Below are 68285 nucleotides of genomic sequence, written 5' to 3'. Positions count from 1 at the left end.
CCCCTTCAGCGTACTCTCCATTACATTTAACACATTTGTCAAATCTGTGATTCCATTCTTGGAAACATGTTTCAAACTTAACTGTTTGGATGGCTAACAGCACCTCCCTTGTTTTTTTCTTCACCTCTTCCATGTCATCAAACCACTGTCCTTTTATATCACTCTTCATTCGCAGAACAAATAGAAGTCCATGGAGCTAAGTCAGGTGAATAAGGTGCATGAGGCAATAAAGACAAGCTAGGTTTTATTTGTGTGTGTGTTTTTTTTTTACCCAAAACTGGTACGCTGAGATGGCTGCATGAGCAAGTGCATTGTCATGGTGGCAAAACCAGTCCCCTGTCTGCCACAAATCAGGACTTTTGTGTTGCGCACTGTTAACACAATCTTTTTCAGAACTTCTAAATGGAAAGCTTCATTAACAGTCTGATCTGGTGGAATGAACTCCAAATGCACCATACATCAACATTTTCATCCATTTGATAACTTGACAGATGTCTGATTTTTCGTCCATTTAGGATTTGACAGACTTCCAGAACCTTTTTTTGAAATGAGAAAATCACTCATACACTTGAGTTTTTCCCATAGCACTGTCCTTGTAAGCTGTGTTCAACATCATAACAGTTTTCTGCAGCTTTTTTTAAAGCAGGAAACAAATTTAACAGCCACATGTTCTTCCCTTAAATTGGCCACCACAGAAAAATGAGGTTCAAGTGAAACTGCTTTTATGAAAAAGTTCACTGTGACCAGAGAGAACCTTTCCAGGTGATGCCAGTGGGTGCATTTACTCAGAGTGAGTTGCTCAATGCTTGCCAAGGAGAGTTTTTTTTCTTGTTTTTCATGTGTGTGTACCCCTTGTAAATTAGACATTTCATTAACCATTTATGTTTATTACAAAATATGAATGAAGAGATATATAGAAAGCCTAAACACTCCCCTTCAGATGAATATATATTTGTAGATAATATCATTAGCAAAATTTAACTCTAGACCCTATGTCATCACTTGTGAATTCCAAAATTATTAAAGAAATGCCAACTCTACCCAAAATCTTTTGAAAATAGGATATATGTGTATATATATAAACTGAATTTATAATACATAAAAATATTTATATTTATTAATCCCAAACCTAGAAAACCTATTTTTAAATGTTCAAAGAATTTGATCAGAAATCAGAATAAATAATATAAAAATACAAAAAAGAACAAGAAAAAATGCTTGGAAGCATTAGTCATGAGGAAAAAAGAAATTAAAACCAAAATAATTTATCACTGCATACTTCTGTAGGCACCTTGGTGTCATAGAGGTTATGGTTGGTTTGCTAACCCCAAAGTCAGAAGTTTGAAATCACTAGTCAGATCCTTGGGGGAAAAGATGAGGCTTTCTACTTCTGTCAAGTGTCACCATCTCAAAAACTTATAGGGGAAATTCTACCCTTTTATATAGGGTCACTTTGAGTCAGAATTGAATTGATGACAGTGAATTGAGTTAGACATACTTCCATCCCCACGCCCCCCTCAAAAGAAGAGCTCTTGTAGTCTTACAGTGATCTACTCAGATGCTAAAAAATTGTTGGTGGTCTGAAACTCAACAAACATTCCTTGGAAAAACGTTCTGGTTATGATATCTTGTACAGATCAGAGAAAATTCAATGTCTTTGAGTAAATTCTGACTTCTAGAAACCCTAAGTTTTTATAGGGGTTTTTGCTTTGTTTTGTTTTCACTTTTGGAATCCCATGGCAATTTGAATAGTCATTGCCAGCACCATAATATAAATGCATCGATTATTTTCTCTTCCTTACTCAATGTCCAGCGTCCACATGCATATGAAACAATTGAGAAAGCCAGGGCTTGGGTGAGGTACAACTTAGTCCTCAAAGTGACATTCTCACTTTGTGACACTTTAAAGCAGAACAGATGTAGGCTTTAAATAACTGTCTTTTTGGTTAGCAGAAGAGTGCTAAGCAAAGAGTTCACCATATCTCCTCTTATAAAGATTATAGTTTATAAAAACCTTCTACGTAGGGAAGTTCTGCTTTGTCACCCAGTGTCCCTATGACTTAGAATTGACTTTATAATATCCGATAACACCCACTACCCATTAGAAAAAGTAGAAGAGTAGTTCCAGCAACCAATTAACACACACCAGAGGATTCTTCAGAAATCACTGTAGGAGAGCCACTAAGAGGGAAACTATACTCTTATAGGTCACAGGAGGAGCATCATAAAGTAAGTCGACTGAGATACACTAGGTTTTGAAGAGCTGTGGGCTTTTGGCTTGCCACTGTGGAGGCTGGCTGGGACTTAGCTTTAGTGCCCCCACAGTCATAGTTGCTTCCAGGCTACTTTGGTGGACCCAAGGGCTTTACTGCAACACAGGCCCAGGTGCCACTGCCTTTCGCCATCCTTTGAACCACTCTAGCCCCACAGTCAGGTGATTGCGGCTCATCTATTTCTTTAGTTTTTTTCTCCCTTCTCCCTTTCCTGCAATAGTTTTCTCCCCTCTCTTTCCTTTCAGATGCCACTACCTGCCTCCAACTCACTCCACTCTGCCTATGGCAACTCTGCTCGCTCTCCACCCAGTTGGGGGAACTCCTGCAAGCCATCCATGGCTCTCCAAGTAGCTGGGGAAATCCTGCTGCATTCCACCACCTCACAAACAGCTGGAGGAACTCCAATATCTTCTAGCTTACAATAAGAAAAACAAACAAACAAAAAACCCAAACAAACACAACTGCCCACTGAGGACGTGGGCAAAGGACCTAAACAGACTGTTCACAAGGGCAGAAATCTGAATGGTGAATAAACATACGAGAAAATGTTCCCAATCATTAGCTATAAGAGAAATGCAAATTATAAATAAGAGATACTACCTAACACCCTTAAAGATAGGCCTAGTCAAATATCAAAGGTAACAGGTTTTAGAGGGGCTGTGGTGAGATAGGAACTGTCATTCATTGCTGGTGGACCTGTAGGTATGTACAACCATTAGAGAAATCGACTTGGTGGTATCTAAAACAGATGGAAAACTATCTGCCTTATGAACGAGCAATCCTCCTACTGGGCATATACTCAGAAGAGGCAAGGAACAAATCATGGCCAGGTATCTGTGCTCCAAAGTTTATCACGGCACACTTCACAATTGCAAGGAATCAACCCAAATTTCCGTCACTGGTGAATAGATTAAAGCCATGGACATACATACAATGGAGTACCGCGCATCCCTAAAATGCAGTGAAGCACATTGCTGCATGAAACAATTGGAGGAAATTAAGCTAAGTAAGTCAAGCACAAAACGACAAGTAAAACACGAGTCCACTGAGATAAGCTTTAAAAGGGGGGGGCATGGTGGAAAAGCTATTATATGCAAACATTCCTGGTGAGCTCCAGGTATACTGGAAAGGGCTAGACCCAATCCAGAGATACATATGGCAGCCGACTAAAAAGGAAGGGAAAAAAAAGAAAGGAAAAAAAAATAACAGAGACATGGATAGTGGGGGATAGGTCACAAATTCATTCAAGGGGAGGATATTGTTTCTATCTTCACAGGAGAGGGAGGGAGGGACCAGACTTCAACTGGTGTGCCATGACAGGAATATAAGATACCAGCACGAATCATTAGAGAGGTCTGCATAGGCGGCTTCAATCCCAGCTACATGAATAATCCCCTCTCCCTACCCACACCGCACCAAAAGAATTCACTACGGAGGACAGCACTGAAGCTAAAGCTCTGGGAGAGGGGCCCTTCTTATGAAAGCACACAGGAGCAAACAAAGGGAAGGAAAGATTTTGGAAGACATCCTGGCCCACCAAGCCCCAAGGATGGTATTCCTGCTAGGAGCAGCCAATGCACAGTAAAGACCCATAGTGCTACGGGAGACAACATTGGAGACACAGTGCAGGAATTGTGCACAATCTGACTCCACCACATGGGCTGAATAACTGAGGGCCTAAAACAGAGCTGCAAGCAGAGCAAAGCAGTAAAGTCCCTGACTCGATGGGCAAATACTCATATAGGTCTACAAACAGACCTGGAACTATTTATAGGCTTTTCTTTCTTGTTGCCGTTTTTTTGTAATTTTTTTGTTTAGTAATGTTTTTGCTTGTCTATCTAGATAAGATAGGTGGCATAACAGTCTGAATAGAAAACAACTGGATCAATGGTTCCGGGGGTGCATAGGAGAGGGGGAGGTGAGGGAAAGGAAAAGAGGTGTCAACAAACCCAGGGACAAGAGAACAACAAGTGATCTAAACTCGATGAGGAGGAGGAGGGAGTAGAATGCCTGGTGGGGCTTCATCAAGTGCAATATACCTGAGAAGAATTGGTGAAACCCGAATGTAGGTCAAACGTGATAGTGGGACAAGAGGAAAGTAAAAGGAAATAGAGGAAAGAAATAAGAGGCAAAGGAGATTTATAGAGGTTTAAATACAGGCATGTACACATGTAACTATACTTATATATGTAAAATGATAGAGAAATGGATCTATGTACATATATTTATATGTTAAGTATGAAGGTAACAGACAGGATTTGGGCCTCTACTCAAGTACTTACTCAACACAAGAACATTTTGTTGTAATAACCCAGCATTCTGTGATGCTCACTTTTTTGACACAACCTCTGAAGACAAAATGGATGCATAGCAAAGGTGGTGCATGTAGCATCTGGGGTATTAAAGGCTTGAAGCTATAAAGAGGCTATCTAGTGAAGCAACAAATCCCACATGGAAGAATCATACCAGTCTCTCCTCTATGATCATGAAGTGTCAATGGGATCAAGTATCAGGCATCAAAGACCCAGAACAGAAAATTATATTGATGTGAATGAAGGGGAGGGCAGAGTGGAGACCCAAGGCCCATCTTAGACAATGGGACAACCCCTCACAGAAAGGTCACCTAGAGGAGATGAGCCAGGCAGGTGGAAGTATAGCACTGATGAAACACACAACGGTCTTCTACTCCTTTAATGCCTTCACCCCCCCCCCCATCATGACCTCCACTCTATCCTTCAAACTGGGCTAGACCAGAGAATGTTCACAGATACAGATTGAGCTCACAACACTGGGAATCCAAGACAGCTAAACCCCTTAGGACCAATAACGAGAGTAGCCATACAAAGAGGGTAAGGAGGAAGGTGGGTTGAGAAATGGGAACTCATCACTAGGATTGACATGTAACCCCTCCTAGGGGAACAGACAAGAGAAAAGTGGGTGAACGGAGACATCGGTCAGTGTAAAAATGAAAAAATAAAAGACTTATAAATTATAAGGGTTCATGAGGGAGGGATGGTGAGGAAAGAGGGAAAATGAACTGATAATAAGGGTTCAAGTAGAAAGACTGTATTTTGAAAATGATAATGGCAACATATACACAAATGTGCTCAACACAGTGATGAATGTATGGAATTTGATAACAGCTGCAGAAGCCCCAATAAAATGATTAAAATATAATAACTAGAAGAAAAATAGGTAATCATACTAAGTGACAAAGATATGCTTCAAATGTCTGCATCTTCATATATTTCAAATTTCTGTGAACATTTTTAATGCTGTCTAGTTTTCGAACCGAGTCGCTCCTGGTGCAGTGGTTAAAATGCTTAACTGTTACCAAAGATCATTGGTTCTAACACATCAGCTATTTAGCAGGAGAAGGAAGTGGCATTCACCTTATAAAGCTTTATACAATTGGAAGCCTCATCCAGCAGATCTACTTTATTCTACTGGGTCACAGGGTCAGAATCCAGTTAGTGGCAATAGATGCACGAGTAGATTTCTATCATGCTATCACCCCAGAGGATACAGCAATCTGGCACCTTCTGGAGCTTCTGGATATAGCCAAAGACCTCTCTGAAATGTGAAAAACAAGTTTTGAAGACCAGCACAGCTCCTCAGGGTCAAGTCCACACTGAGCCCACCCATGGTTGGTTTCGCTCCTTCTCACAGCCAGCTAGAGACTTTCAAAGCCACACTTTCAACTAAAATCCACATTCAAAGGAAACTTTTAAGTAATTAAATAAATTAATTAATATTAGTCATTAATGTTTGGTGCACTGCTCTAGTTTTCAAGCAACCAATAATGGTCTTTCAGGAAAAGTTGAATAACATATAAGAAAATAGAAGTTCCTTCTATAGTCCAAGTCAAAAGAGAAACTACATCCTAGACTCCACACAGGAATCGTGTCACCCTGCCATTGACATGACACTGTCTACTTGACAATCCAGGTTTGGGCAGAGAAAAGGAAGTCTCCTATGGTTAGGTTCCAAATGAGGGAAAGAGAAGTCTTTGTTCAAGGATAGTTTCTTAAGCTGGAGTACCTAACATGTCACATAAGGAGCTAATTTATTCCCAGGTGAGCAAGACAAAATCCCTGAACCTCAGCAGAAACATCTTTATATGTCCATGTAGTGCAAGGTGAAAATGTGTTTTTGTTGTTCATATAACTAGAGCAAGGTTTACGATGGGTGAGGTGATTCATTGAAATACGTTTCCATGTGTAAATGATCAGTTCTTTTGAGTGTTTCAAGTGGATTCTATTTAGTCCAGTTTCTAGACTAACAGGAAAGATTTAGACTTGTAGCCTCACTTGATAAATTTTTGCTTTGAACACTGAATTTTCTCAGTATTCTATTTTTAACTGTACAGTATCTTTCAAAAAGAATGTTACTTGCCTCCAGAAAATGTCAATATAAAGATGCAATTTTTAACTGACCACCACAAACATTACTAAGGTCATCTCTAAGCACTTCTAAGGTAAGTTTTTCAATTGTGTTGTCTCTTATTTAAGACCATTACTATTCATATAGTTAAATTATTATTTCCATCATTTTCCAATTACAGTAATAGAGTCCTCCCCATTCCAAATATTCAAAACATTTGAGTGCTTATTATTAACTTCATTTGACAGGTAAAATGGAAGCTCATTGAGATAAAACAATTTCTAAGAATTCACCTTACCTTTCTCATGTCAGTCTCAAGATTTCTGCCAGAACACCCCTTCCTTGAATAACATACTAATCATGAGGATGAATACATGATTCAGATACTCATTGTGCACAAAGTAATAAATATGAAGAGAAGCACAGACCCGGAGAGCCAATGTTGAAGTCAGATTTCTGTGAGTGAAATTACTGCCTCGGACTCATTTAGAGGTAATGTGGAGATGATTGTTTGTTGCCCGGTTACGTGTTGCTTTGTATTATTGCTTTAAGTGTCAAAACATTTGACGTTTGACTTCTTCAGCGCTCACATGGTTATCACACGGGATAGATAAATGCTTTTTGTACCAGACATTGTGCTGGATGTGTTCATGAGCGCTCCTTAAATCAACTTTGCAAACGACCCGTGAGCTGGACATTTTCATTCTTTTTGTAAATAAGAGAACTGGAAGGTAAGGTGCCAAGAAATGCATCCTAGATTGAGTTGCAAATGATCTTAGGCCTAGCTTTCTGCTTCTAGAGTCAATACACCACTCCACTGAACAATCATTTTCAGTATCTTTCATAATTGTTTGGGGCCATGTTTTGCAGGGAAGTTAGAGCAGGGATACCAGGGGTTGAAGGAACCCTTGGGGGCGCAATGGTTAAGTGCTTGGCTGCAAACCTAAAGGTTGGTGGTTTGAAGCCACAAGACATTCTGTGGGAAAAACGACTTGGCAATATCTTTCCGTAAAGATTTTTGCCCAGGACACCATAATGGGTGTTTCTATCCTGTCATAGAGTTGACCGTTAGGTCAAAATTTACCTGAAGGTTTACAACAACAGCAAAGACTGAGAAAAAGAGTCAAGGTGAAGGGGCTTCAAGAAAAAAATACCACATTTATTTTGAATACTTGAGATTCCAGGATGCTATCTATCTATCTATCTATCTATCTATCTATCTATCTATCTATCTATCTATCTATCGCTAGACTGTTTTTCAATGATCTTGTTTGCATGAATTTGCCTCTACTTTTTCATTAGACTATTTGTGCTAGGATTCTCAACTTCTCTGATCTTCTATTTCCTAATGGGTAAAATAAGTATTCAAATGGTTATGCTACAAATTTCATAGGTATGTCATAAAAATGATTAGCACATGTCTGCACATCACTTAGCATATACAAAAGACCCAGTAATTTCAGTTACTATGAGGGTATGTCAAAAGGTATTGTTACAAAATCATAGAAACCTTTGTTAAACCAAATGATCAAAACGTGAAAACTATCATTTCTCAAAATATCCTCTATTTAGATGTACACACTTTCTCAGGTGGCCTTTCGATCTCCCTGCCCATCTACAAAGAACGCTGTGCTCTCAGAATTACACCATGTCAAAATGGCAGTCGTGGCATTCTCAGGGGCGTGTTTTTCTTCAGAATGTCCTTTAAGCTTGGGGAACTTCAAAACGTCGGGAGGGGCAATATCAGGGCAGTAGGTTCCTTGTAGCAAAATTTCCCATTAAAATTCTCATAGGACATCACTTGCTACCCTCAAAGGATGAACAGGTGCCAGGTTCTGATCTGGAAATAAAACAAATTTTTGATGGACCCTTGTGTATCTATTGACACTGTGGGGGCATAGTGTGTATGCATTGGGTTGCAATCTACAATGTCAGGAGTTCAATGCCAAAACAGCTCTGTGGGAGAAAGACAAGGCTTTCCTACTTCTGTAAAGAGTTACCATCTTGGAAACTCACAAGGGCAGTTCTACACTATCCTATAGGGTCACTATGAGTCAGCATGGACACTATGGCAGTGAGTGTGTGTGTCTATCTTAACAACTGACTGCTTGCAATGTGCATCTGATGGAAGCGAGAACTTTGAATATGTGATTTCATTTAATATTTGTAAGAACACATGTGGCTGGTATTATTCCATACAGGTTTTAGTACAGGAGACAATCTCAGAGAATGATGATGATCCTAGAAATACTGAAAACACATGAGTAAGTAAATAAGTATTATTAGTACTATAGATTGAGTTCACACATGGACAAGATTATGGCAAATAAACAGCAACCAATTCAAAAACAGAAAAAACAACCACCGTGTTAAAACGTGTCTCTGTGATCAGTGGTTGACTGCTGACAACTTGTCATGCCGACACATTTTTCTTTATCTTCGTACTCTAACTAGATAAAGTACCTTGTGCCAACAAACAAACACAGCATACAGGTGGAGGGTTGAGGTAAGAAGTAAAACAAGATTTTAACAAAACGCCCCTTAGCTCAAGTGTGCATCTTCCCAAATTGTTGGTGCTTTGCAGCAAGTTGAAACTTTGCAGCAAGAATGCCGTGCCACACAAATCATCACTTTTCTGATGGATATACTGATTCAAGGAAAGTCAGGAGGACCTTAAAGACGACTGTAAGGTAGAAAAGTCAACTCAGAAAGGTGTGGTAATTATTGTGTGGGGATTGCCCTGGGGGTAATCTTGATAGGTTTTTCTTGAATACAGGATGATCATGAGAGTATATTAAGAAGAATTAAGAAAACAGAAAACACAGGTGAAAAAAAGGTAAGATTTTCCCCATTACTAAAATGCACCTGCCCCTCCTTTGGAGGTAGTCAGGGCTCTCCTACAAGAATTGTTCCATCTACTCCACCCCCCAGATCTTGACGCTTCAGACTTCTTTTCATTTCCCAAGTCAAAGAGCCTTTAAACTCTTTAGTTCCCTCAAGGATGCCAAAAACCGCTATTTGGATGTTGTGTAGTTCAAAGACAACAGAATTCTTCAGGGAAGGGTTGAAGAGATGACTAGAAAGTCAGCCTTCTGAACTATGTGTACCAAATGGAATAAAAGGTTGATTAAAAAAACCGCTCACATTTTGATATTTTTGTGAAAGGAGTGCTCCTATGATTTTGTAGCAGTACCTTTTGGCTTACCCTCACACACCGAGGTCAATAGAGCTCTAGGCAAAAGGCAAAGTTTGGAGGAAATTGCTTCACTGACCATCAGCAGATGAATGTACACATAAAATGTGTTATAATCTAACAATGACATTTTACTCAGCCCTGAAGGACAATTCAAGTCCTGCTAGCTGCTATAGGAAGGATAAACCTTGAAAATTTTATGCTGATAAAATGAAATCAGTTATAAAAGAATAAATCCCACTTTAGGACAGATCTAGAAAAGCTGAATGTCTAGAGACAAAAAGTTTATTAGTAGTTAGCCGGGTTGGACAGAGGAAGGAAGAAAGGAAGGCTCAATACTCAGGGGGCAGTGAGTTTCCTTTAAAGGTGCTGGAATTTGAAAATAGATAATGTAGATGTTTGAACATCAAAATGACCATAAGCAAATATCAACAAATTATGCATGAGAATTATGTTGAAATAGTAAATATTTTACACATGAATGTACTGGAATAAAGCATAAATTATCTTAGAACCTTATTTTATTCACCTTTCAAAAAAAGCCCCACAAAATTTACAACTCAACAGAATCAGTATTCTATTGAGTAGAATAGAACAGCACGTATTGTTTATTATAAATAAAAACCTTAAAAAACTTAGTATATATTAATACAATTTTTCTTTACAGGTAATGCTAGCAGTCATATGAAATACATGGAGAGTGGCCACAATGTCACTGAGTTTCTTTTATTGGGGCTCACAGAAAACCCAAAGATGCAGAAAATCGTGTTTATTGTGTTTTTTGTCATCTACACAATCACTATGACAGGAAACATGCTCATCGTGGTCACCATCACCGCGAGTCCGTTGTTGGGATCCCCCATGTACTTTTTTCTGGCCTATCTCTCCTTTATTGATGCTTGCTATTCTTCCGTCACTACCCCTAAACTGATTGTAGATTCAATCCATGAAAGGAAGACCATCCCATTCAATGGATGCATGACCCAAATCTTTGGAGAACATCTTTTTGGAGGTTCCGAGGTGATTCTTCTGACTGTGATGGCATATGACCGCTATGTGGCCATCTGCAAGCCCTTGCACTACACAACCATCATGAACCGGAGAGTGTGTGGCCTCTTAATGGGAGTCTCCTGGGTGGGAGGTCTTCTTCATGCAACTATACAGATCCTTTTCATATTTCGATTACCTTTCTGTGGTCCCAACATCATCGACCACTTTATGTGTGACCTGAACCCTTTGCTCAATCTGGCCTGCACGGATACCCACACTCTAGGGCTCTTTGTGGCCGCCAACAGTGGGTTTATCTGCTTGTTAAACTTTCTCCTTTTGCTAGTCTCCTATGTAGTGATCCTGTATTCCTTAAGGACGCATAGCTTGGAGGGGAGGCGCAAAGCCCTCTCAACTTGTGCTTCGCACGTCACAGTGGTTGTCCTATTCTTTGTGCCCTGCATATTTGTGTACATGAGACCCGCAGCTACTTTATCCATTGACAAGGCAGTGGCTGTATTTTACACCATCATAACTCCCATGTTAAATCCTTTAATCTATACCCTGAGAAATGCCCAGATGAAAGAGGCCATCATGAGACTATGCAGCAGGAAAGCTATTTCAGTTGGCAGATAAATATGTCTAGTTCCTGAGACTGGTTTACCTGAGGAAAAGTTCAAAATAGCATTTTCATTAATCTCAGATAGAAACACTGATGGCACAAATTTTTTAAATTACTTTTTTTAAAGATCATTATAATTCTTTACTTTTCCATTTAGCAAACTAAATATAAGTACAAGTAGGAGAACATTCCTTGTGCACTTGAACTTCAAAAATCAAATTTGGACTTAGCTGTACTATAAAAATCCACATATATTGATTCAAAACTTTTCATATGGCCTCTTCCCTGGGGGACGGACAACATGAAAGTGGGTGAAGGGAGACATTGTCAGTGTAAGATATGACAAAATAACAATAAATTATCAAGGGTTTAAGAGGGATGGGGAGAGGGAAGGGAGGGGGTAAAATTGAGGAGCTGATGCCAATCAGGGCTTAAGTGGAGAGCAAATGTTTTGAGAATGATGAGGGCAACGAATCTACAAATGTGCTTGACACAATTGATGCATGTATGGATTTTGATGGGTTATATGAACCCCCAATAAAATGATTAAAAAATAAAGCAGATGTTGATATTAAATTTTTCATTCAAATTCTCAAACCTTTTGATTTAATTACTTCAAAGTCTTTTCTATAGAGGAATAAACCAGGGATTGTCTGTTAAATTGATCTTGAGTTAGTATAGGGTCATATTGTTTTGAATGCAATGTTTCTACAACTGCATCCCATGAAAGCACTCCTATGAATTAAAAAAAAAAAAGAAAATGGAAAGCTATTGAAAAAATGCTTAATTCTGACCAATTATCTGTATAGTTTGCGTCTCATTTTTCTGTCAGGAATTGAGGGGAAAAGAAAGGTATCAAAGCAGATATATTGAAGAGCCACAAACCAGTTTGACTGATTTCACCGACCAAGTTCTGAATTGTATTATCATACCTAGACAAGCCATGCAGTAAAGCATTGATGAAACACACAATATTCCTCTGATTCCTTGAGGCTTCCTTAACCCCACTATCATGGTCTCAGTGCTGCTTCTCTTAGGTATATCTAAGAGATGGGAGCTCATGACACATGGAATCCAGGAACATGAAGGGGAATAGCGATACCAGCGGATAAAGGGAGGAGGAGAGAGGAAGGGAGAAAGCAGGAACCACGCACAATGATCGACACACAACCATACACCCCTCTCCAGGGAGAAGAACAATAGAACACAAGCCATGATGATAGTTGGTTCGAATATCATTTATTGAGTTATTGACTGTGTTGGTAACATTGGATATAATTAGTTCATCACCTAAAATTAGAAATCTAATAATTTTTGGTACTTTCTATGCTAATTTTCATGTAATACAGGTTATGGTAATTTGTTGCTAGCAACTTTCAGCCATCTAACTACACTGGGACTGGAAGGCAGGGGACAGTTTCATCTCTGAGTGGTAACCATTGAGGATTAGGCCATGTTTCAAATGTCCTTGTCCCCATGAGATTTTCTCATATCACCCTTCTTAGGCTGATGATGTTCATGTCACGCATTTAAGGCACTCTTTCTGCTGGTACAAATAAAATAATGTTTCATTGTTTAGCAGAAAGATCTACTTATTAATCATATTCCATAAAGCATTCATTTGTAAAGTTCATGTGTGTTGTATTCTAACAAAATAAGGATGGGGGATAGACAAAAGTTTGGAGTCAAGAAATATATAAAGATGATAGGTAGGCCAATTAAGTGAAATACTACCAGTGAGAAACGAGTGGAAGACCATGCTTGAAATATGAAGATGCTTAAAGAGATCACTAGCCATTTGCTAAATCTCAACTTATGTACCAGATGTGTAGTCCTTCGCTGTATCACTGATGGACCAGGTGTAATGATTGGTACCCACGTCCATAAAGGCAGGATTCCAATGTGAAAAAGTCTTACAAACTACAGCCCCATTAAATGTAATGTCTACCTCAAATTCTTATGCTCAATCAATGTCAACATCAGCACCAGGTCCATGGTTCCCATATCTAGAACAGTGTTGTCGCCAAATAACAAACAAATGTGTCACCTAGGTTCCAATAGGCAGACCCATATCCATGCATTAGATTTTAAACATAACTATGATGTAAAGAATTAGGTGCCAGGGAGTCCATTCTAGAACCCCAAAGGAATAGATACTTCTCAATAGGAGATATCCAAATGGCCATGAAACATGAAAATATATTAACAACCATTAGTCATTGGGGAAGTGAAAATCAAAATAGCAACCAGTTATCACTTAATGCCCATTAACCCCAAACCAAAGCCATTGCCATAAGTCACCTCTAACTCCAGTAGAAGTGGCCGAATGCATGTCCAACACTCTAAATATCAACAGGAGCATATAGGCTCATTAATGATTAGCAACTATTATTGATTATCATCCCAGTGCTATCAATGCCTCATCATAACCATGGTTTTATTTGTAAATAGGTTTATTTGTAAGTACTCTAAAATAGCTAAATATCAACTAATTCAAATTCTATCAAACTCTTCCAGACAACAGAAACCACTATGCAAATCACTGTACAAACCCAGTATTATCTTAATAAAAAATCACATTAGAAGAAAAAAATTGTGTTTTATATAAGAACAAAAGTGTCTAATAAAATAGCGCTAAATAAAATCCATAAAATTATCATAAAAATTAATCATTATATACCAGGGACCTGTAGACTGAAACCAGGAATAAAAGATTTATTTAACTTGAATGAACATAACTGCCAAAAATTAACAGTATAAAGACAATATGATATGATCATATCTGTAAATGCATGATTTCTCATAGCACGCAACCAGATTTATGATAAGGAAAAGCTTAGAAAGAGAGGATCTCCCAACCATCAGAAGAGCAGAGCCACCAGCCGAACATTTGTGAGATCTCTGTGTGACAGTGGCCATCGCAGCAGAAGCACAGGGTCCTAATTCTGAGACCATGACAGAGCAGGGGGCTTTCTGGCTTATGGAAGGGTAAAACAGAATGTTTTCAAGAGGAGCTTGACTTGTAGAATGTGATGCCTTTTGGGAATTTGCTGGGACTTGTTTCGGCTGGGGAGAAGCCAAGGGAGAGCATGGCTGAGAAGAGGCTCTGCTATGGACCAAAGAACTTCATCCTCAGAACGCTTGCTGATCCTGGCTTGTGGTGTCTTCCCTAAGGAACTCCACAATTGGGAGTATTGTGTGTGAGTTGTGAGTGGCCGTAGTGGTGGATTATCGCATCCAGCAGAGTGCAGTGGGGAGATGGTTGGTGACAGGTATGGTTGGTTAAGAAGGGTGAGTGGTGGAGGCAAGTGTTGCTTCTGCCTCTCAGAACTCAGCCTTGAGCTGGTGTGGAGTGGGATGCTCCTTCTCCCTGGAATAGCTGTGGGAAGTCAGACATGGTTCCTGTGTCCCACCCCCCAAAAAGGAAAAACAGTAAAGGAGATTATTGAACCAAAAAAAGCACACCTATGTGAAACTAACAACTAACATCATTCTTAAATTGTGAATTCTTTTCTTCTAAGACGGAATAAAATGAGTGTGCCCATTGTGATAGAGGTTCCAGTCATTCCAATAAGTCAAACAAACAAACAAAAATGCCCTAAGCCTAGTCAATAACTTCTAACTCATGACAACTCTATAGGAGAGAGTAGAAATGCTCTTAGGGTTTCTGAGATAATGAATCATTTTAAGGCACAAACAGCCTATATTTCTTCTGGGGAGCAATCGACGGGTTTAAATCTATGATTCTGCTCTTAGCAACCCAACATTTGACCCACTACCCAACCATGGTTCCTTAAAGAAAAAGAAGACATGTAAATTGGAAAAGAATAAGAAAGGTGTTAAAATATGTATTTACAAAAAGTACAATTATCTCAGTGCCATCAATTCAAAGCCAACTCACAGTGACCCCATTGAATAGAACAGAACTGGCCTCTTGGGTTTCTGAAATGGTAACTGTTATGGGAGTGGAAGTCCGGTCTCTCTCCTGTGGAGTGGCTTGTGGCTTCAAGTAGCTCAATGCATATCCACTATGCCACCCCAAAATATTAATATGTCTCAAAAGTGAATTAAACAAGTGCACAGGATACCTTGCCAATGTCTAAAATTTGGCTGTATTTGTATAATAGCAACAAAAATAATTTAAATTGGAATTAAAAAATAGTATACTATATGAAGGAGAGTCAAAACTTATTGCTACCAGACTTTTCATTCATACATACCCATGAGTTTATTCTAAATAAAATCTGTTTAAACATATGCCTGCACACGGATTTCTCTTAGCCCATTAGCCAGCCTCTTAAGAAAATGTCTGAACAAAACGGTGGATTCCAAGGGGATCAGATGGAATTAAATTCAAGCTAGAAAACTCAACTCTTCCCATTTTCCTAGATGCATATTTTGTGGGTCCCTGTTCTGCCTATTGAAACATAGATGTCTGTCACTGTCCCTTCTCTTTTGAGTCACGCCACCTCAGAAAAGGTCTTGAAGGCTGTGCACTACATGTCATTAAGGCTGACCCTGCACGGAGGGGAGCTCTTCCCCGGTTGTATTTGAGTTCGGTCCAGCCTGGGGAACTCATCTTCTGGAGTGACATTTGAAAATGCTATATTGCTGTTCATAAGGTTTTTCAGAGTCCAATTCCACATAAGTGGACTGCCTGTTTCTTCTTCTTTGTCTGTTTTTAGCCTAGAAGGTCTGCTTAAACTTGGCCACCATGGGTACTAATTTTTGCGGGTATTTGAAGTAATAGTGGCAAAGTTTCCAGCATCTACAGCAACATGCAGGCTCCCAGAAGTGACTGGTGGTATAGGGTAAAGGTGGCTATATTAAAATATATTCCTATGCCGTATGGAGGGAGTTCTGGTGGTGTAGTTGGAAGCTTATTGGAAAGTCAGCAGTTAGAAGCCACTCACTGTTCTGAGGGAGAATTATGAGGCTTTCTACTCCCATAAAGATTTACAATCTCAGAAATGCCTAAAGGAGGTTGTATTCTGTTCAATAGAGTCATTCTGAGTTGCTATCGACTTGATGGAAGTGAGGTGTTTTTGGAACTTCAAAATATTCTTGGTGAAATAAGTCCATGATAAAGCATACAAACATTATATGATACCATTTAGAATGGGAAAATGCACAGACACTGAAGATAATCAGTAGCTATAGTGTTCCTTTTGGATTACACCTCAACAAGAAACAGAAAATTCCTCAGCACTGTACCAATACGCCACATCACGATAAGTGGAGAAAAGCTTGACTTTGTCAGGGATTTGATTTTACTTAAATCAGTGATGATTGACCAATGAAGCTGCAGTCAAGAGATGAAAGCAATTTATTACTTTTGGCAAATCTGCCACACAGGAACTTTTTAATTATTAAAAAGCAAAGATATCACTTTGAGGACTACGATGTGCATGACATAAGTTATGGTATATTCAGTCACCTCACACACATGGAAAAACCAGACAATGAATGAGGTAGAAGACCAATTGGTGCCTTTGAAAGAGGATGCTAGAGAAGAATATTACATGTAGGGCTGCCTGAAAAAAAAATCCATCTTGAAAGAAGTACAGCCACGTTGTTTCTTAGAAGCGTAGATGGCAAGACTGTATCTCAGGCATTTGGGACATATTTTCAGGAGGGACCAGTCCCTGGAAAAGTATGCTTGGCAAATGAGGACAATCAGTGAAAGAGAAGACCTTTAATGAGGTGGATTGACCCAGTATCTACAACACGGGATCAAACATAATGATTCTGAGGGCGAGGCAAGGTGGGCAGTATTTCCTTCATGTACAACAGCATAGGTCACTGTGAGGTGGAACGAACTCAATGGGATCCAACAACAACAATTGGTACACAAAGTAATATTTGACAATCTTGCTAACATTTTCATTACCATTTTAGATATAGACTAAGTATAATCCAGAGTGGAATTAAAAAAAATATATATATATATATATATATATATATAAATATTTTTGAAAATAAAGTTCTATTTCAGGATTAACCCATGAATTACCAGAGGGTATAACTACTAGTTCTTTACAATTTCCCTGCAACTATGTATTGACACTGAGTATTTTTTCCTCAAAGTTATTTTAAGAGTCCCCTGCTGTTCCTCTTTGGTGTAGATTCTCCACACATTACTGACTTGGTTTGTTTGTTCTATACATAGTGGTATGTCATTAATCACCTCTATCCTAGTGATTGGTATCATTACTTATTCCAAAGTTATCTTAATGTTTTTGAGCCAATTAATGAAATTTTGATTGATATCTATGTAGCTAATTTTAAACTTTCCTCATAATACATGATTTTTTCCATGACAGCATTCTCTAGCACTGCATTTTTGATAAGCCATTCATCAAGGTATTGCTTTCCCGACCAAAGTGTGAGGATATTAAACATCACCTGTGGATGTGCCAATCACGAGGCAGTGCACTGACTGTGAGGACAAGGTGCTCCCTATATTGTTAAGAGAATTGTAACTATATCTGGCCATTGGACAGACTAACTTTGCCTTATTTGACTAAGATTTTACCATCCATAGAGAGTTACAACCGATTATCATGTTGAATCACAACCTGTTTGAGAACTTATTTTTGGAAATAAAATAATCTCATTTTCTTTAACAGAAAATAAAACTTGTATTAATAACACCCAGCAGGAGAAGTGGGAATTCTCCTTCAGGTTTGTTTACTTCTGAATGTTACACTTATGAGTAAGATACACTTTGTCTGAACTGCGTTCCATGTTGTATGTCTGCATCTACTATTTTATTTTTATTAAGAAGCTTACCCATTACATAAAGGAAACGTATCTTTTTCTTGTTTTTCTATGAAATTTCAGTAGCCTCACAGTAGTTGTTTTTTACACAGTCTGCATCTCACCACTGTTTTAAGGTATTTTCTAATCCCAACTCCTAGTGTTCATCACTGGGTGGCAGTGTTAGACCTCTGTCTAACCTCACCATCTTAACATAGGTGCTTTATAAGCTATTTGAACACTAGGACTCTGGTTATCTGACGCAAACATTAGGAACATACTGTGAACTGTTAAGTAAGGTAATAGAGTAACTTACTTTTAGTAGGATCAAGTTGAAATTGCATCTCACAACATTGTGATATTATGGTAAATAAATCCATGGGGAATAAATGAAGATGTTTCATTTCTCTCCACAAAAATAATGCCTACCATACTTCAAATTCTGAAGATTCATATGGAAATAAAATATATTCAAATTTCAGTTAAATTTTTATTTACACCATAATATAAAAATTAAATGATGTGATACGGGCTAAATACCTCTATTTATATGTATGTATATATACACATACACACTATATATATAGACATACATGCACATATACATTACTTAATTACATTTAGATTTAAGATCAAGATATTTCTGATAGAATTACAGAAAGGTCAATGAAAAACTCTCTGAACTAAAATATTTATTAATTGGCTAACATAAATATAAACTTCAATGTTATGACCAGCCTCAGAGTCAGTTGACAAAATGTATGTTTTTAAAAAAATAAATGATCCATGCAGGCATGTAAAAGTTGAGTTTGAGACAACTGAGTATGAAGTGATTAAGACACATCCTCTTGCATGGACAGATAACTCTTCATGTTAGGGAAACTCAGGAAAGTATTTAAGGTTTGAGAGGTACAGTGTATTCCAGTTGAAGTGCAGCCTGGCGACTTTGCTATGCCAAAAGTCCTCAGCTTCTGAGCCTTAAAGGTACTGGATATCATCCCCCTAACCATCAGTGTGAGGCCTTCCTTGGCTAGAAATAGGGGCAGGCAAGAGAATCTGGACCTGTTTCTCCCTTCATTTTCCATAAATATTATTTCTGAAGATTTCCTAAAATGAAACTCATAAAATGGTTCTTCCCTTTACTTTAGTATTTTTCCGTTACATTGTCCTTCACATTGAGACTTTTAATTACTTGGTTGTTTGCTAAATTTTCTTGGCAAGAATCATGTTATTTTCCTCTAGGGACTGTCTAATGGGAAAAAAAATTACCACCAAAAAACCTGTACAGGAGTAGTTATCTCATTTGAATCTGCTCCAAATACTCTAATAAATGAATGCATAATGAACTTGCATTGTTTTAAAATGATGATGATGTTAAAAATCACAACTATGTCAGCACATGAAAGTGAGAGATATATTTCTGATAGAAGAACTCAATAGGTTTGTCAAAATTCAAGTTCTTTTCCTGGCTGAAGACTGTCTTTTAGTGACATCGTAAGGTGACCAGATTTTAACATTGGTAAAGCGGGACACCTGCGGGACATCACTGATAAAACTCATATCCTGGCGAAATAGCCACATGGCAGCCGAAAACCATATACCCTAGCTTGTTGTGCATTCTTTCCAAAAATTGGGACTTTTTGTTAAAAATCAGGACTGTCCTGCCATCTGGTCACTAGTCCTATAGCTGTTTGCATTGAATGTTTGTTGTTGTTCATAAAGCCTTCATTGTCAGTGAGAATTTATTAAAGCTCCTAATTTTCTTAGCAATATTTGGAGTTGTGAAGGCATTTTTTTTAAATGAGGGTGAAATGGTCTTTGGATGCGCACTGTAAATGCCTGAAAGGCTGAAAAAATTTTACTCCTGTCTGTGAGAAACTCTGTTATTGGTTTCTCCAGGAAGTTAACTGCTAGCATTCACCTAGTTAGGTACAAAGCTTAATGTATGAGTATTATTGTAAAGGTTCAGAGTAAAGGATTTCTATGTTGCTTCATCATAAATGACTAAAAAGACATAAATTCAATTAACTAATTTCTGGATTTTGTGTGTGTGTGTGTTTGTGTTAATAAATAATAGATTTGGGCAGGGTACTTTCCAATAATTTGTTCAGTTTTTACAGTCAAATAAACTTAATTTTGCATTAAATGTGTTTTCCCCCAAACTGAGAATGTACAACTATATACTATCATTGTACAATAAATAGTGATATTATTTTGAAGTGTCTTAATAGTAGTGGCATACATTTGTTTATATACACACTTATCTGAAAATAAAACAAAAACAAAACCCCAACCCTGAGATTATAGAAAAGCTGTGTGGGTGTATGAAATGTGTAGACATTGGAATCTACTTCTAGGCTCATTCATTATGGATTATATAATTCTATGGTTGGAGTATATATAAACCCTATATTACTCTTGATGAAAGAAACACTGATTTTTCAGACTAAGACTAAGAACCAAGAAGTGAATTTTTACAACAATTGACAAAGAACACTCATTGAAAATGTGTATGATGTATTAAAATATAGCTAAAGTCTTATAGATATTTATTTAGCACAATTCCAAGTTTGTAAAACATAGCTGAACCAACTAGATGTCCAACAGGAATTACAAAATTTGGTGACCTTTAGTATTTTGCCTTATGAATGTTTCTTATCCATTTGCCAAATAACAAGATAAACATGTTGTGCATTACAAATAAATCAATAGAGCTGTAATCTTGACTCATGGGATTTGTAACTAACGTATGAATTTGAAATAGAGAATTTAGGCTATCTATAATTTATAGTGTGTCAGGTTGTAATGCATAAATGCCTCTTTGGTCTGGAAGCTTGATATATATTTGAATGGGTGAATATTTAAATTTATGACAGCCTCCATTTTAGTGTATCTATCAAACAGAAACTGATCAGGAAGTATCTTTCCTACGAAACTGTGATCAGGAAGCATCTTTCCTACTGCCATATTGAAAAGGATTATATAATTGCAGTTGTATTGAAGTAGAGAGTTGTCTTTCTGTTACTGTTATTTCAATTTCTATTTTTAAAGCCATGTTAATTTAAAATAGGCAATTTTATCTATATATAGTTAATTGTTTAAATGTCTATTAATATTATTTTTCATTTTTTATAGTATCAACTCTTTGATGACTGGAATTGTAGTGGATAGTTTGCATATGTAATTTTTATATGCATATAATTTAGTTGGCTAGTAGAAGATTTATCCGAGTGTAATCCAGCACTAATTGTTAAGAAGATTAAAGAAACTGGACTCTACATAAAGTAAGTAGTTAAATATAATTAGGTATATGCAATTATATGTCCCTAACTTTTTAACAGCTGTTCCTTTATCAATCTAGCTTAAAAAATGATGTAATGCCTGTGTCTCCCAGGCTAATAAAGTGCTCATTGCAGTTGGTTTCTAAAGGAAAGCTCAAGAATCTGCCCATGTTTCCATTCTCTTTGAAAACCCATTCAATGTAAATGAAGTCAGTTCGTCTTCTTTTGCAGTTTAGTAATTTCAATATTTTTCTTAATATGAACAATCCTAAAGTGTGTGTATATCATCTACTTGTGTATCTATCATCTATCTATCTATCTATCTATCTATCTATCTATCTATCATCTATCTATCTATCTATCTATCTATCTATCATCTATCATCATCTGTCTCTCTACCATCAGTCTTCTTATCTTCTCCCTTTCTTGAGTTTGTCTTTAACTATGGGGCTAGAAAGTCTGAGGAATTAATGCTTTTCTGGTTTTTTGGCTTTTGGATTTTAAGCTATCTTCCTGCCCCCTTTTCCTTCCTTTTTCTTCTCTCCTCTTCTCTCTTCCTTTCCTGTCCTCTTCTCCTTTTGTTTTCTTTTTATTTGTTTTACTCTTTTTTCTAGGTTGGTCTGTGTATATTTGCTATGGTTTTTAAGAAGTTTCTCGAGTAAGTCCAGGGATCCTTAGGAGTTTGAAATTATATCTCAATCTTTCTTTAAAAGAAATCTTTTAGAAAAAGTGTTCTTAAGAGTACTGTCCCTCTTTATCACCTTCTTGCTCCTAATACTTGTGCATATTCATTTCTCTGCATCTTCAGCTGATTTGTCAATTCTTTAATTTTCCACTCTTTAGGTCTGCCTTTAAGGCATGGGCATTTTATTTTTACTTTTTTTTTCAATAGACATACTGTTTTGCTTTTTTTCAACAGACATACTATGATATAACGGATAATGTTTGCAATACCCAGTTATATCATATCTGAAAATGGGTCCAATATTATTTTTATAAGTCACACGCTTATTATTAAATTGACAAAAATCCATATGGTTTGTTCTGATGCAAAGTCTGTACTGGAATATTCAACAGTAATAATGATCATTTATTGATCTTTATCAGGTGCCAGGGCAGAAAGATGTCATTTTCTACTCCCCTAAAGAGACACAGTCTCAAACCCAGAGGGGCACTTTTACCCTGCCCTATCGAGTCACAGTGAGTTGCCCTCCACTTGATGGCAATGACTTTGGGGTTTTGGTTTATCAGGGGCCAGGAAGTGTTCTAGGCATTTTACATTAAAAAAGACATGCATAAAATAAAAGAAGAAGTACGATGTAGGTACAACAACATCCTCATTTTAAAAATTAGGAACTCGAAGCACAAAGAGATCAAAATTGATTATGTTGCCCAAGGTCCCATGGACAGTAGGTGATGCAGGTGGAATTCAATTGCAGGCCGTGTTGCTGCGGAGTAGACATTCTTCTTCACTGTCCTGTGACATCTCTTTAGAGATGTTCTGGGTCTTCCACAGGCACCCATTGAGTGAGAAACTTTCATCATCGTTTGGTCAGTATAACAGCCAAATCTCACTACTAGTATTTTTAAAGTGGCAGTGATGAGCTTGAAAATGGTTGTTTAATTATATATATTAATAGAAATATTTATGTAATTTGGGGTTTCGGCGATAACATCACAGAGTTGGACTTGCAAGAATTGTGATGTGATCTAGTTGTATCCATTTACTTCCCAATGAATGAACTGAGCAAAATTTTGAGAAAATGACTATTATTCTTAACCCCTTACCTTGAGTTTGCCTTCCCCCTTGAGAATGCTCCTTTTTGTAATCTTGACTTTAAGGTTTTAACTTTGACCTCTCTCTGTGCCTACAAACCAAAAAACATCATTACTGCCATTGAGTGAATTCTGACTCACAGCAAACCGATAAGGCAGAGTAGAACTGCCCCTCAGTTTTCCATGGGTATAAATCTGTAAGGGACTAGCAAACCTTAAATCATCCACCCGTGAGTGGCTAGTGATTTTGAAAAGCTGACATTGCTGATAGCAGCCCAACACATACACCATGAAGTCATAAGGGCTCCATTCTCAGTACCTAGAAAGAATATATGAAACTATATTTCACCATCCTCTATCTCTCTTTGTAGCGTCTCCTTTCTGCCCATCTCATGACTCAGGTCATTTAAGTGTTTTGAAAATAATGAAGTCTGAAAAATACTAGTTGATTCTAAGGGGCCTGTTCAATTCAATTCAAATTGCTTAAGATTTAGATGATATTGTAAAGGTACTCATCAGAAAAACCACTGAAGTACTGACTAAATGATAATAGTGTATAGAGATGTGAGATGGGCAAGAAGAAAGTGACAGAAATTGTTCACAAATAAACTGATAGACAATCTGTGACCAAATAATTGTGACATAGACTAATATGCTAAAGACCTTGTAGTTTCCCATACATTTCAAAGGGCAAGTTCTTAAAATTTAATGAGCCAAAAAGACTTCAAATTTATGTTACATGTGAAGCAAGAAGGACTGCACATCTAATAGTGTATTATCATAATATGTAGTGAGTAATTCCTGAAGAGGACATATTTTTAGTGATACACAGATCTCATGTAAAGATACTCACCACTAATTTTATGTCAATTTACTGTCAAAGCCAAATGTTAAAGAACTGGTTATATGTAGTTTACTTACGTATAATTTGTAACTACCACCCGAATAAGTTCATTTAGAACAGAAACTCTTTCTTCTATTTGTCATCAATGACAATTTCCTAAGCACCGACTACTTTAAAAAACAATGATTACACGAATGAATGACTTTTAGGTATCTGAGAAAAATCTGAGTGGGTCTCATCAGAGAAGACTTAGAGAGCATTCAGTTAAGCCCAATCCAATTATCAGAGAAGAAATAGAAATATAAAAGGAAAAAATGCAGTTTTTCAAGAAAAACTCAATGTTCCCAAATATTTATTATGCATAAGCCCCTGCAGATGACTCAGCTGTGAGGAAGTGGTCCATGATATGACTGGCACATCCATAGTGGGCTTCATGATTCCCTGATTGCATTCCAGCTCTTCTCCTCCTGAGTTCCCATCACTGAAGCAGACCTTGTGCATGAGTAAATGAAGAACAATGTGACAGAATTTGTCCTCCTGGGACTCACTCGGGATCCTGAAGGCCAAAAGGCATTATTTGTCTTATTTCTGCTCATCTACATTGTGACAATGGTGGGGAACCTGTTGATTGTCATGACTGTTTTTGCAAGTCCCTCCTTGGACTCCCCCATGTACTTCTTCCTTGCTTATCTGTCATTCATGGATGCTGTTTATTCTACTGCCATTTCCCCCAAAATGATTGCAGACTTACTCTGTGATAAAAAGACAATTTCCTTCCCAGCCTGCATGGGCCAGCTCTTTATCGCACATTTATTTGGTGGTGCTGAAGTCTTTCTTCTGGTGGCAATGGCCTATGATCGCTATGTGGCCATCTGTAAGCCACTGCACTACATGACCATCATGAATCGACAAGTTTGCATCCTGTGGTTGATGGTGGCCTGGGTTGGAGGATTTTTGCACTCTACAGTTCAAATTCTGTTTGTGTATAGACTCCCCTTCTGTGGCCCCAATGTCATCGATCACTTCATTTGTGACATGTACCCCTTATTGGAGCTTGCTTGTACTGACACCTACTTTGTGGGCCTCACTGTGGTTTTCAACGGTGGAGCCATCTGTATGGTCATCTTTATCCTTCTACTAATCTCCTATGGGGTCATCCTAAACTCCCTGAAGACGCACAGTCAAGAAGGGAGGCGCAAAGCCCTGTCGACCTGTAGCTCCCACATCACAGTGCTTGTCCTCTTCTTTGTCCCCTGTATTTTCATGTACGTTCGACCAGTTTCCAACTTTCCCATTGATAAATCTGTGTCTGTGGTTTTTACCATGGTCACGCCTATGTTGAATCCTCTGATATACACCTTGAGAAATTCTGAGATGAAAAATGCCATAGAAAATCTCTGGAGGAAAAAGTTAATCAAAGGCAGAATAAAAATATGCACCCACAACGCAAATACCATTGCTAATGCTAATGCAACACACTTTGATAATACATTATCACAATGAAGCACTTAGTCAGGTCAGTGGATGCTCTAGGAAGGCTTCTCTTTGTACTTGTAAAGGCACTCCAAATGTAGGATAAAGGATTCTTGAGGTTAGAATGAGTACAATGGAGAAATTCTAGAGGATTAAAAAAAGAGTACAGGTAGTTTTCCTGTTATAAATTAAAATATAAAACTAAGCTTACATTGTAATCTTATTTTTACCAATATGTATAGAAATGAGACTTGAACAGTTTATTGAATTTAAAACAGTATAAAATAAGTTACTTCAGAAAGTTTGCTATTGATCAGATTGAGAAAACAGAGTAATATTCAGAAGAAATTTCTGAAATCCAAAAGTGGCTAAAAATATTTCCTGTTCATCATTCTGTTAGCACAATAAATCTCTTTAGCTTTCTTTTGAATTTCTTATTTAATATTACTTCTATTTCTCAATACAACCCAGCATGATTTATTAATATAATAATATACTGATCCTATTTCCAATACATTCTCTAATGGAATATATAAAGTAATTACCAATTTTATCTGGAAAGGAGCCTGTTGCAGTTAGGTTATTCTAACAGTGGCCTTAGATAGAGTTTCCAAGTGTTGTATTGTGTACAATGGCAGCTAGGCTCATTTTTCTCCTAAAGGGCAGCTGGGGATTTGAATGATTGACCTTGCCCTACACTTACCCAACAGAACCACCAGACATCCATATAGCTCAAGCATGACTGAGGAATAAGGACAAAGTAGGAGATTTCACACAACACAATTCTCAGAACCCAATGTATTGTTACAGCAGTCAAATGGCTACACATTTAGACCAATGGTACAGAGTTAAGAATTCAGAAATAACTCTAGGTGGTTCTGAGCAGCAGGTATTTGACAAAGAATCAAATCCATCAGATGAGGAAGAAATTATCTATTTAACAAATTGTTCTATCAAAACTGTGTATCCATTTGTAGAAAAATGAAACAAGGTCTATTTCTTATACCATTCATATAAATAAGCCAGAATGGATCAAAGACATAAATCTCAAACTAAAAACTGTAAAATCATAGATGAAAATATAGGGACCAAAAGGGGTCCCAATATATGGTACAAATAGGCTATCAAACACAACTAACTATACACAAATAGCAAAAGATAAACTAGGTAATGGGGTACTACCAAAAATTAAATATGTGTGTTTCTCAAAAGTCTTCATTAAATGGGTAGAAAGAGAACTTACATACTGGGAAAACATTTTTGGCAAACACAAATCTTACAAGGTTGTAATCTAAAAAATGATGCAAAATGACCAAATTTACAAGAGAGATATCGGAATCTAATTAAAAGGGTTATAAACAGACACTTCACCAAAAAATGCACTCTAGTAGCTAACAAACACTTGAACAGATGCTTGTGATGACTAGACATTAGCGAGATGCAATAAAAACCTCAATGAAATCCCATCCCAGCATGCACTGATTAAAAAACATAAGACAACACATGCTGGTACTATGGTGGTAAGATTGAAACTTTTATGTACTACTAGTGATATTTAAAATAGTACAATCAGCACTTCTTTAAAAAACTGAAAGTAAAAATATCATATAAGCCAGAAATCCATTCTTAAAACAATATGTATATTGTAAAATATAATTCTAAAGAATTAAGAGCCATGGCATAAATAAACGTATGCACACCCATTTTCACTGCAGCATTATTCACAATAGAAAGAATGTAGAAACATCTAGTTGCCCCTCAATAGATGAATAAACTATAGTACTTGTATGTAATGAAATGTTAGACAATAAAAATTAATGAATCTAGAACATCTCCGAACATGGACGAGTCTGGAGAACATTTTATATAGTGAAGTAAGTCAAATTCAAAAAGGAAATATTATATAAAACCCTTATTTTTAAAATGATTATGTGGGAAATATTAGGAAACAAGCCTTTGGTGAGCTCACTCTATCCACAATTCAAGGATGAGAGGAAGGGGTTACTAAACACGGGGCATTGGAGAGATGGGTGTAGCAGATCAAATGCATAAATCTGACTTGAACAGTTAAAAATTGCCATTTGATCTTCCCCTCTGATGCACACTGGACCTGATCGGGTATTCAACATTTTCTTTGCTTTGTTTTGTTTTCGTTTGCTCATATTAGGGTGTATCTCAGAGGTGTTATGTCATCAGAGGTCACCCTCTTGAAGTGGTGTTTTCTGTTTTTTGGTATGTGAAACTCTGGACTGATGAACCTAAAGGGACAGTAAGTAGAATAAGTGTTTTAAGGGGTGGGGGTACAGTGGGGGGGTGCGAGTAAAAGGGAGACAATGTCAAGGGGTCCAGGAAGAAAAAGAATGTTTGGAAACTGATTGTGGTAACAAATGTACAATTCTACTTGACATGATTGAACTGTGGAATGATATAATATATGTATTAGCTCCCAATAAATAAATTTTTAAAAGGAAATTAGACTACCAGGGATGGAAAGGAGGGAAGGTGAAACTAAGGTGATAATAGATGTGTTAATTCTGGTGAAGGGAAATGCAGGACATCATGTGGAGGAATTGATAGTATGACCAGGTAAATGAAGATGCAGTGAGGCATGTAAGAATAAAGGCCAAATATGGTAAATACTATAGCACCCACAATCCTGTAACAATAGTAATAACAAACAATAATTTGTGGGTGGATGTTCAGGCAAATATGTGATGAATCAGTGTGGGAGGTCATATGGGACCACACCAGGGTGAACATTTAGAAATGCTTGCAGAATACAGTAGGGACAGCAATGAAAACATAATCAAATATGTGGTTGTTGGGTTACAATGAGATGTTTATGACTTTTAGAGACCCTCTGGGCAACAGAAGGAAACACTGTCAGATCCTGTGTCATCCTCACAATTGTTCTTATGTTGGACCTCAGTGTTTGTAGACACTATGACAATCCATCTATTCAAGGCCCTTCCCCCTTTTCACTTCCCCTCTACTTTACCAAAAATGTTATTCTTCTCCAAGGATTGGTCTCTCCATCCTAGCCTTTAAGGAGCATTCTGTGGGTACTTTGTCCAAGATTGATGGGTTTGTCCTTTTAGCAGCCCATGGCACTTTCAATATTCTTCACCAGGATCATAATTCTAATACCTCAATTCTTCTTCAGTCTTCTTAATTCAATGTCCAACTTTCAGATGCAAATGCATATGAGACGATTGAAAATACTTTGGCTTGGGACAGACACACCTTAGTCCTTAAAGTACCATTCCTGCTTTGCAACACTTCTAAAGAGGCCTCGTGCTGGCTTACCCAAGGCAATGTGTCTTTTGATCTCCTGACTGCTGCTTCCAAGATTGATTGTGGATCCAAGTGAGATGAAATCCTTGATGGCCTCCATGTTTTCTCCTTGAACTTCTTCCTTCAGGCCCATTCATTTTTGCTCATATGCTAACTGTTGAAATGGTGGAATATCAGTTGTCTTTTTGGTACAGTGACTCTGTGTGTTCTTTCCAGCTCTGTTGGATGCTTCCTGTGTATTTCATCTGCAGAAGCCCACCCTTTGTGTTCTTGAAAGCATTTGCAGTGAACAAGTTGTTGGTCTCATTCTATCATGTGATCGATCTCCAGCTTGAATTCTATCACCAAGACCACATTTTCCAAGTACTGTTCCTTCCTCTTTGTTTCCAACTTTTGTATTCCAATCTCTGATAATTATCACAGTATCTCCATTTATGCTTGTTCCATTTCAGATGGAAGGAGCTGAAGAAAAAATTCAAGTCTTTGATTGCCATATTGAAGGATTCTATAGGCAAAATATTTAGTAAGGCAGGATGTATCAAAAAAAGATGAATGGAATAGGCATTCATTGCACCAAAAAGACTTGGTTGATTTTCAACCATATGATCAAGAATTGATGGTATTGTAGGAAGATGTCCATGCTGAACTGAAGGCATTAGTGAAAATCAAGGCTCTAGGAATTGATGGAATATCAATTGAAATATTTCAGCAAATTGATGATGAGATGGAAGAACTCTCTGTTTTGTCACAAGAACTTTGGAGGACAGCTACCTGACCAACAGACAGGAAGAGGTTCACATTTGTCCCCAACCTAAAGAAAGGCGATTCAACATAGTGCCAAATTATTGAACACCATTAATATCACATGCAGATAAGATTTTGCTAATCTTTATTGACCTTAATTGAAGCTGAATTGAAATAAGCGTGTAGGAGTACATTCGCAGGGTGCAGCCGTGGGAAATGCAAGAGAAATTCTGAAGAGAACGTGGAATGAAGGAGATTCATGCCATCAGATGGATCTTCCCTCAATGAAGACCATATAAGAAGGATTTTGAATTGTGTTTTATTGGGTGTGCAAGAGTGCTTCATTGTGTGGATCATAGTTAGAATTCTGCTTATAAGTGAGGATGCCAAAACTGTTGTGTAATTTGGACATAATCTCAGGAGGGACCAGTCACTTGAAAATGATGCCAAATTTAGTCACTAGAAGGTAAATGTAATAAGAGGAAGACTCCAAGATATGGATTGACCCAATGACTGCAACAATAGGCTCAAGTATTGCAATGATTGTGAGGATATCATAGGATGGGATGGGATTTCCTTCTGTTGCTTATAAGGTTGTTATTAGGTTATAATAGACTTGATAGTTCCACAAAATAAGAACAAATACACTCTTATTTTTCAGAAGCGTGTATGGAGTCATTGATTAATCTATAGATCAATATTATGATTTTTGAACTGGTTCTTGCCAGAGATTTATGATTTCTCATTTTGTCTTAGGAAAAAAGATCCTAAAAAAATTGCCTGCTCACAATGCTAATTTCTTAGGGCAGCTTGAGGTATAGCCAGGATCTTCTTTAAAGTTGTCCCTTGTTCTGAACTCACTCAAAAATGAAAACTTTTTATTATATTTTTATTAGATAATCTAATAAATGAAGACGCACACCCAAGTGCATCTTGTGTTGCTTCCAAAGTCAGGGACGGGAAGGGAGTCATTGGAATGGCTCACTTAACCTGAGCTTTCTCTGGAAATGTTGAGTCTAATAAGAAGGTCGAATGGTGCCCGGTGGTGCAGTGTTCAACCTCCTTTTTGCTGACTGAAAGCTCTTTTGATAGCCCACCAACCATTCTGAAGAGAAAGACATAGTCGTGTACTTCTATAAAGACTGATAGCCTTAGAAATTCTGTGAGACAGTTTTTCTCTGTTCTATAAAGCTGCTATGAATCAGAATTTATTCTCAGGCAATGAATTTGGTTTGGAGTGCAGTAAAAAGAGAGGAGATATATAAAAGATAATCAGAGTCATAATTTCTACTAGTCTCCTTTCTCTTTATTCACATTTCCCAATGGCATTTCCTCCTCTTACACCAACACAGCTCATTGTCACTTGGTATGGAAAGAATAGCTGGTGGCAAGTTCTCTATAAAGAACTGTTTGTTAAGGACTTAAATATTCCCAAGTTATCAATTTGTTTTTGTCTTGGTTCTATACAGTTTCTAGCTACCTCCCTGCCTGAAACTCTTTCTAAGTCAGTGAAGCTCTTTGCTACTTGGATAACGCTGTAACAGAATACAGTGAGTCCTTGGTTGGTGAACTCAGTTCATTCCAAATACACATCCAGACACCAAAATGTTTGATAATGGAATGTAATTTTTTCCATAAGAAATAATGGAAAACTAAATAATTGGTTCTGAGACCCAAAAAAGTACAGTTATAACTTTATGTTTTCCAGGCTTTGGCACAAAGTTAACACTTCCAGGTTGTGGAAATATTCCCAAAAACATCTAAATACAATAAATATAGTACATTATATATCAATACACAGCATGGTAAATAAAATTAACTTAGTTTCCATTTTGTTTTGTTGTTTGAAAACCTGTGGATTTTCAGAATGGTACGCTAACATGTACTTCACTTTAACGCCCCCACCAGCACTCCCATACAAGAAACGTAGAGCGAGTCTATCTTGCATAGGCTTGTGGCTTGGAAATGCCTTTTCCTCTTCAGTAATGAAAGTCTTATTAGACATTCCCCACCCTTCTCCCCCCTCCCAAAAGAGTCCAGTGTCATCATAGCTAAATAGTTGCCCAGGAATGAAACCCTCCGCCCCCAGGTATCTACTAAATTCAGCCATGAGTTTCTCAGTGTTTTTTATTGTGCTCACACTTTCCCAGTGCCTCACTACACTGTACTTGCCTGTTCTCGTTTTGAATTTTTCCAGCCACTCGTGGCTGGCTGTGAAAACTTGGGACAACTCAACATTTTCATTAAATCATTAGGGAGGCTTTTAGCCTTCCTGCATATCATTTTCTCTGACACTCTATCACCATCGAGTTGTCTCTGATTTATCCAAATACAGGAACTTTTCAACCTCTTGGATGGTCTGGGTTCTTTCTTTTTTTTCTTTCCTGTAGTTAATGATTTCACACCTTTCAATACATTAATCACTTTAATCATTACCCCCACCCCCTTGCTCCCCACCCAAATTTGATCATGTCGACTTAGCCACGTATTCTGCTTCCAAATCAGACAAGGATTTCTTTCTTTAACTCTATCGTGGTTCTCCCTGCTTTCCTCTTAGCTTTATTGTTGGTTCCACTACCTTTCTTTGAGCCATGGTTACAATATTTTATGCAAATAAAGCGCAAAAAAGGAGAGAAGCACAAACATGTTAATGCCCTAATAATACAAGCACCATGTGTTTTCTGAGAGAGAGCAGTGCTGACACTGAAGTGGCATCCTTTTGTGTCTGTGGCGAGATGCCACATGTTTCTCAGTCTCAGCCCATAGGGGATTTTTTTCAAGTTGAATTTTCTGTTGGACTATCAAGCGAAGTTATGAACACCAAGCAGATTTTTTCCAAACTTTACAAGCAGTTCCAGCTTGGACTTATTCGACCACCAAGGTATCACTGTACGACAGATTGGTGTCTTAGACAACTGATGGTTATTTTCTCACAGTTCTGGAGACTAAGTCCAGCATCAGGGTGGTGGCTGTCTTGCTTCTTCTGAAGCAGAGAGGGAGAATCTGTTCTTTGCCTCTCTCTTCGCTTCTAATGGCTCCAAGAATTCCTGGGTGGCAACTCCAACCTCGAGTGGCATTCTTTACCTCTCTGTTTCTGTGCATCTTTTCTCTTCATTGGCCAGCACAGCAGTGGTGGCCACCTAACTGGCTGGTGGCCACCCAATTGGTGGATGGCCTCATGTTAGGTAAACTAAGAATATTTTCACACATTCTATTTAAACAGAGTCACTTCCACAGGTAGAAGAGTTAGGACATTAACTTTTCTTTATAGGGAACTACCCTGCATATGTGCTTTTGAATATAATTTCCAACGACTTGTTCTGAAATCTTTATTTTCTTTCATTTTCTGAATGACATCTACAAAGTCAGACTGAAACTTACCAAATGGTTTTGCTTGAAGGTCGTAATTAAGCAAGAGGATATTCACAAACTCCAGTTCTGACCACTGTTCTTCCCTGTGGGTGATTTGACCTCAGGCTGTCCTTTGGTGATTTTTCTCCCCCGAGTTCCCAGGTCTCTAAGTCCTTCTCGATGTGGGCACTATCCTTGTGGCATCTCTGGAGATGTGGAAGCTCCTCTCAGAATTATGATTAATGTCCCAAAGAGTTCAATTATGGTAGAATCACCCTTGGAGTTGCAGGAATTGAATGACTCAACTATATGTATTGCAGTCAAATGTAAATAAGTGTCCACAGAATGTGGCCCTTACTGTGGATAGTGCTTGTTAATAGGAGTATTTAGATGATTAGCTATTTCAGGAATTGAAATGATAGACTCAAAGGATAACTACATATGAACATGAAATTATTATGCATCCTTCGGGCAAACCAAACTTCAACTATGCTGTATGAAGTTAGGCCAGTATAAAGCATTCAGAAGCTGAATGCTGTAAACGCTAGTTCCCTACTTCACTTCTAAATGACAAGCTATAAAATATCCATCTTAGCAATTCACAATTTTTTTGCTTCACAAAATAAACTCTCCTTTAAAACCACATCCTATTTATTTAAAACTTATTTTCAGGACCAAGATTCATGGTTTAAAACCAAGATTCAGACTTTGTTTTTTTGCATGACAGTTTTTGTATTCTTCTTGAAAAGTCCAGTGTTTTATAAAGCACCTTCTTTTACTCCCTCAGTAATCAAGATGGAACAGCCCTGGTGAAGCACATGGAATTGTTTCTTCACGTGGTGATGATGCAGCTACTAGTTTACTCTCTGTGTCAGCAGAGATGGCTTCACTGCCGGAAGCTGTTACCTTTTAAGACCAGAGAAAAGCTACCTCAATGGAGAAGTTGGGTAATAGGACTGTTTGTTGATGCAGGTAACTCTGGAAGTATTTTTATATATAAGAGTCTTCACTGGTTTTGTACATTGCTAAAGTACATGGGCAATGTGATTGGGAAAGTCAAAATTTTAATATTCTTCTAAGTGATTATGATCATCATGCATATTAGAAATACTTTGTGACCAGTAAAATGTATGAGAATTGACTATATTTTGTAATATAATTTTGGATTTGTCCATGCTATAAAAATCCAGAATATGTCTCCTTTCTCTAAGATTAGTGTTCTTAGAAATGAGTTCAAGTGTAACTTATAATATTTCAATATTAAATGTGGGTATTTTAGTGGCCAGGTATTTGTGAATACCAATCTTACATCAATTGTAGTGTCCTCTAAGTTTTGTTTGCTAATCTTTTTTGATTATTAGAATTGCGTTAGCCTGCATAAACCTTGATTAGTTGTCTTTCAAGAATATAAGGAGATGTTATTTAAATAAGCAAGCTGTTATTTCAGTCCATAGGAATAATAGGCAGTATAAGAACAGGATTGTAACTGTTTATTGTGAAGAAGTTTGTATGTAGGATGGAGTTGTTTGCTTAAAATAGATGTGAAGTTGGTGATTAGATTATTTAAGCAATTGACCTTTTATAGTGTATACATGTGTGGACAGAGCAATGCAAAACAGAGGAAAATTGGTGATGTTGGAAATGGAAGAAATTATTCCATGAGCAATGTTTTGAGTGTAATAGGGAGAATAGGATCTAGTGCACATGCAGAGTGCTTAGCCATAGTTAGAACCCAGGATAATTCATGCAACGTTATGAGGTCAGGTAGAATTAGGAAGGTAGATATGGAAATCAACATCAATAGAAACTTAGTATCTGCATGTTATTACTGAAAATGCTAAAGACATTGCAGGACTGGTGAATATTAATTATATATATATATATATTTGTAGATATGTAGTTTTGTTTTCTTTTCATTGAAACCTCCCTTCACATAATTTTTATCATTTTATGTATAACAGAAGCAGAGATATAAATTGTTTGTAACAAAATCAAAAATATCATTCCATATTCTTCCATGCTCATATAAGCATATGCAAATATTTATAATCATAGTTTCACTTGTTTAATAGTATCTTGGTGAAATAATATCTTGTTGAGATCTCTGAAACAGAAGTATAGGTCTGATTCATTCTCAATAGTTTTTTGTTTGCATGTTTTATAATACATACAACCCTTTCTCTTATGATGGAATCTACTTTAAATTTTTCTTCTTTTATTTTGTTATTTAAAGCTTTATAAATCACACAGTCATTGATAGGACTATGTCTTTGTCACTTATCATTAACACTTTAAACCCTTTTTTTTGGCCGGCGAATAGGAATAAAGTGAAATTTGTTATTTTATTTTGCATTTTGCTATGTACAGGAGAGTTTCAGCCTTCTCTGATATATTTGATGACCCCTTACCCCAGTGGCTTTCAATCTGTGGATCATGACCCTTTTGGGGGTCGAAGGATCCTTTCACAGGTGTCACCTGATTCATAACAGTAGCAAAACTACAGTGATGAAGTAGCAACAAAAATAATTTTATGGTTGGGAGGTCACCACAACTTGAGGAACTGTATGAAAGGGTCACGGCATTAGGAAGGTTGAGAACCACTGTCCTAGACATACTTTTTCTGTAACTTTCATTTATATCCTTTGCTCATGTCCCTGTTAGTTGTTTTTTTGCTGCCTAGCTAGATAGAACTCTTCATCAGTTTTATATTGTAACCTTATGTTTATCTTCTAAAATGTAAATGATTTTCCAAACTTATTATTATTTCTTTGACTGTGTTTATTGTACCTTTAACAATCCTTAAAATTTTTTCAATTGTAAGATATGTCTAGTTTTTACTTCAGTTGTTACTTAAGAAAATTCTTCCATTTCTACAATGTCCAAAATCATTTCTTTTACTAACTGAAAGTAAATATGAGGTAAATCTTACTTTATTTCAACATTACATTTTTATTTCTAATTTAATTGCATTTATAATATTAATTATATGTTCAATATTATTTACTTTCAGATAAAAGGTTAGCATACCAGGCCCATGTATTTAATAATCTGTCTTTTCCTCATGTATGTTTCTAATTTGTTTCCCCATTAGTGCATACATTCACTGAGGTTAGGGGCAATCTTTAATCAGACTTGCATGCTTATAACTTTGGATAGTGTTGGAAAATAGTAAATCAAAGTTGTCATTCATTGAATGAATAAATAAATAATCTTAAGATTGTTAATCGTTACCAGTAATCATTATACTTACAGGTTTATAAGTCCTGAAGTCAGACCTAAGGACACAGAAGAGCATATGGAACCAAGGAACAATGTGACTGAGTTCATCCTCTTGGGGCTCACCCAGAGCCTTCAAGTTCAGAAAATATTATTTGTTGTGTTCTTGCTCATGTACATTGTCACAATGATGGGCAACCTCCTCATTGTTGTGACTGTGGTGGTCAGTGCAACCTTGAATGCCCCGATGTACTTCTTTCTTGGTTACTTATCATTTATAGATGCTGTTTATTCCACTGCAGTTACCCCAAATATGATTATAAACTTACTCCATAAGAAGAAAACCATTTCTTTTAAAGGTTGTATGATTCAGCTTTTTATAGGACACTTCTTTGGTGGTGCTGAGATTTCACTTCTGGTGGTCATGGCCTATGACAGCTACGTGGCTATTTGCAAGCCCCTGCATTATATGACCACAATGAGTCAACGGGTGTGTATTCTGCTACTGCTGTTGGCCTGGGTTGGAGGTTTTATGCATGCTGTAGTTCAGCTTCTCTTTGTTTACAACCTTCCCTTCTGTGGCCCCAATGTCATAGACCACATCCTCTGTGACATGTACCCCTTGTTAAAACTTGCCTGCACTGACACCTATGTCATAGGTCTCACGGTGGTTGCCAATGATGGGGCGATATGTGTGGTCATCTTTTTGCTATTATTCATTTCATATGGAGTCCTTCTGAACTCCCTAACGAGCCTTGGTCAGGAGGGGAGGCGCAAAGCCCTGTCCACCTGTGGCTCCCACATCACTGTGGTGGTCCTCTTCTTTGTCCCTTGTATTGGCATGTATGTGAGAATTCCTTCCTCCTTGCCCATGGATAAATCTTTGACTGTATTTTGCACTGTTATCACCCCTTTGTTGAACCCTTTAATTTATACTCTGAGAAATGCAGAGATGAAAAGTGCAATGAAGAAGCTCTGGATCACAAAGTGCAAATAAGTTGAGAAACAATTGCACTCCTACTTACAGTGAAGATGTACTCCTTCCAAAAAGCCCCATATAATCAATTAATTGTAATATAATTTTCACAGCATTAAATAATCTGTAAATGAGAAAAATTTTGTACATCCTTGTATTGGTATATTTTATTAAAAATGCAGTTTCTAGATGTTCACTCTATGGCATAAAATATGTTTATTTTTTCTAGTATAAAATTATTCTTTTGAAACTAAAGATTTATATTTTATGTGGTGAGTTATGCTACAGTTAATACCAGTAATTTATGTTAGCTGACGGAACATTTTGTCATGTCTCTGTCCTAAATAAAGTTAATGCTTTTTTCAGAATTAATCCCTCTCATTATAAATTGTATTGCAATAGAATAGGAGATGATTCATTGATCCCCACATAAGGACAGTCCATGTGAATATTCCAATTGTATGAGTTTTGTATCAGTAAGGTATAATATTCGTGAGGACAGTAGTTTTCTTATCTTGCTGGGGAAGAAGCAGGCCTCAGAATTGTCATAGCAATCATCCAGTTGCGGTTGGATCAAGTTCAAGTTTCTGTGACTCCTTGTAGAGCATAGCAGAATTTTTTTCCTTTGGATATTAATGAAGGTTATTTTTCAGAAAGATATATACAGGACTCCTTCTATTTCTTAGTTTACTTGAACACCCAAACTTTGCATATGTAGATGAGTGATTAAACATGCAGCACCTTGGAAAACTTATATATTAATAATAAAAAAGGTAAATATAGAAAAAGAATCTAAATGATTAAGGTGATAGGGAGAAAAGTAAGTAAATCTTATCCACTTTCCCAGTTGGGAAATGTGATCTGTTTAGACAGAGCAGCTTTGGAGGGAATTATATTTTCATAAAGACTCAGGTTCAATTAATAGGTTAAAATATCTGTTAATATCTTTGTTAGTTTTAAATATAGCCATCTTTTTCTTTCTAAAATATGTCTCATAGCTTTCTAATGGGACCCAGTTCTTGCTTCTCATAATTAAAATTGGGAATATATAATAACTAATGAATTCAATTATACAGGGCTGAACTGGACACTGCATTATATTGCATGGTTTCATTGTCAATAATGATGCTGATATGTTATTCTGTTTCCAATATCCAATCTCTTCCTCTGGGAATACAGTGTTTTAGATAATGAAGGAATTAGAATATATTGTTATATTTAACAAATTCTCATTCTTAAATTATGCTGAACATTTCTATTTCAATTAGGCTTAAAATAAATATTACTTTCCTCTAATACTTCAGGAAACATATACATTCAAATACATTCACGATTTCTGTTTCCTCTATGAGCCTGTTTTTATGGGGTGGCAAAGGATATGGGAGAATAGGCTGTTTACACTAGTAAAGTATGTATTGTATAAGGGCAAGTAAAAAATAATTCTACTAAGCTTACAGTTCAGACATACATTTTCCCCCAAACAAATCATATTTAAACATGGCTTTGCAATAAGCAGATGATGCAGACAAATTTTCTCCATAGTGCACTTGTCTTGATCTCATTCACTACCATTGAGTTGATTTCTACTTATTTTGACCCTACTGGACAAAGTAGAATCGCCACTGAGGGCTTCTAAGGTGGTAAATATATATGGGAGCAGAAAGCCCCATCTTTTCCCTTAAAAGCAGCTGGTGGATTAATACTTCTGACTTTGTGGTTTGCAGCCCAACATGTAAGCTACTAGCCCACCAGGATCCCTACATTAAACTCAAAGCAAAGCAAACTCATTACTCTCAGGTTTATTCTGACTCAAACTGACCACAACGGACAAAGTATAACTGTCCCTACATTTTTCCAAAATGGCAAACCTTATGGAGGTAGAAAGCTTTATGTTTCCCCAGTGGCTTACAGACATCTGACCGTGAGGTTAGCTGCCCAACATGTCCTCTAACCTACTATGCCAGCAGAGCTCCTTACTTAGGGCTTCTTAAAAATAAAAGTATATTTTTTCTGCCATGTTGATTTTGTGGTGAGAGAGAATATCACATTTTTAACAAAACCCAGGTGGACATCTTCCAAGCTATTATAGCTTTGCAACAATTTTACAGACGTGCTATCCCATAGAAAAGGATGGATTTTAGATTGATGAAGCACAATAAGGAAGGTCTGGAAGACATACAAGATGAGCCAAGAGAAGACAAACAGTCAACTCTGAAGAAAGAAGAAACTGGCTGAAGTCTATAAATTAGTGGAAGAAGACCTTATTTTTACTATTGATGATATATCTATTAAAGTTGGATCTTGTAATATTCTTTGTAAGCACATATTTCTAATGGATTGATTCTTTTCTTGGACTTTCTTATTCAATGTCCAACTTCGACTTGTCTATGTGGTGAACGGAAAGGTCATGTTTGAGTCAGGGCCATTCTGTTAGTCTGGGCTGACTAGAGAAACAAATCCAGAGACACTAATATGTGTGTAAGAGAGATTTTTATATAGAAGATTAATTGAATATTAAAAAAACATCCTGGCCCAGTCCAGATCTAGTCTAGAAGTTTGATATTAGCCCATATTCCTGATACCAGTCCATATACTCTCCTACAGACTCACATAGCCCATACAATGGTGCTGAAATCAGGAAGATCACAGACCAGTGGGTGAGAAATCTCTGGACCCATCTCAGCCCTGGCAAGGTGATCTATATTGCTCCTCAAGCTCCAGGGCTCTGGCTGCCATCAGCATAACTTCATGTGGCTTGTCAACCAAATGTGTAGCAGAGAGAGTGTGTGTCCAAACTCCAGGGAGGAAGAAGGAGTTCCCGGAATCCTCATGAGAAGATCATGTCCACACAGAGGCATCATTGACTATGACTTGATTGATAGGCTAGACTCCACCCCTTTGCTCAAGTTGGCAAGAGATTATGTAACTGCCACAGCCACATTATTCCTCAGAGTGGCATTCTAGCTCTTTAGCGTTGGAATGGGTCTTGTGAGGGTGATTTGTCTGATTCAATGTGTCATTTGAATTCTTGACTGCTGCTTCCATGAGCACTTATTTTGAATCCAAGCAAGATGAAATCATTAACTACTTCAATATTTCCTCTGTGCATCACACTTCTGTCTTGGGGGCAATATGTGGATTTTGTTTTCTTTACATTGAGTTGCAATCCATACTGAAGACTGCAGCCCTTGATCTGCATTTACAAGTGCTTCAAATCCTCCTCATTTTCAGTAAGCAATGCCGTATCATCTCTATTTGCAGCTTTTTAATAAGCATTTTTCCAATCCTGATTCTGAGTTTCTCTTTGTACAGTAGTCCAGCTTCTTGTGCTGTGTGCTCAGCATGCAGATTGAATTATTATGGTTAAAGGATACAACCCTGAGTCAAACATTTTTATTTGAAAACCCACAGAACCAAACTCAAACATAATAAAATAAAGAGGAGGGCACACAACCTCACGGTGTTCTGTTCTGTTCTGCTGTACAAGGGGTGTTATGAATCTGAAGAAAGTCCATTCCAGCTAGCCACCACAATCCATACTATGAACTGACAGTCATCAGTAAGTCCTTCAAGTCCATTCACTTTTAGCAAGGATGATTGTGTAATTTCTTAGCACAGGTTAATAATGGTTCTTCATCCAATCTCCATGCTACTTTCTGTTTTTACAGTTTTGAGTCTCACAGTGTTTGGTCATATTTGGTCACTCTAAATCAAATAAATATAGCAAAAGCAGATATCCATGAGTCATACTGTAAAAAAATTTAAACTATACTGAACAGATGGAAAATTCAAAGGGAATGGCATTACATTCATCATACAAAAGAATATTTCAAGGCCCATTTTAAATTACAATGCTATCTTTAATTATAAATTATTTTTATGGAGGAGAGTCAAGATGGTGACCAAGTAACACACACCAGAGGGACTCCACAGAAATCAATGTAGAAGAGCCAATGAGAGAGATACTCCACTCTACCAGGTCAAGGAGGAGTATCATAAAGATAAGTAGACTCAGATCCACTAGGTTTTAAAGAGCCGGTGGCTTACCATCAGCTGTCTGGTGCTGAGCTTTAGCCTTGACACAGTCACAACTGGTACTGACCCAAGGGCTTTACTTCAATATTGACACAGCTGCCACCACCGTGGGGCTGTGTATAAAACCCTCCACCCCAACAGTTGGGTGGCTAGCGGCTCTTTTATTTCATTTATTTTTCTCTTCTCTCTATCCTGCCACAGTTGTGGCTGGCTCATTTTTTTGGTTTGTTTGGTGTTTCTCCCACTCCCGCCAGCCAATGGGGAGCTTCCCCATGCCTAGGGCATCACTGCCCACCTACCTGCTTTCTGCAGTGCTCCACATGGCTGGGGGACCTCAGCCCACCATATGCAGCGCTCCAGGAGCCTGGAGGAATTTCCACTCACCCGCCGTGGTGCTCCTTGCCACCTTGGGTAACACCCAAGTCACTCCAAGTGCCTGGACAAAATTCTACCTGTGATCTGCAACTCTCTACATGGTTTGTAGAATCTCAGCCCACACTTCTTGGTGTCCCACCCTACTGAAGGAACATCTGCCTGCCTGTGCAGGACTCCACACTGCTGTGGGAAGCCCCACCAGCCTTCTGGGGTTTTCCTTGCAACCTTGGGCAATGATGCCCACTCTGTGGTGTTCCATGCCAGAGTGGGCACACCCATATGTCCCCTGAAGCACTCCACGCTACCATGGGCCATGCCACCATGACCTCCTGTTGATAGACTCTAATAGTGCCACCCTTGCAGCCTGCCACCATCTGACCAGCATCCTCTGAGAAGGCCATCCAAATTGCTCTCCAAATAACAGAATCCCAGTTGGCTATAGAGTGAGTGAAACGCCAGAAGGACAAAGTAGTAGCCCAACCCTGCAGCACACTTGGCTACAGGCAGTCCACAGATGCCTTCCTACAAGGCTGCCAAAGAGAGAGCCCATTGCTCTCTGACTCTTTGGAAAATGGCACCTAGTTCTCCTAAATTTGCACGAAGATAGCAACCATCTCCCAAAAAACTCAATGAAAACGCAGGAGAAATGAAATGCAAAGTTGGAGGAAATCTGGAACCTAACAACATTTACAGTAAAAATAGGTGTTGATCTATTACAGAAAATATCTTAAGGATGATGTTTGGAGCTGTACAAGATAGGAGGGAAGCAATACATAAAAAGGATGAAATGATAGAGAAGATAAAGGACACTCACCAAAGGGAAATACAAGAGTTAAGGGACACCATCACTAACAGCCTATAGAGAAGAACCATAAAAGTGAACTTGAGGACAACTAGGCAGATTTCAACAAATGGGAAAGACCATCAAACAAGTTAATCAGAGGATTTGGAAAAATCTAAGTATAATGTTTATGAAGAGAAACAACATTCAAATTATTGGATTACCAGTATAAGAAACAACCAAGATGTCAACTGCAAAAAATGGAGATGTGATTCCTGGAAGAAACCTTCCCCACCACAATGAATGACAATCAGGCAACCATTAAGGAAGCAGGGAGGACACAAGTTAGACTGAATCTCAGGAAGAAGTCATCAAGACACTTAATAGTTGAACTATCAAAATTTGAGGGGAAAAGAGAAAAATCATAAGAGTTGCTAGGGGAAAATTAGGAAGTCACATAAAAAGTTACTCATATAAGAATATGCTGAGACTTATTGGCAGACACTATGAACAAATAAAGAGAATAGGATAACATCTTCAACAAGTTGAAGGAAAACAATGCCAAACTATCTATCCAGCCAAGCTATCTATCAAAATAGACAGAGAACAGTCTTCCTGGACAAGGAAAAAACTGCATTAAAGAAACACAGATCTACCAAAAAATCTTACCAACCCACTATGGTCAGAACAACATGCACTGAGCACAAATAGGACACCCCTGCAGAGAGCAACTCCACTCAGAAGTCAACACATTGATAACAGCCCCCAAGATAACATTAGCCCAATGGTGAAAAGAAGGCAAAAATGAATCCCAACTCCCAACACACACATGCACACAACACACTGACAAGAAGGGAGGTAGGTAAATACCCAATATAAAGAGTAAGAGATGACATCACCGAGTTCACAGATCTATGTAATAACTCTGATTTTTCAATGAACTGGACTTACCCATTAAATTAAAGAGACCAGCAGAATCACTTAGAAAACTTAACCTTTTGACTTATTGTCTAGAGGAGACACATCTCAAACTTGTAGACAAATAAGGATTAGAATTAAAGGCTGGTGAAAAATATAGCAAGCAAACAGCAATTCAAAGAAAGCAGGTTTCAATCGTAATCTCTGACAAAATTGATCTCAAGGTACAAACCATAACAATATAAGGAGGGGCATTATATAATGTTCAAGGGATCAGTAGACCAAGAATCTGTCAGTATAATAAATATATATGCACCCAATGAATCTGTCAGTATAATAAATATAATATGCACCCATGAAATTGATCAATCAAACCCCCAAAAAGATGGAAACAAAAGAAACCTCAGTCTAAACAATCATAGTATGGGACTTTAACCCACCTCTCTCCGAGAAAGATAGGTCATGGGGAAAGAAGCTTAACAAGGAAGCTACAGAACTAAACAATTATATGAATTGAGCTCTTGAAGCAGATGGAAAAAATTCTAATTCTTATGAAGTGCACATGGCACCTATTTAAAAATAGACCACATGCTGGGACACAAGTTGAGCCTGACTAAATTCAAGCACATAGTGATGACACAGACTTCTCTCTCAGACCAATACACAAGAAAGCTGAGAATCAAAAAAGACAGTTAAGGAAACCAATGCAAATAATTGGAGGATGAATAACTCCCTACTGCAAAATTAGTGGGTACTGACCCAGATAAGAGATGGAATTATGAAGGTTTTAGAAAGCAACAACAAAGATAATACAACACACCAAAACCTTTGAGACATAGCAAAAGCAGTTATCATAGGAAGTTTGACAGCGATAAATGTACAAATGAAAAGGGAAGAGAGACTTATGATTGTTACGCTGCCATAAAGCCTCCAGAAATTAGCGCAGAGTCAACAGAATAACCTGACTAATAGCTAAAGGAAAGCAATAATAAAAATCAATGCAGAGGTAAATGAGTCAGAAATCAAAAAACCAATGCAAAAATAATCGATGCAGCAAAAAGCGAGTTCTTTGAACGGATTAACAGAATTCATAGACCACTGGCAAACTTAACCTAAGAAAGGAATGAACAAACATCAATAGCCAGGGTGAGGGACAAAACAGGAAATTACTACAGACCCTAATGAAATTAGGGGGTTACTTACATGGTATTACGAAGGCCTGTAATCCAATGAATTCAACAACTTGGAAGACATGGACAAATACTTGGAAACACAGTCCCTCCCTAGATTATGCTAGATGGATGTCAAGAAGCTCCACAGACCCATAACAATAGAAGTAGATAAGTTTATCAAGGGGCTACAAACTAAAAAAATCCCCTGGGCCATATGGATTCACAGGAGAATTCTACCATGGAATCAGGGAAGAACTAATACCAATCCTATACAAACTCTTCCAGAGCATAGAAAAGAATGGCAAACTCCCAAACCTTTTCTATGAAGCTAGTAGAACACTGATAGCTAAAGAGGGCAAGGGTCTCACAAGAATTGAGAAATACAAACTGATATCTCTAATGAACACTGCTGCAAAAATTATTAACAAAACATTGTCTAATAGAATACAAAAGAATATAAAATGAATACTTCATCTAGACCACTTGGGATTCATTCCAGGGATTCAGGTATGGTTCAACATCCAAAAGTTCATCAACATTATTTGTCACATTTGACAAGGAAAAGGATAAGGACCACATGATAATATAGGTAGTTGTAGAAAAAAAAACATTCAACAACATCCAATACCCATTCCTGTTTAAGACACTCAGGAAGATAGGAATGGGAGGAAAATTCCTCAAAAAAATACAAGCAATATATGAAAACCAGCAGTCAGCAAAGTAGTCAATAGAGAAAATATGAAAACATTCTGATAGAAAATGGGTCCAGACAAGAATGCCCCTTGTCCCCTCTTTTACTCAGTATTGTACTGGAAGTACTAACTAACAACAAGGTAAAGACATTAAAGGAATGCATCATAGGAGAGAAGGGGTTACTTGTAGATTATATGATTTCATTTATTGAAAACCCAAAAAGCTCTATAAGAAGAGTGCTGGAAGTGATAGAGGAGTATGGCATGGTGGCAGGATAAAATATCAACACACTGAAGTCTATTGGAATGCTATATACATGGGATGAAATCACACAAAAAGAGCTTAAAAAGGTAGTACCCTTCAAATGTGCCAAGAACAAACTGAAATATCTAGGAATATACCTAACCAAAAATAAAGCAAAAAAAAAGATTTGTACAAGGAACACTAGAGAACACTATTATAAGAAAGCAAATGTTACCTCTACAAGTGGAAGAAGATCTCTTGTTTATGGATCAGAAGACTCATGATGGTAAAGATGTTAATCCTACCCAAGGCACACTATAAATTTAAAGCTATTTGATACAAATAACAACAACTTTTTAAAAGGAATTCTGACTGACTGAAAGACTGACTACCAACTTCAAGAGTAGGGAAGAAGCCCAGAATTGGCAAAAAAAATTCCTGAAGAAAAGGACAAAACAGGAGGGCGTGTATTACCTGACTTTAACACCTATTATACAGCCCCAGTGGTCTGGTTTAACATGTACTGGTACTGATTTAACATGGTACTGGTTTAACAACATATACTCAGATCAGAGAACAAAAAATCCAGAAATAAAAACATCAATATACATAAAACTGATAAAGGATTAAAAATGGAAAGAGGACACTCTCTTTAACATGTGGCATGGGAAAAATGGATATCTACCTACGGAAAAATGAATCAAGATTCTCCCTTCACTCCATGCACCAGAATAAAGTCATGGTGGATCACGGATCTTGAGGAGAAACTCAAACTAATTGGGCCACCAATGAAGGAATCGTCACAAACCTAAGAACTTTGGTGCAGAAAATACATAGATTATCGGATATTGGGAAGGAAACAAATGCAGAGGAAGCACTACCTGACAAGTGGGATATACTGAAGATAAAACATTTGTGTACATAGAAAGATTTCTATCAGCAATCTCATTGAAATTACTTATTACAATAGTAATAAGAGAGCTCACAGACTGGGAACACATCTTTAACAATGACACATCAGACAAAGGACTTATTGCTAAACTCTACAATACTCTGTTGGCCTCCAACAAGAAAAAACCAAATACTCCATTCAGGAGGTGGGCAAAAGAGCTGAACAGAAATTTCACAAGGGTGGAAATACAAATGGCTAAAAAAAATGAGAAAATATTCCTAATCTATACCCATAAAGGAAATGCAAATAAAAAAACTATGAGATACCACCTAACACCCTCAAAGATAGCTCAATTCAAAAAATCAGAAAGCAACAAGTATTGGAGGGCTTGTAGTAAGATAAGATATCTCATCCACTGCTGGTGAACCTGTAGGTACCTGCATCCACTATGGAAATTAAACTGGAAAAACCTAAAACAAGTGGAAATCGAGCTACCACGTGATCTAGTAATCCTCCTACTGGGCATATACCAGAAGAATTAAGAAAGTGACCCAAACCAGACATCTGCACCCCCATGTTCATCATGGCATAGTTCACAATCATGGAGAAATGGGAACAATCTAAATTTCCATCAACTGATGAATGGATTAAAAAAAACTCTGGTACGCACATACAATGATACTTTATGCAGCCCTTAAAAGCAAGAATGAATTCATGATGCACATAGTATCATGGGAAGAGTTGGAGGATATTATGAAAAGGGAAGTGTGATAAGCACAAAGCGACAAGTGCAACATGAGTCCACTGCAGAAAGCTTAAAAAGTACAATGGGCATTGAGGATAAGCTACTTCATGCTTAAATGTTGAGTCAAGGTCCAGGCACTTTGACAGGGGTCAGAGCCAACCCTGTGAACCATATAGTAGCCAACTTAAAAGTGTGTGTGTGGGGGGGGGGGAGTGAAAGACAGAGAGAGAGAGAGAGAGAGAGAGAGAGAGAGAGAGAGCATCATCATGGCCCACCAGCCCCGAGGACAACATCCCTGCTTGGAGCAGCTAATGCACAGAGAGGAACATAGGGATGGCCCCATCAGGAGACATGCCACCCTCTCACTGACCTACACCATTCCTGGGGACAGCAATGGAGACACTTTGCAGAAAGTGTGCCTGGTCTGCCTCCTACACAGTGTGGTGAAACACGAAGGGAATTCTGCCACAAGGCAGCATGGGAAGAATTGTAACAAAGTCCCTGAAGAATCCTGAGAACAGACTTCTGATTCGGGGGACAGGTCTTGGCACCTCATCACACTGGATTGGAAAGCATTCATACGGGTCAGCAAACAGACCTGCAACTATTTATAGCCGTTTTGTTTTGTTTTGCTTCTTTTTTTCCTTTTTCCTTTCTTTCGCTCTATGTCTCTCTCTATATATATGGTGCGCAGGATAAACAATTACAAGGGGAAAACAATAGGACTGGAGGTTCCAGGGGTGGGAGTAGAGGGTGAGACAGGTGAGATTAGGGGCTGAGAGGGGAAATCAACAAACTTAGGGACTAGGGAATAACAAGAGATATAAAATTAATGGCAAGAAGAGCATAGAATGCCTATTGGCGGTTGATCAAGTGCAAGGTATCCAAGAGGAATTACTAAGAGCCAAATGGAGGGCAAGGAGGATAGTGAGACAGGAGGAAGGTAAAAGGAAATAAATGAAACAACAAGGAGGCAAAAGCTATTTATAGATGTATAGGTATAGGCATGTATGCATGTAAATATATTAATATATAATGATAGGAATATAGGTCCATGTACATACATTTACATGTCAAGTTTTAAATATCAGAAAGACTTCGGACCTCGACTCAAGACCTCTGCATCCAAGAACACTTTGTTCTAATAACCTGGTGCTCTTTGATACTCACTTTCACGACAGGATTGCTGAAGGCAAAATGGTTGCTTAAGCAAATGTGGTGAAGAAAGTACATGGTGCATGGTTATCAAAAGATATAGCATCTGGGTCTTTCAGACTTGAAGTTAAAGAAACGGCCATCTAGCAGACAAGCAACAAAGCCCACATGGCACAAGCCACACAAGCATGTGTGATCATGAGGTGTCGACGGGATCAGGTATCAAGTACCAACAAACCAGTTAGATAGAGACAAATGAGGTTGGGTTTCAGAGTGGAGACCCAAAGCCCATCTGTAGACAATTGGACATACCCTCAGAGAAGGGTCACAAGGAAGGGGTGATTCAACCAGGGTGCCGTATAGCACTCACAAAACACATTCCTCTGGATCCTGAATGTTTCCTTTCCCCCACTATCCTGACTTACAAATCCAGCGAGACTGGGGTCTGTACATACATTAGTAGAGATAATAGCTCTCAAACATGGAATCCAGGGCAGAGAAACCCCTCAGGAACAATAATGAGAGTAGTAATACCATGAGGGTAGAGGGAGCGTGGGGGTGGGTGTGAAGGAGAAGGGAGGGGGAGCTTATTATAAGATTGGATATGACCACCCTACCCCAGGGAATGATTAATAGCAATGTGGGTGAAGGGAGACAACAGACAGTGTAAGATATGAAATAACAATAGTAATATATACAACAGGGTGGGAGGGTAGGAGAGGGAGGGGAAAGGAGCTGATATCAAGGGCTCAGGTAGAAAGAACATGTTTTGGAAATGATGATAGCAACATACGTACAACTGTGCTTAATATAATTGAATTATGGATTGTTATAAGAGCTGTAAGATCCCTAATAAAATGTTTAATTAAAAGAAAAAGAAATTATTTTTACACCAACATGGAAGACCAGTTGGTCAACATTCAATTGTTTCAATAGGTAGCATATGATCAAAACTGGTGGTCCTGAAGGAAGATATCAAAGTCACACTGTATACATTATCAGAAATAAGCCACACCGAATGTATTAGCAAAAATGAAACTCCAGAAATTTATGGAATATAAACTGAAATATTTAAGCAAACTGATACAATCTTAGAAGTACTTTCTATGTACGTTATGAATTTTAGAAGACAGCTACCTAGTCAAGAGACTAGAAGAGGTCTGTTTTTGTACACATTCAAATAAACATGACCCAAGACTTGCTGAGCAGTATAATTCATATTACCCACAAGTAGAATTTTGCTGATGGCTATGTAAAAAGCATTATAGTAGTATATAGACTGTCAGAAATGGAAGCTGCGATCAGAAAATGACAAGAAATAAAGCTGACATCAGCTGCATCTTGGATGGACGAACAGAATACCTGAAAGTTATTTGCTTGGGTTTTGCTTACTCGACTAAAACATTTGACTATGCGGATCATAACAGTTCATGAATAACTTTAAGAAGAATGGAAATCCCAGAACGTGCAATTGTGCTCATGAGGAAACATTATGCAGGCAAAGAGGCAGTAGCATGAATAGAAAAGGGGAATTCATCATTTAAAATCAGAGCACATGTGTGTCAATGTTGTATCCTTTTATCATACTAATTCAATCTGTATGCTGAGAAAATAATCCAGGAAGCTAAACTGTATAAAGAAAAACCTGGCATTGGATTGAAGAAGGATTTGTTGACAATAAATATACAGATGACACAAGCTTCTTACTGAAAAAAGAGCATTGGAAACATTTACTAACAAATATCTGAGACTACAGACATCATTGTAGATTACAATTCAATGTAAACAAGACAAAAACCCTCACAACTCAACCAATAAACAACACCATTATAAGTGGAAACACGATGGAAGTTGTCAAGGATTTAATTTTATTTGCATCTTCAATTAGGAATCATAATAATCAACAGTAAAGAAATCAAATGACATATTTCATTGGATAAACCACCTCACAGATAATGTTAAAGACCAAAGATATCACTAGAGGACCAAGGTTACCCTGACAAAAGCCATGGCATTTTCAAAAAATATATTCATGTGCAAAGGGAACAATGAATAAGTTAGATAGAAAAATGATGCATTTGAATAATGGTGCTGATGAATACTATTAAAAGTACCATGTAATTATTTTTATATGCGAACATGGCACCTGTAAGAAGATAACGGGCGGAGTCTATTCTGTCAATCCAGTACACATATTTTCTTCAAAGTTATTGGAATTGTTCTACTAATTTAAATCATACAAGAAGCTGAAAACTCATATAGAGATTCTTTCAAGCTCTGTAGTACATGAGACATTCTTTGTTCAACTTCGTCTGTCCGGGATCCTATTAACTACGCCAGGTGCGAAGTACTGTTATGTTACAGTCTCCTGATCTCAGATATGAGGGTAAATCTTAGTTGTCAAATTGTATCATGAGGTTCTGATACATGCTGTAATATATGAAGCTTAGAAACATTATGTTGAATGATAAAAGTCAGTCACCAAATTACAACTATTTAATGATCTCACTTTTATGACATACCAATAATAGTAAGTTTATTGAGAACTAAGTTTATTTGTGATTGCCAACAGTGAGTGGTAGACTGGTGGAAACAAATGCAGAAGAAATAGGGTTACTGAGTTTCTGTTGGTGGTGATGGAAATGAGTGTGTATGGTTAATGATGATGCCTGAACCATATGATGAATCGTTGAATAATATAATTAATGTCACTGCAAAGTACATGTGAAGATTGTTGAATGATAAATGGTCGATTAACTATATATTTTCCACATGCAAAAAAAGAAGAAATGTAGTCTCCTACAGGAGAAGCTGTTGATTTATAGCAAAAATAAATAAATCTGGACTCTAAAATCATTTCCAAAGAAATCCCAGAAGACATATGAAAATTGATCTGAATTAATGTTATCTTATATTTGACTAGAAGAGAAATTACATTGGTAAGAATTGACATACTGTTCTTCATGAACACATTTATTTGGTGATGATGTTTGGTAAACTCTTAAAACAAATATATATCTTTTATTCATTTTCTATGACCAATGTTGCCTATAGTGGAAGCATTCAAAGCATTTTCTGAGACAAGGAAGATCACAGAAGAGAAAGAAAATGGGAAGGAAAAAGGAGAAATTGAAAATTAGCTAAGCAAATAAGGAATAAGGGTTCAAAACCCAAATACATAGTTTGAAGTTCTGGTCTCACTTGTATTATATAACATCATTTTATTTTGTGGCTCAATTTTTCTTACTTATAAAAAGATACCTACACATACATATATATTTTGGGTGATTATAGGGATAAGATTGACAAACATATTAGAATTATTGTTATTTTATTGTTGGAGGTTCTGAGGCAATTAGCACCAAAATAAAATTTAAGAAGTTTCCAAATATCTCCAAAAAGCACTGATTTGGAAGAGTTATCTGAGAAAGTTAAGAGAATGAGGGAAATAAGGATAAATGTCAGAAAGGAAGGTCATCACATTTAGAGAATACACACATACACACAATTGACTGCTAAGATCATACTTTACATAATATTTTAATAATTGTCTTATTTTGCAGCTTGTTTTTGTAGTATTTTGATGGTTCATTTTTTTCATTCATTTTCCAAAACCAAGTCCTCAAATACAGACAATGTATTGTAATCCTTCCAAAATTAACTTTTATGATCGAATGTGGCGAGTTTCTGGAAAACGTAACCTTCATTCATTCTACAAATAAATGGGTTGTGAAATGGAGTGCCTTACTGGTCTTATGAGCTCTTCATTTTTAGCTCTGTGATGTTTCTAATGGAAGGCACTAAAATGTATTTGTATAGCGGGAGACTGGGGAGAGCGGGTGACGGAAGAGACAAAGAGAGAGGAGAGGGAAAGAACGGGGATTGAAAGAGAAGACAAAAGGTACAGGGAAAAAAGAAGAAGAGAGAAAAAGGAGAAGAGAGGAAACTGGGAAAAGGATAGAGGAACCTCCGAAGAGGAAAAAGAAGGGATAGACAGTCAAATGCAGAATTGTTGAAAATGACTTAATTTTATCTAAAGTAATGTGTAGTAAGAATCCAAACACTTGCCAGATTTGAAATTTAAAAGGGAAAAAAAACTCACTGGTGGGGATTATGCTCCACATCAAAGAAGAATACTGATGACTAACTAGTCATAGGTTATACTTACACACAGACAGGTCAGGAGAAAGAGGTGATTTTATACGAGATCATCTAAATGACCCTGCAGAGGGTTATGGACAATGGACTTGGTCCTTAGTAGACACAATCGTTCTTAAAAATGATTCTACAGAGCTTTTCTCCTGTCCACAGTGTGTATAATCAGAGTTAAAACCATGGATACTCAGTCAAGAGTAAATGAACGTGCTTCTAGGAAGAAAAAGTAAGACGTGAATAAAGAATGCATACTTGTAAAACTGTTTTTCCAACAGATCCGTTTTCTTTCCATCCTGTGTGCCTAGGACTTGTCACCAGACCGAGTTTGTGCATACAACGCGCTATCCCAGCCAGAATACCAAAACCTTAAACAACTTTGGTGTTTAAAGGATTTTTTTTTAAATTTAGGGTGCAGGCAGGTTTCAGCAGCTCTACCCCATTACCATTTCTATGTGACTTAGAGACGTTTTGTATGGAATTTGATCTGATAAAAGTTTTCAGAATACCGGAGCTATTTTTATCTAAAAAAAAAAGAAAGCATTCTTTACCAAGAAGACACCAGTAGTTGATTAAAGGTCCTTTCGTTGATGTATTTCCTAAAACTAATTTTTCTGAACTTTTCCCAGAACAACCATAGTCACAGATGGTCCTTGGAACCGAAGTATCTTCCGCTAACCATTTTACAAGAACCCGGGGGCTGGCCTCAGGTTGGCTCCAGAAAAGAAACTGTCCTTGTGACTTTCTGTCCTGAAATCCTCACAATTCTACCTTCTCAGCTCCATTAGTTTTCTCGCTGTGAGATGCAATTTTATTAAAGTGGATAATGTCTCTGCTAGTTCCCCAGGGAACTGTAATTAATTATTGAAGCCTTTGCCAAATGGCCACCAAAAACTTAACTCTCCTTCCTGCTGTCCCTAATCACAGTGAATGGCATTTTTGACAAGGGCTAGATATTATCTGGGATCCCTGGTGGCATTGTGGTTACTCATTGTGTGACGATCCTCATGGTTAGTAGTTCGAAACCACCAGCTCTCTCTGGGAAGAAAGACAGGGCTTTCTATTCCCATAAAGAGTTATAGTCTCAGAAACTCACTGAGGCAGTTCAACCCTGACTGAGTTGGCATTGACTTGATGACAATGAGTTTGAGAAAAGCATCTACCCAAAGGGGGTGAAAGAGCCAGTTGCCTTCAAGTGGACTTCAAATCGTGGCCACTCAATATGTGCAGAGTGGACCTACTTAATTGGGGGTTCGAGGCTGTGACTCTTCAGAATCAGATCTCCAGCCCTCTTTGAGGTGTTTATGAGTGGGTGTGAACCATCAACCTTTCAGATAGTCCTCAAGCACTTAACCATTTCACTACTCAAACCCAACCTAAATGCCATGAAGTCAATTCTGACTCACAGGGACCCAAAGGGGAGAGTAGAACTGCTCCTAGGATCTCTGAAGGTGAGATTCTCTACAGACACAGATATGCTCCACTGTCTCCCTCTCTACACCCAGCGACTCCTAAACTCATCCCTAAAATCTTCTATAGGGATGGGGTAATCATCAGTCTGGAGTCTATTTTCTTTCCCCCCACAAATATTCCTTGGTTTTGTAAGATATGTAGGCATGATATCATATATAAATATAATCATTAACTATTGGATATTATATCAGGTTCTACATGAAAAGTATTATGTGCAGTATCCTATGCAACAGATACTACTATTACTCATTTTAAAGATGAGGGTGCAGACGCAGTGTGAGTTGAAGTTATTTATGCAAGGTAGATGCAGGTAGGTGTTAGAATTGAAATTTAAAACCAAGATGTCTGCACCCACAAGTCAGACAGCAGTTTTCATTTTTATATTTCCTTAAACATTTTTATATTTCAAGCAGTTTTCATTTTTATATTTCCTTAAACATTTTTCATTCTAAAAATCTCAAACTCACTGCTCTCTAGTCTATTCCAACTCATATCAACCCAACAGGACTGGGTGTAACAGCCTCTGTGGGTTTCTGAGACTGTAACTCTACTGGAGTAGAAAGCCTCATCTTTCTCCCCTGGAGTAGCTGGTGGTTTCAAATGGCTGACCTTGCACTATGAGGGCTCTTCAACATTCGTGACAGACATCATTTAACACAAACAACCAGATGGAATGTGTTCTATCTACTTTCACATTTCCCTCTCAGAATGGTAATGATGGATAATAACAGAGTTTAAGAACTGCAAGCATTGTGTTCACTGAATAATCCTGTCCACACAATGTGTATCAACAAGACATCGATTTTTCATCAATTCTAAATGGTTTGGTGAGATCATAAACTTGCTCATGTACAGACAACTACAAATATTAACAATGAACAATTCTATGCCAGTAATGAGACTACTTAATGAAATAAATGCTAAAGCTGTCAAAAAAATCATAAATAAATGCAAATATAAATAGAACAATAATAAGTATAGATGTTGATCAATAATAAAAAAATTAATGTTAAACTTCCAAAAAGAAGTCTAGTCCAGAAGACATAATCAGTGATTTCTACTATGTTTTCAAAGGCAAATTGACACGAGTTATTCACAAATTCTTCCAAAATATAAAAGGAGGAAAACTTTCTATATGATTAAATGCATATGAAATCTCAGACATTTTAAATACAGTTTCTACAGAAAGCAATGAAAGCAATTCTACACCTATAATTTTGACTAAGAAAGTAGGAAAGTCAGAGAACATGAGGCACAAAGTAAATAGCAGTCAGGAAAATGGTAAAATAAAAATATTAGTGAAAAACCAGTGGAAAATCCAATAAAAACAAAACCAATAAGCCCTTCAGTGGATGAGAGAATGGCAGGGTAAAGTGGAGAAAAAATATATCATTAGAAATCTTCCAGATATTAATAAGATGAACAAAATTTTATGATCAAATTTATGTAATAAGTGGAGTACCCAAAATAAACAGGATTTTTTTAAAGCTATGTGTTTAAAATTTTTACAAAACAACCTTATCCCCTTCAACGTACTCTCCATTACACTTAACGCATTTGTGAAATCTGTGATTCCATTCATGGAAACATGTTTCAAACTTATCTGTTTGGATGGCTAACAGCACCTCCCTTGTTTTATTCTTCACCTCTTCTATGTCATCAAATCACTGTCCTTTCATGTCAGTCACTCTTCATTCCCAGGAACAAAAAGAAATCCCTGGAGCTAAGTCAGGTGAATAAGGTGCATGGGGCAATAGAGGCAAGCTGGGTTTTGTTTGTTTGTGTGTTTTTTGCCAAAAGCTGGCACACTGAGATGGCTGCATGAGCAAGTGCATTGTCATGGTGGCAAAACCAGTCCCCTGTCTGCCACAAGTCAGGACTTTTGTGTTGTACACTGTTAACACAATCTTTTGAGAATTTCTAAATAGAAAGCTTCATTAACAGTCTGATCTGGTGGAATGAACTCCAAATGTACCATGCATCGGCATTTTCATCCATTTGATAACTTGACAGATGTCCGATTTTTCATCCATTTAGGAAGTTAACAGATTTCCAGAACCTTTTTTTGAAATGAGAAAACCACTCATACACTTGAGTTTTCCCATAGCACTGTCCTTGTAAGCTGTGTTCAACACCATAACAGTTATCTGCAGCATTTTTAAAAGCAGGAAACAAAATTTAACAGCCACATGCTCTTCCCTTAAATTGGCCCTCACAAAAAATGAGGTTCAAGTGAAACTGCTTTTATGAAAAAGTTCACTGTGACCAGAGAGAACCTTCCCAGGTGATGCCACTATGTGCACTAACTCAGAGTGAGTTGCTCAATCCTTGCCCAGTAGAGTATTTTTTCTTCCTGTTTTTCATGTGTGTGTGTGTGTGTACCCCTTGTAAATAAGACATTTCATTAACCAATTATTTTTATTACAAAATATGAATGAAGAGATATATAGAAAATCTAAATGCTCCCTTTTAGATGAATATATATTTGTAGATAAAATCAGTAGCAAAATTTAACTCCACACCCAATGTCATCACTTGTGAATTCCAAAGTTATTAAAGAAATGCCAACTCTACCCAAAATCTTTCAGAAAAGAGGATATATGCGTATATATAAAATATGAATTTATAATATATCAAATATTTATATTTATTAATCCAAAACCTGGAAACCTGTTTTTAAATGTGCAAGGCAGTTGATCAGAAACCAGAATAAATAATATTAAAGTACAAAAAAAACAAGAAAAGATGCTTGAAAACATTAGTCATGAGGAAAAAGGAAACTAAATCCAAAATAATTTATCACTGCATACTTCCATTGGTACCTTGGTGTCATAGTGGTTATGGTTGGTTTGATAATCCCCATGTCAGGAGTTTGAAATCACTAGTCAGATACTTGGGAAAAAAGATGAAGTTTTTACTTCTTTCAAGTGTTACCATCTCTAAAAACTTATAGGGGAAATTCTACCCTTTTATATAGGGTCGCTATGAGTCAGAATTGAATTGATGACAGTGAGATGAGTTAGACATACTTCCATTCGCCCCCACCCTCAAAAAAGAGCTCTTGTAGTCTTACAGTAATCTACTCAGATGCTAAACAAAATGTTGGTGGTCTGAACCTCACCAAATATTCCTTGGGAAAACATTCTGGTTATGATATCTTGTGCAGATTAGAGAAAATTCAATGTGGTTGAGTAAATTCTGACTTCTAGTAGTCCTATGTTTTTATAGGGGTTTTGCTGTGTTTTGTTTTCACTTTTGGAATCCTTTGCAAATTTCAATAGTCATTGCCAGCACCATAATATAAGTGTATCGATTCTTCCCTCTTCCTGATTCAATGTCCAGTTTCACATGAATATGAAGCAATTGAGAAAGCCAGGGCTTGGGTGAAGCACAACTTAGTCCTCAAAGTGACATCCTCACTTTTTGACACTTTAATGTGGAACAGATGTAGAGTTTAAATAACTGTCTTTTTGGTTAGTAGAAGAGTGCTAAGCAAAGAGTTCACCATATTTCCTCTTATAAAGATTATGACTTATAAAAATATTCTATATAGGGAAGTTATGCTTTGCCTCCCAGTGTCCCTAATATTCCAAATTGACTTTATCATATCCAATAACACCCACTGCCCCTTAGAATAAGTAAATGAGTAGTTCCAGAAACTGAGTAACACACACCAGAGAATTCTTCAGAAATCACTGTAGGAGAGCCACCAAGAGGGAAACTATACTCTTATAGGTCACAGGAGGAGCATCATATGGTAAGTAGACTGAGATACACTAGGTTTTGAAGAGCTGTGGGCTTTTGGCTTACCACCGTGGAGGCTGGCTGGGACATAGGTTTAGCACCACCAGAGTCATGGTTGGTTCCAGGCTACTTTGGTGGACCCAAGGGCTTTACTCCAACACAGGCACAGGTGCCACTGCCTTTGGGCAGCACTTGAACCACTCTAGCCCCACAGTCAGGTGATTGTGGCTCATCTATTTCTTTATTTTTTTTCTCCCTTCTCCCTTTCCTGCAACAGTTTTCTCCCCTCTCTGTCCTTTCAGATGCCACTGTCGGCGTCCAACTCACTCCACTCTGCCTATGGCAACTCTGCTCGCTCTCCACCAGTTGGGGGAACTGCTGTCAGACAGTCATGGCTCTCCAAGAGGCTGGGGAAATCCTGCTGCATTCCACAACCTCACAAACAGCTGGAGAAACTCCTGCCAGCCTTTCACAGCCCTCCACGTGACTGGCAGGACTCCCACCTCCCTTTTAACAGCTGGTGGAATTCCCACCTACACTACAAGCCCTTATAAGTGACTGAGGGATGTTCCACCCATCTTTGTGGTGCTTCATTCAGATGAGGGGACCTCTACTGCCTATAGGAGACACATCTCAAGAGGCTGTGGAAAAATATGCCAAGTAAAAGACAATTTTAAAAAAGTAGGATTTGCAATCTTAATCTATGACAAAATTGATCTCAAGGCACAAGCCATAACAAGAGATAAGAATGGGGCACTATATAATGCTCAAGGGAACAGTAGAACAAGTATTAATGGACATAATAAATATATATGCACCCAATAAGAGACTAACAAAAATTTTTAATCAAGTGTCCCAAAGATGAAAAAAGAAAGCAAAAGGCTCAACAATTATAGTTGGTGATCTCAATACACCGCTTTCTGAGAAAGATAGATAACAGGGAAAGAAACTTAACAAGGAGGCTATAAATTCAAACATTACAATTAGACAACTTGACCTGATATTTTGATCCTCTCCACTCAAATGAAAAAATATTCACTTTCTTGCGTCACATACTGGGACACAAGTTGAATCAGTTTAAATTTAAGCACAGAGAAATCATATAGATTTCCCTCTCTGACCACTATGCCATATGCCTGGAAACAACAAAAGGACAATTAAGAAAACAAGAGAAAACAATTGGAGGATAAATAATTCTCTATTGCAAAAGGAGTGGGTACTGACCCAGATCAGGATGAAATTCGGACGTTTCCACAAACCAATGAGAATGAGAATGTGACATTCCCAAACCTCCGGGACACAGCAAAGGCAGTTATCAAAGGAAGTTTGACAGTAATACATGAGCACATGCAAGAGGACGAGATATTTATGATTGATATGCTGGTACGAAATTTATAGCAATTAGAGCAGTCAACAAGACAATCCTACTAATTACTAAAGAAAAGAAATAATAAAAACCAAGGCTGAGATACATGAGAGAGGAAACAAGAAAAGAACAGGAAAAAAAATAATGCAGCTAAAGTTGGCTCTTTGAAAGGATTAACAGAGTCAACACACGGCTGGCAAACCTCACCAAAGAAAGGAAGAAACAAATTTCAATAGCTAGGATAAGGAATGAAAAAGGGAATATTACAACGGATCTTAATGAAGTTAAAAGAATTATTATACAGTACTATGAAGGTCTGTACGCCAATGAATTCAACAACTTGAAAGACATGGACAAATACTTGATATAACAATCTCTCCCTAGACTATTCTAGAATCTCAACAAACACTTAGCAATAGAAGAAATAGACAAGGCTATCGAGGATTAGCAAAAAAAAAAAAATTTTCCCTAGGCTAGATGTCTTCACAGGATAATTCTCTCCAACATTCATGGAAGAACTGACAAGTGTCCTTCACAAATTCTTTGGGAGAATAGAAAAACAGCATACTTTCTAAGTCTTTCTATGAAGCTAGTGTAACTCTGACATCTAAAGCAGGTAAGAATCGCAAAAAAAATCAAGAACTACAGATTAATATCCCTAATGAACATCAGTGCAAAAATACTTAACAAAATACTGGTCAATAGAATACAAAAGTATATAAAACAAATAATTCGCCACGACCAAGTGGGTTTCATACCAGGGATGCAGGGGTGGTTAAATATGAAAAGACCATTAGTATTATTTCCCAATGCATTCGACAACATCCTACATCAATTATTGACTAAGATACTCAAGAAGATAGGAATGGAGGGAAATTCCTCAATACAATACAAGCTTTATATGAAAAACAACAGACAAAGTGGTAGCAAATGGAGAAAAGACTAACACAATCTCACTGGCAAAGACCAGACATGGATGTCCCTTTTCCAAACTCTTATTTAACATTGTAGTGGAGGTGCTAGCTAACAACAACATAAGGCAAAAAAAAAAAAAAAAAGACATCAAAGTATTCATCTGGAGAAAGAAGGGGTAAAGATATTGTTATTCACAGATTATATGATTTAATATATGGAAAATCCCAAAATATGGGAGAGGGGCAGGATGCAAAATCAACACACAGAAGTCTATTGCACTGCTATGCACATTGGACAAGACCACAGAAGAGGGGATTAAAGGTAATACCCTTCACAATAGCCAAACACAAAGTGAAATTGTTTTTCAATTTAGTCAGGGATCTACCTGACTAAAATAACAAAACGGTTTGTATGAGGAAAACTTATAGGACATTATTACAATACACCAAGAGTGACCTCAACAAATGGAAGAATATTCCATGCTTGTGGATGGGAAGACACAATATAGTAAACATGGCAGTTCCTCCCAAGGCACTATATAAGTTTAATGCAACCCCTATACAGATGCCATCTTCTTTCTTCAAAGAATTGCAGACACTGATTACCTACTTCATATGGAGAAGGAAGAAGCCTAGAATTAGCAAAGAACTCCTCAAGAAGAAGGACAGAGTGAGAGGGCTTGCTTTACCTGAGTTTACCACGTATTATAAAGCACATTTGTCAAAGCAGTATGGTATTGCTATAATGACAGATACATAGACCAATGAAAAAGAACTGAAAACCCAGAAATAAAATCATCAGCAGAAAAATGATTTTTGATAAGGGCCCAAAAATTTCAACCAGGAAGTGGATGCCCTCTTCAACATATGGTACTGAAAAAAAATTCATATCTTCCTGTGGAAAAATTAAGCAAGATCCTTAACTCACTCCATGCACAATAATAAATTCAAGGTGAATAACAGACCTTGAGGTAGAACCCCAAGCTGGGAGCCATCAATGAGGGAATTGGGACAAACCTGAGAACAGTTGCTCAGGGAATAGATGGTTTTTTGGAAATAGGGAAGGACACAAACACAAAGGAGGCACAAATTGACAAGTGGGATATACTGAAAATAAAACACCTGTGTCCATCGAAAGAATTTGCCAAGAGAGTAATAAGAGAGCCCATAGACTGGGAAAGCATCTGTAGTAATGACACATTAGACAACGGCCTTATTTCTAAAATCTACAATATCTGCTAGCTTACAATAAGAAAAAAAACAAAACAAACAATAAACCTAACTGCCCACTGAGGAGGTGGGCAAAGAACCTGAACAGACTGTTCACAAGGGCAGGGAATCTGAAGGGCGAATAAACATATGAGAAAATGTTCCCGGTCCTTAGCTATAAGAGAAATACAAATTATAAATATGAGATACTACCTAATACCCTTAAAGATAGGCCTAATCGAATACCAAAGGTAACAAATTTTAGAGGGGCTGTGGTGAGATTGGAACTCTCATTCATTGCTGGTGGACCTGTAGTTTCCTGTATGTACAACCATTAGGGCAATTGATTTGGTGGTGTCTAAAACAGATGGTAAATGATCTACCACATGACCCAGCAATCCCGCTACCAGGCATATACCCAGAAGAGGCAAGGAACAAATCATGGCCAGATATCTGTGCTCCAATGTTTATCACGGCACACTTCACAATTGCAAGGAATCAATGCAAATTTCCATCAACAGGCGAATAGATTAAAACCACACAACATACATACAATGGAGTACCATATACCCTAAAATGGAGTTAAGCACATAGCTACATGAAACAATTGGAGGAAATTAAACTAAGTAAGTCAAGCACAAAAGGACAAGTGCAACATGAGTGCACTGAGATAAGCTTAAAAAAACAAAAGGGGCATGGTGAAAAAGCTATCATATGCAAACATTCCTGGTGAGCTCCAGGTATACTGGCAGGGGCCAGACCCAATCCAGAGATACATATGGCAGCCGACTAAAATGGAGGGGAATAAAAAGAAAGGAAAAAAATTACAAAGACATGGATAGTGGGGGAATTAGGCCACTAATCGACTCAAGTGGAGGGTATTGTTTCTATCTTCACAGGAGAGGGAAAGAGGGACCAGTCTTCAACTGGTGAGCCATGACAGGAATATAAGATACTAGCATGATGCAGTGAATCAATAGAGAGGTCTGCATAGGCGGCTTCAATCCCAGCTACATGACAACCCCCTCTCTGCACCCACGCTAACACCAAAAGAATTCACTATGGAGGACAGCACTGAAGCTGAAGCTCTGGGAGAGGGACCCTTCTTATGAAAGCACACAGGAGCAAACAAAGGGAAGGAAAGATTTTGGAAGACAGCCTGGCCCACCAAGCCCCAAGGATGGTATCCTGCTAGGAGCAGCCAATGTGCAGAAAGGACCCATAGTGCTACGGGAGACAACACTGGAGACACAGTGCAGGAATTGTGCACAATCTGACCCCACCACACGGGCTGAATAACTGAGGGCCTAAAACAGAGCTGCAAGCAGAGCAAAGCAGTAAAGTCCCTGACTCGACGGGCAAATACTCATATAGGCCTAGAAACAGACCTGGAACTATTTATAGGCTTTTCTTTTTTGTTGCTGTTGTTTTGCATTGTTTTGTAAGTATTTTTTTTTTTGCTTTGTAATGTTTTTGCTTGTCTATCTAGGTAAGATAGGTGGCATAACAATCCGAATAGAAAACAACTGGATCAATGGTTCCGGGGGTGCATAGGAGAGGGGGAGGTGAGGGAAAGGAAAGGAGGTGTCAACAAATGCAGGGACAAGAGAACAACAAGTGATCTAAAATCGATGAGGAGGAGGAGGGAGTAGAATGCTTGGTGGGGCTTGATCAAGTGCAATATACCTGAGAAGAATTGGTGAAACCCGAATGAAGGTCAAATGTGACAGTGGGACAAGAGGAAAGTAAAAGGAAACAGAGGAAAGAAATAAGAGGCAAAGGAGATTTATAGAGGTTTAAATACAGGCATGTACATATGTAACTATACTTATATTTATAAAATGATAGAGAAATAGATCTATGTACATATATTTATATGTTAAGCATGAAGGTAACAAACAGGATTTGGGCCTCTACTCAAGTACTTACTCAACACAAGAACATTTTGTTCTAATAACCCAGCATTCTGTGATGCTCACTTTTTTTGACACAACCTCTGAAGACAAAATGGATGCATAGCAAATGTGGTGCATGTAGCATCTGGGGTATTAAAGGCTTGAAGATAAAAGAGGCTATCTAGTGAGGCAAAAAATCCCGCATGGAAGAATCACACCAGCCTCTATGATCATGAGGTTTCAATGGGATCAATATCAGACATTAAAGACCCAGAACAAAAAAATGAAGGGGAGGGAAGACTGGAGACCCAAGGCCCATCTTAGACGATGGGAAATCCCCTCACGTAAAGGTCACCTAGACGAGAAGAGCCAGTCAGGTGGAAGTATAGTACTGATGAAACACACAATGGTCTTCTATTCTTTTAATGCCTTCACCCCCCCACCCTATCATGACATCCATTCTGTCCTTCAAAAGCGGCTATACCAGACCATGAACATGGTTACAGAAAAGAGCTTGCAACACTGGGAATCCAGGACCGATAAATCCCTTGGGACCAATAACGAGAGTAGCCTTACCAGGAGGGTAAGGGAAGGTGGGGGGAGAAATGGAGAACTCATCATGATTGACATGTAACCCCCTCCTAGGGGGACAGACAAGAGAAAAGTGGGTGAAGGGAGACGGCGGTCACTGTAAAAAATTAAAAATAAAAGACTTAGAAATTATCAAGGGTTCATGAGGGAAGGATGGTGGAGAAAGTGGGAAAATGAACTGATAATAAGGGCTCAATTGGAGAAACAATATTTTGAAAATGGTAATGGCAACATATGTACAAATGTTCTTGACACAATCATGATGTATGGAATGTGATAACAGCCGCAAAATCCCCCAATAAAATGATTAAAATATAATAACTAGAAGAAAAATAGGTAATCATACTAAGTGACAAAGATGTGCTCCAAATATGTGTCTTCTTGTATTTCCAATTTCTTTGAACATTTTTAATGCTGTCTAGTTTTCTAACCAAGAGTCCCTCCTGGTGCAGTGGTTAAAATGCTTAACTGTTACCAAAGATCATTGGTTCTAACATACCAGCCATTTAGCAGGAGAAAGAAGTGGCATTCACCTTATAAAGATTTTTACCCTTGGAAGCCTCATCGAGCAGATCTACTTTATTCTACTGGGTCACAGGGTCAGAGTCCAGTCAGTGGCAATGGGTGCGTGAGTAGATTTCTATGAGTCTATCTCCCCAGAGGATACAGCAATCTGGCACATCCTGGAGCTTCTGGATACATCCAAAAACTTCTCTGAAATGTGAACAACAACTTTTGAAGACCAGCACAGCTCCTCAGGTCAAGTCCACACCGAGCCCACCCCTGGTCGGTTTCGCTTCTTCTCACAGCCAGCTAGCGACTTTCAAAGCCACACTTTCAACTAAAATCCCCATTCAAAGGAAATTGTTTTAAGTAATTAAATAAATTAATTAATATTAGTCATTAATGCTTTGCATACAATAATGGTCTTTCAGGAAAAGTTGAATAACATATAAGAAAATAGAAGTTCCTTCTGTAGTACGAGTCAACAGAGAAACTACATCCTAGTCTCCACACAGGAATCGTGTCACCCTGCCATTGACATGACACTGTCTACTTGACAATCCAGGTTTGGGCAGAGAAAAGGAACTCTCCTATGGTTAGGTTCCAAATGAGGGAAATAGGAGTCTCTGTTCAAAGATAGTTTCTTAAGCTGGAGTACCTAACATGTCACGTAAGGAGTTAATTTATTCCCAGGTGAGCAAGACAAAAATCCCTGAACCTCCACAGAAACATCTTTATATGTCCATGTAGTACAAGGTGAAAATGTGTTTTTGTTGTTCATATAGCTAGAGCAAGGTTTACGATGGGTGAGGTGATTCATTGAAATACATTTCCATGTGTAAATGATCAGTTCTTTCGAGTGTTCCATGTGGATTCCATTTAGTCCAGTTTCTACACTAAGAGGAAATATTTAGACTTGTAGCATCACTTGATAAATTTTTGCTTTCAACACTTAATTTCCTCAGTATTCTATTTTTAACTGTATTGTATCTTTCAAAAAGAATGTTACTTGCGTCCTGAAAATGTCAAAATAAAGATGCAATTGTTAACTGACCACCACAAACATTACTAAGGTCATCTCTAAGCACTTCTAAGGTAAGTTTTTCAATTGTGTTGTCTCTTATTTAAGACCATTACTATTCATATAGTTAAATTATTATTTCCATCATTTTCCAATTACAGTAATAGAGTCCTCCCCATTCCAAATATTCAAAACATTTGAGTGCTTATTATTAACTTCATTTGACAGGTAAAATTGAAGCTCATTGAGATAAAACAATTTCTAAGAATTCACCTTACCTTTCTCATGTCAGTCTCAAGATTTCTGCCAGAACACCCCTTCCTTGAATAATATACTAATCATGAGGATGAATACACGATTCAGATACTCATTGTGCACAAAGTAATAAATATGAAGAGAAGCACAGACCCGGAGAGCCAATTCTGAGGTCAAATTTCTGTGAGTGAAATTACTGTCTCGGACTCATTTACAGGTAATTTTGAGATGATTGCTGCCCGGTTATGTGTTGCTTTGTATTATTGCTTTAAGTGTGAAAACATTTGGCGTTTGACTTCTTCAGCGCTCACATGGTTATGAGCACGGGATAAATAAATGCTTTTTGTACCAGACATTGTGCTGGATGTGTTCATGAGCGCTCCCTTAATCAAGCTGGACATTTTCATTCTTTTTGTAAATAAGAGAACTGGAAGGTAAAGTGCCAAGAAATGCATCCTAGATTAAGAGTTGCAAAAGATAGCTCTTAGGTCTAGTTTTCTGCTTCTAGAGTCAATACACCGCTCCACTGAACAATCATTTTCAGCATCTTTCAAAATAGTTTGGGACCATGATTTGCAGGGAAGTTAGAGCAGGGATACCAAGGGTTGAAGGAGCCCTTGGGGGCGCAATGGTTAAGTGTTTGGCTGCAAACCTAAAGGTTGGTGGTTTGAAGCCACAAGATATTCTATGGGAGAAATGACTTGGCAAACACCATAGTGGGTGTTTCTGCCCTGTCATAGAGGTGACCTTTAGGTCACAATTGACTTGAAAGTTTACAACAACAGCCAAGGCTGAGAAAAAAAAGTCAAGGTCAAGGGGCTTCCTAAAAAAAATTACATTTATTTTGAATACTTGAGATTCCAGGATGCTATCTATCTATCTATTTATCTATCTATCTATCTATCTATCTATCTATCTATCTATCGCTAGACTGTTTTTCAATGACACTTTTTTGCATGAAATTGCCTCTACTTTTTAATTAGACTATTTGTGCTAGGAGTCTCAACTTCTCTGATCTTCTATTTCCTAATGTGTAAAATAAGTATGCAAATGGTTATGCTACCAATTTCATAGGTATGTCATAAAAATGATTAGCACATGTCTGCAAATCACTTAGCATACACCAAGGACCCAGTAATCTCAGTTACTATGAGGGTATGTCAAAAGGTAGTTTTGCAAAATCATAGAAGCCTTTGATAAACCAAATGATCAAAATGTGAAAACTGTCGTTTCTCTCAAAATCCTCCATTTAGGTGTACATACTTTCTCAGGTGGCCTTTCGATCTCCCTGCCCTTCTACAAAGAACGCTGTGCTCTCAGATTTACAACATGTCAAAATGCAGTCATGACATCCTCATGGGTGTGTCTTTCTTCAGAATTTCCTTTAAGCTTGGGAAACTTCAAGAAGTCGGAAGGGGCGATATCAGGGCAGGAGGTTCCTTGTAGCAAAAATTCCCATTAAAATTCTCATAGGACATCATTTGCTACCCTCAAAGGATGAACAGGTGCCAGGTTCTGATCTGGAAATAAAACACATTTTGATGGACCCTTGTGTATCTATTGACACTGTGGGGGCATAGTGTGTATGCATTGGGTTGCAATCTACAATGTCAGGAGTTCAATGCCAAAACAGCTCTGTGGGAGAAAGACAAGGCTTTCCTACTCTTGTAAGAAGTTATAATCTCGGAAACTCACAAGGGTAGTTTATACAATCCTATAGGGTCACTATGAGTCAGCACGGACTCTATGGCAGTGAATGTGTGTGTCTATCTTAACAACTGACTACTTGCAATGTGCATCTGATGGAAGTGAGAACTTTGAATATGTGATTTCATTTAACATTTTTAAGAACACATGTGGCTGGTATTATTCCATACAGGTTTTAGTACAGGAGACAATCTCAGAGACTGATGATGATGCTAGAAATACTGAAAACACATGAGTAAGTAAATAAGTATTACTAGTACTATAGATTGAGTTCACACATGGACAAGATTATGGCAAATAAACAGCAACCAATTCAAAAACAGAAAAAAACAACCACCGTGTTAAAATGTGTCTCTGTGATCAGTGGTTTCCTGCTGACAACTTGTCATGCTGACACAGATTTCTTTATCTTCTTACCCTAACTAGATAAAGTGCCTTGTGTCAAGAAACAAACACAACATACAGGTGGGGGGTTGAGGTAAGAACTATAACAATATTTTAACAAACGCCCTTAGCTCAAGTGTGCATCTTCCCAAATTGTTGAAGCTCTGCAGCAAGTTTACAAGAATTCCGTGCCACAGAAAACAACACTTTTCCGATGGACATAATGCTTTAGGGAAAGTCATGAGGACCTTAAAGATGACCGTAAGGTAGAAAGTCAACTCAGAAGGGTATGGTAACCATTGTGTGGGGATTGTCTAAGGGCAATCTTGATAGATTTTTCTTGAATACAGGATGATCATGAGAGCTTATTAAGAAGATTTAAGAACACAGGAAACCCAGGTGAAAAAATGGTAGGAATCCCCCCCCATTACTAAAATGCACCTACCCCTTCTTTGGAGGTAGTCAGGCCTCTCCTGCAAGAATTGTTCCATGTACTCCACCCCCCAGATCTTGACGCTTCAGACTTCTTTCCATTCCTCAAGTCAAAGACCATTTAAATTCTTTGGTTCCCTCAAGGATGCCAAAAACCGCTATTTGGATGTTATGTAGTTCAAAGACAACAGAATTCTTCAGGGAAGGGTTGAAGAGATGATTAGAAACTCAGTCTTCTGAACTACATGACCCTATATGGAATAAGAGGTTGATGAAAAACCTCACATTTTGATATTTTTGTGAAAGGGATGCTCCTATGGTTTAGTAGCAGTACCTTTTGGCTTACCCTCACACACCAAGGTCAATATGGCTCTAGGCAAAGGGCAAAGTTTGGAGGAAATTTCTTCACTGTCCATCAGCAGATGAATGTACACATAAAATGTGTTATAATCTTACA

At 37.7% G+C, this 68285-nt stretch overlaps 3 protein-coding genes across 5 annotated transcripts; all 3 read left to right on the top strand.

Annotated features, from left to right (window-relative positions):
- The first annotated feature begins 10533 nt into the window (after positions 1–10533).
- Positions 10534–11472, top strand: LOC142446550 (olfactory receptor 4C46-like). The gene has a single exon (XM_075548303.1). It carries the CDS (start codon positions 10534–10536, stop codon positions 11470–11472), a length of 939 nt encoding a protein of 312 aa, XP_075404418.1.
- A 13153-nt stretch (positions 11473–24625) lies between these two features.
- On the top strand, positions 24626–25581 carry LOC142445755 (olfactory receptor 4A5-like). Its single transcript, XM_075547676.1, is given in 2 exon segments — positions 24626–25505; positions 25508–25581. Coding segments are annotated over 2 exon segments (954 nt in total).
- A 10688-nt stretch (positions 25582–36269) lies between these two features.
- Positions 36270–38980, top strand: LOC142446549 (olfactory receptor 4A15-like). Of its 3 annotated transcripts, none has more exons than XM_075548301.1 (2): positions 36270–37185; positions 38952–38980. In XM_075548301.1, the coding sequence occupies exons 1-2, from the start codon at positions 36276–36278 to the stop codon at positions 38978–38980; spliced, it is 939 nt and encodes a 312-aa protein (XP_075404416.1). In that variant the 5' UTR covers positions 36270–36275. The 3 variants fall into 3 exon arrangements, with proteins under 3 accessions (XP_075404416.1, XP_075404415.1, XP_075404414.1); XM_075548300.1 differs by lacking the exon at positions 38952–38980 and adding an exon at positions 38689–38692 and having other exon boundaries at positions 36276–37168; XM_075548299.1 differs by lacking the exon at positions 38952–38980 and having other exon boundaries at positions 36276–37193.
- Positions 38981–68285: the final 29305 nt, after the last annotated feature.

The sequence above is a fragment of the Tenrec ecaudatus genome, chromosome 4, assembly GCF_050624435.1.
Source record: "Tenrec ecaudatus isolate mTenEca1 chromosome 4, mTenEca1.hap1, whole genome shotgun sequence".
NCBI classification, from domain to species: domain Eukaryota; kingdom Metazoa; phylum Chordata; class Mammalia; order Afrosoricida; family Tenrecidae; genus Tenrec; species Tenrec ecaudatus.
The sequence above is the reverse complement of the archived record's forward strand: the minus strand, read 5'-3'. Positions and strand labels throughout refer to the sequence as shown.

Coding starts and splice junctions, on each gene's coding strand:
- LOC142446550 (XM_075548303.1), top strand. CDS start 10,534: ATGAAATACATGGAGAGTGGCCACAATGTCACTGAGTTTCTTTTATTG.
- LOC142446549 (XM_075548301.1), top strand. CDS start 36,276: ATGGAACCAAGGAACAATGTGACTGAGTTCATCCTCTTGGGGCTCACC. Junction 37,186..38,951: donor GAAGCTCTGGATCACAAAGT/GCAAATAAGTTG, acceptor CTCAAAGCAAAG/CAAACTCATTACTCTCAGGT.